The 72089-nt window shown below is 32.3% G+C and overlaps 6 protein-coding genes and 2 long non-coding RNA genes across 8 annotated transcripts in view; 3 read left to right on the top strand and 5 right to left on the bottom strand.

The window, feature by feature from the left end:
- The window catches only part of LOC132737227 (sarcoplasmic calcium-binding protein-like), a 1617-nt gene extending 425 nt beyond the window's left edge, over positions 1-1192 (top strand). The window contains exon 2 of the mRNA XM_060724489.1: positions 327-1192. Within this exon, the coding sequence (XP_060580472.1) occupies positions 327-564 (238 nt within the window). The 3' untranslated portion in view covers positions 565-1192. The remainder of the gene's footprint in view (positions 1-326) is intronic.
- LOC132737235 (uncharacterized) lies at positions 568-7710 on the top strand. The gene is made up of 3 exons (XM_060724496.1): positions 568-696; positions 2294-2370; positions 7266-7710. Exons 1-3 carry the CDS (start codon positions 568-570, stop codon positions 7708-7710), a joined length of 651 nt encoding a protein of 216 aa, XP_060580479.1.
- Positions 7711-15775: 8065 nt separating this feature from the next.
- Positions 15776-17892, top strand: LOC132737234 (uncharacterized). The gene is made up of 3 exons (XR_009626704.1): positions 15776-15958; positions 16188-16284; positions 16617-17892. It is a non-coding gene; the product is annotated as an uncharacterized LOC132737234 (long non-coding RNA).
- A 675-nt stretch (positions 17893-18567) lies between these two features.
- Positions 18568-22879, bottom strand: LOC132737233 (uncharacterized). Its single transcript, XM_060724495.1, has 5 exons — positions 21745-22879; positions 21325-21447; positions 20550-20600; positions 19968-20043; positions 18568-19418 (listed from the first exon to the last, which is right to left on the bottom strand). The coding sequence occupies exons 1-5, from the start codon at positions 22877-22879 to the stop codon at positions 19247-19249; spliced, it is 1557 nt and encodes a 518-aa protein (XP_060580478.1). The 3' UTR covers positions 18568-19246.
- An 888-nt stretch (positions 22880-23767) lies between these two features.
- On the bottom strand, positions 23768-29869 carry LOC132737232 (uncharacterized). Its single transcript, XM_060724494.1, has 9 exons — positions 29678-29869; positions 29010-29132; positions 28639-28761; positions 28144-28258; positions 27576-27701; positions 26354-27239; positions 25347-25485; positions 25057-25201; positions 23768-24894 (listed from the first exon to the last, which is right to left on the bottom strand). Exons 2-9 carry the CDS (start codon positions 29124-29126, stop codon positions 23771-23773), a joined length of 2775 nt encoding a protein of 924 aa, XP_060580477.1. The 5' UTR covers positions 29127-29132; positions 29678-29869; the 3' UTR covers positions 23768-23770.
- Positions 29870-33464: 3595 nt separating this feature from the next.
- On the bottom strand, positions 33465-37304 carry LOC132737226 (uncharacterized). The gene is made up of 3 exons (XR_009626703.1): positions 37235-37304; positions 34283-34362; positions 33465-33563 (listed from the first exon to the last, which is right to left on the bottom strand). It is a non-coding gene; the product is annotated as an uncharacterized LOC132737226 (long non-coding RNA).
- Positions 37305-49427: 12123 nt separating this feature from the next.
- Positions 49428-58923, bottom strand: LOC132737231 (uncharacterized). The gene is made up of 3 exons (XM_060724492.1): positions 58415-58923; positions 54052-54258; positions 49428-50363 (listed from the first exon to the last, which is right to left on the bottom strand). The coding sequence occupies exons 1-3, from the start codon at positions 58794-58796 to the stop codon at positions 49738-49740; spliced, it is 1215 nt and encodes a 404-aa protein (XP_060580475.1). The 5' UTR covers positions 58797-58923; the 3' UTR covers positions 49428-49737.
- A 2704-nt stretch (positions 58924-61627) lies between these two features.
- Positions 61628-69529, bottom strand: LOC132737230 (uncharacterized). The gene is made up of 7 exons (XM_060724491.1): positions 69412-69529; positions 68910-69060; positions 65426-68562; positions 64913-65035; positions 64640-64699; positions 64378-64447; positions 61628-64093 (listed from the first exon to the last, which is right to left on the bottom strand). Exons 3-7 carry the CDS (start codon positions 66948-66950, stop codon positions 63922-63924), a joined length of 1950 nt encoding a protein of 649 aa, XP_060580474.1. The 5' UTR covers positions 66951-68562; positions 68910-69060; positions 69412-69529; the 3' UTR covers positions 61628-63921.
- Positions 69530-72089: the final 2560 nt, after the last annotated feature.

Below are 72089 nucleotides of genomic sequence, written 5' to 3'. Positions count from 1 at the left end.
GGATGACTGAATCCTCCATCACTAGATCAGTGCATACATATGTGATGACTATATTAACGTTTTTTTTCTTCTAATTTCATGTAGCATGTTATGGTTATTTGTACACCCGTGTGCTATTTCTTACCCAATGCTTCATATTATACAAGAATTGGGTGATGACGAGGTGAAAAAAGGGACTTTTGTAAAACCTTACGTATTTATATTTTCTCTTTTGTACTAATATACTTGTAGGCATACAAAATGAAAAAAAAAAGATTTGTTTTCTGAAATGGTGTAATTACTATGATTTGACGGCATAAATCATGGTCATTTTTTTCCTCTTTCAGGGAAGGATTTGCAAATCTTAATAACTTGAGTGTGGAACGTAAGAAAGAAGTTATAGCAGCCTCCAAACAAATGATGGAAGAGCATTATTTTCGTGGAGAAACAGGAGCCTTGACTGAACAAACTTTTGTAGATATGAATAATAGTGAGTATAAAGAAGATAAAAACAAGTTCATTGAACGAATGAGGAAATTATGGAACACTGATTGTGACATTATGGATTTGTATCAAGAGGGTTAGATTATGCAGGATGTTTTTGTGAACGCGTTCCAGGCTGCAGGTCATGCCAATGTCGAAAAGGCGGCTAAATTGTTCCAGTCATTTGGCCCGAAAGATCAGAAGATTCCAGTACCGGTTCTCGTTGATGCTTTGGTTCATTTTACAACAAGCGAGGACAGCTCGAAACCCGATTTATTTAGAGAATATTTGGAAGGCGGACTTTAAATCAGTATTTCACTTTTAATTAAACAAGCCGAATGAATTCTATATGGAAATCCTTATGGAATTTAATTGTTTCCTCTAAATACTTTGAATTTCTTTTTGTTTTATCTTAATTGTTTGAAATCTTATTGTTCCTTCGGTTACATATTGAATTGTAGTAAATACTGAAAATATTCATTTATTGTACACTCAAGTAAAAGCATTTCGCATTTCTTTGTTAGCTTATTACCTTATGTAAAACATATAAACTCAACAAAGTAAAGAACAAAGGCATTGTCATTTGTTTAAATGGATGATATTCTAACTCCAAATATAATAGAATACAATGATAGTCTAAGCATTTACTATTAAAGTTGATTACATTTTCATATACCTGCTGTTATTTATCATACATTGTATTATCTTAATAAAGTGGTTGTTTAATATATATGATGTTTATTGTGTTTTGTGATGTAGGTAGGTAGGTAGGTAGGTAGGTAGCTAGATATATAGATAGATAGATTCAGTACAGTGTCATGTCATTTCACTTACATTTGTATAGCACAATCAAACACAATACCATGGTACATGAACAAAAGTTGTAGCACAAATTTTCAATTTACATATTTCTGGAGAATGAACATTAACACCATTTGGTACTAAAGTGAACTTAGCTATTATAAATCGTTTCCATTCTTAAAGATATATAAGAGGATTTATACTTAATCATATGCTGCGATTATATTACATTTAAACAATGTTTCAATAATAGACACATTATCAAGTAATTTCAAGAAATAAACAATGTCACTTTAAATACAACGAGACAAATTTATATATTGATTTACAGAGCATTTAGTAGTTCAATTCGATGTTTTGAAGCATAATGCAAATATTTACCTAAACCTATTAATTCAGACTTCTTTTCAGTACTTAGTAATTCAATCAATAAAAATATACAACGTGATTTGTCTTTTAATAAAAGTCAATGTAATTCTTAGACGGCAATAAAAAAACAACTATTTATACAGTCGAAGGAACGATTAATAAGCCGTTGACCTCCTTAGTCGTTTACCTACTTTTGATGGGCACGGATTGCGTTTATCCACGATAGCACCTGCTTATCAAGAATAAAGTCATCAAAATAAAAAGCCATGTATTATGCATAGATCCCTAACATGTCAAAGTTTAAAGTTCAATTTTCAATACAATACACTCTCTTTATTCCTCTCAAGACATGCACAATAAAAAACATATAACACGAGGAACCTAAATAAAAAAAACATCCACAATAAAATTTTACCTCAAAAATATTTTTATACCAAAAAAAAGAATGTCAGTTTTGTGGGGTTTAAGACTTTTTAATAACAGGGCAAGGGGAGGGGTTATCAAATTTTTTTCTATTTCTTTCGACGGGGCATCCAATACAAAATCTGGAATGCTTGTTTTTTAAATGATTATTTCATTTATTAAAGGGGGGTTTTCCCCCCGACTGTTTTTCTTTTGTAATTATTTGATATAAAGTAAACAAAATTTTGATCATTTCTAGGGAAAACTTTATGCAAATAAATCTTTTATAGCAATACTTCATGGAGGATTGGAGGCATTCCGATACGTGAATAAATTGTAAGCATTATACAATTTCTCAGTCATAGAGTTTCTGGTATTTCGTGTCGTTGCGTCTTCGACCCGATTGAGAAGGCATGCATGATGAATTAACCAATAATTGTGTCTTTGCCTGGCATACAACAAATATAGGGCGCCGATAGGAATATTTCTAACCGCTGACACGATGTAATTTTGCAGACGAAAATCTCGTATTTAATGATCTTAAAATATCGTTATTTTGCATAAAATATATATTGTGTCCTTTTTGTCGGCTCCCTCAAAAGTCAAAGGCGAAACAGGATAAGTAAGTATATTATCCTGTCTTCATGTCTCTGCCTTCGTTTTTTTAGGGGCGACAACACGAAGGCATAAAATGGCAGAAATCAGCCACCATAATGAACGTACGGTGGCGCAAAGGTGACATGTGTGTGTTTTTATTTATCTCGTGCGCATGAGATACTATGTCGTGGCCACGAGTTACGGAGTCGTGACCACGAGATAGTTAAGTCGTGGGAACGAGATTCTATGTCGTGGCCACGAGTTACAAAGTCGTGGCCACGAGATAGTTAAGTCACATACCCAAAATAAAGGTTGTTAAAAGTGCAAAAGAATCTTTTTTTCTTTGACGCACCTACAGAGTGACGCTAACATTTACATGTCTATATAAAGCAAATGGCGTCAAGTGTAAATATATGCACGGCCGTGCAAACCATTTTTACGGAATCGCACGGGTATGTGACAAATAGAGGATAGTAAATTAGTGTATGTTTAATACTAACTTTTTAACGAGTTTGAGTAAAACTAATTTTATTATTCCCTCTAGTGTATTTTTTTTAATTTATTGACCCAAAACTAAACACACGAATAACGAGTGTTTTCTATATGCATAAATTCGTGTGTGTACGTATATATCTTAATAATTTTATATTTCTATCAATTTCTAAAATAATTCTCAAATTTTATTTAAAAAACGTAAATATAGAAATAATAAACAGTTAAAATGTTTAAAATATTTTCAGTTTCAAATCAATCTGTCAAGCAAGGTCAAAATTTACTACCCCAACTATATAATAAAATGTATAAAATTGACCCGCCGGTCACGACAAAACCCAACATAGGGCGTTTGGGCGAACCAGGCATGGATACAGACCAGCCTTGTTGCATGGAGCAGAGCTTTGTCAGGATCCCATCTGTTCGCTATCAGTTTCTCTACTTGTAATAGGGTTGGGTAGCAAACAGCATGGATCCTGATCAGACTGCGCGGATGCGCAGGCTGGTCTGGATCCATGCTGCATGGTCGCAAACGCACAATGTTGGTTTTGTCGTGACGCGGCTTATATGTTTTTCCAATTTACATTTTTTTATATAATTATTATATATTTGAAGTGTCTCCAATTGTTCATAAAACTGCCAAAAATTGTGATATTTCAGTTGGTATGTGCGCGATTCAGGATCCAAAATGTATAGCCGATAATTATTTTTTTTTTAAAAATGATGATTTGTATTCTATTTATTTCCTTGACTGCTATTGTAGTTGTAGGTATTTCGGTCTAATAAAATAACTAACACATGACTGTTGGGGTGATAGGAGTATATTGCCAACCCTTGAACTAGCATTTTACCCGACCTAACATCCTCATACTCTAATAAAGTTTGTACTTGAATTTTTTATTTTTCCCTCTTTGCTTCTGGCATTACTCCTTTATTTAGAAATTTTCATATTACGTTTTGTTCATTTCCAATACCATACCGAATCCTAATCCAGGCAAGGTTTATACGGGATTTATATTCAATGCATGATTAAATAGGAACACAATTGGAGGATTTATCTTCTTGCATATTTATTCAGCCAGTCATCAATCATTTACGTGCGGAAGAGCTCGAGATTGAAGAGCAATTTACAAAAATATGATAAAAATCTCAAGGGAAAACAGAACATCTGATATCTGCATACCGTTGAAACATCTAACCTGTTAAATTTCCGAGATTTTTATAGTTTATTTCAAAATAACGTTTAAATTGATAATGCCCGTTTGTATGTTTTACATAAACATGAATTTGAATATTTCATTCAGCATTAACCTTCCTGTACTAAAGCAACTCTCTTTTAAAAACCTCCACTTTTAAAAAAAAAAATCCCAACTATAAAATGCTTTTGAAGTATGAAATTAAAAAGGGCCAACCAAAAAAGGGAAATAAATAATTATCAACGCCATGCCCCAACTTAAAAAAGGTGGTAAGCAAAAACCATAAAGTTAACGAAAAAAGCACGACATTTTTACTTTTTCCCAAAATTAACCCAATGGGGCAGGGGAAACAGAAAAAATCAAAAATAATGATAAAACTTATAATTCAGTTTTTTTATCTTTTTTAACTCATGTCAAAGGGGTTTTTCGGGAATTTTTAAAGTTTTGAAAATTTGAGTACCATTCAACCTGCATGGGGCATATTTTCCATTTTTTCACTACCCTTTCATCAAACCGAGTAAACCTTTTTAAATGTAATTTTAAAATTTTTTAGCTTCAAAAAAGATTTTTATAAATTTAAAAAGGGTTTTTGAAACGCTGTATGGGCGAATGGGATTTAAAACCAACATATTAACCCCATTATTATGAAAAATTTTAACATACGGGAAAAACTTTAACCAGTGTTTAAAATACAAATTACAGTACCTGTAAACACCCCATTTTCAGGGATATAGAAAGCACAAGGAAACGATTTCAAACTTGGGGGTTTTATTTTATCAATGCATGATCTATTTTTAGAAAAATGAAATCATTCGAACTGTGAAAAAATTTAAATTTTCATTAAAAGGGTTTATACTTTTTGGTTTCTTTATCAACAAAAATTTTTAAAATCCCCAGTAATGAGATTTAAATATTCTGTTTCTTTTTGTTTTAAATATGATAACAAATAAAATTTTTGTTTAAAAATTTATTTTTTTTTATCCATAAAATTGGGCCCAAAGGGAAAGGGTTTAATTCCTTTTTTTCACACTTCCCCTATTAAAGCATTTTATTTTTGGGGAAAGATATGCGTGAGCGAGGAAACACAAAAAAAGTACCTTACTTTTGAAAAAGGCCAAAATTTTCACATTTCTGGGCCAAACGAATTTTTTTAATACACGGGGAGTTAAAATTTAAAATTTTTAGTACCCTTTATAAATCTCCCCGGGTATTTAAAAACATATTATTGGGTAATTTCGGGTTAAAAATTATTTTTTCCCAATTTTTGGGTTTAAATGAAAATAAAAAAAAGATAATTATAACAGTTAAAAAAATAAAAATCTTATTTTTATTTAAATTAAATTGTTTAAAAATTGGGGACGTTTTTTAAATTCAAAGGTAAAGGGTTAAAATAAGTTTTCCCCCAGATTTGACATAAAAAAGGGCATTATGCAAAAAATACGGCCTTTATAAGAAAACTCGGCTATTATGAGATTGGAAATTTAGGTTGGCTCTCCAGCACAGACATTATAAATCTGTTGTTGTTTTCATTTAAAAAATCCTCATTTTGAATTGCTTCAATATAGGTTTCCGATATATTTTGTGCCATATCACAACAACAGATTTCACATTTATATAAGTTATTTTTGTTCACTTAGTACTTAACATTTTTAGATTATGTGTAGACTAGTTCATTAATAAAATTGTCAATCATTAAGTGTTTTCATAATGGCCTCAATATTGGACTTTAGACTGTAATATTAGCCTTTGGTCTTAGGCTAATATGACAGTCTTCAGTCAACATTAATGTTTCAAAAACGAAAAAAGTTTATTAATTTCATCACATAAGTGGCATGCTAGATTTCCTGTCACTTCAAGTCTTTAAATGATAGAAGATATCACCAAGGGCGACAAATCTTTAGACCTTATTTCAATTACGCACATGGTGGCCGCATGGTACTTGTGACGTCATTATAAATTTCGTCATAGCGTAGCCAAAAGCTAAAAACGGGGTTCTTTTTCGTTTTGACATAGAAGAGAAAGGTGGGAGAAAAATATTTTATTTCCCACCCTCCCAACCCAAATTAGAAATCTATATGCAATTTTATAAACAAACTTCTCGCTGCCTCTAATTTTATTTTTCAAACATTTGCTGCACAAGTCAACTACGTTTAAATATAATTATGTGCATGTTGGAACTTGCATCAACATTGTCAAGTGGCATGCTAGTTATTCATTTATGTTATTTCGTTTTAGGCCTTTGTTTAATGAACAAACCTAATGTAAGTTAACATCCTGCTTCTTTTTTATCGTTTTAATTTTTAATATTTCAGATCAAAATGGCAAGTGAATTTTTAAAAAAAAAAAGGAAAATTTTGGTTTTCCAACTCGGGCTGAAGGGGACAGGGGGAATTTTTTAAAAGGGTGATAAACATATGGGCCAGTTAAAATTATTTTTTTAATCTACTTTTTTTGGTTTTTTTGTTTTTTTATTTATTTAAAAATATTTTTCAAAATCCACCAACGGGTTTTTTAAAATCATTTTTACACTTTTTGGGGTTAAAGATGGATGAAGACTCCAAATGCCCCTTCCCCCGCATTAAAAATATAGGGTTTAACATTTTTTCAACATAAATAAATTGAAAGAAAAAAACTAAAATTAACTACTTTGTTTTTTTTTCTTTCAAAGCTCAAAAAAAAGGAAAGGGAAAAGCTTTTAGCAATTTCCAAATTTTGCATAAAATATTTTTCACGCTAGTTGTATTTTAGTACATTGCATTAATTTGCATTGAAACTGACATTATGAAAAACTAAAAATATCTAAGTTGCATTTGCAGACTTGTAAATAAACTTATAACATATACATTTTTGTGTCATGTGCTTTAGAATGTCTTGTAAAAAGTTTATATATTTTAGTAAAAAGTTTATATATTTTGAAATTTATTTACGTTATTTTTAATTTATTAGGGAGAGGTATACAGGTCTAATACAAACGGACCCTGCTCGTAAGGCAAAAGTGATCAAAGAGCTGCAGGAACTAACAGACGAATACTACTTTGGAGGGAAACAAGACTCAATAACGCAACAAGAGTTTGTGGATATGCAAAACGAATACTATAAAGCCGGCAAAGATTCCTTCATCGAACGCATGAAAAACTGCTTCAAAAAAGAAATCGGTATCTTCGACATCAATGGGGACGGGATGATGACAAGGGATTCATTTGTGAAAGCATCCATGGGTACTGGTCAAGATAATACTGACCTTCTCAACAAGTTCTTCCAATCTCTCAATCCAAATGCTGATGAGAAGGTTCCATGTAAAGTATTGATAGATGCGTGGGTGTTCTTTACCACAAATGAAGATGAAAGTGTGAAAGATGTTATCAAAGAGTCATTGGAGGAACGTCTGTAGGGCATTTGTCAGTGCTAAAAGAGAGTAATAACGCTGTCGATGATGTACATTGCTTACATGTGCTTTATGTTCCTCAAGTACAGCTTCATATATATACATTTGTATAGCTTAGTCTGTCAATTTAAGAAATAAAATCGGACGATAGTTTCTCAAATATCTGTGTATTTAATAGAATATATGTTTTATGAAAACAATAATCTGTATAAGTTATTGAAGTTGTTCTCTGAGTCGAAGATGTATTTTAAACTTAACTAATAAAATGTAAAACTGATGTATACACACATGTATAACCTACGTAATGCAAGGCGCATAGACAGTGTAAACCTTGGACATTTATATTAATAGTTGTGTCAGCATCAAATCGCAACATGATATTTCTACAGTTTAAGTTTTAAACAGACCACCAAAGGCATGATTATCAACAAAATAAATATAATTTTTGTAATGGTACATATTATTTAAGAGAAATAAACGTGAATTGATTTTAATTGCAATATGTTTTACACTTTCCCCTCTGGACAGTCGTGTATTATTACATGATTTAAACACAGCATACAAAAAGGGTGATTACTCATCAAAGTATTTCAAACTGACGTCATCGAACCAAATAACGTCATGAAAATTATAAATAACTTCCTCGTCAAATAATATTCTTCAACGTACAGACGGCATCGTACTTGCGTCCACCTTTATTTAACGACTTTTTTTTATTAAGCGGCCACATAAAATCCCTCCCGATGATTTTTACTATATAAGTTAATTCTATTAAACGACGATTTTGTATCGCGGCCAGCGGTCACTAAATGTCGGCCAAAATGTACAAAATTCTGTGTTAAAGTATCTATTAAACGGCCGTGACGAACAATCGTCCCTACGGACATTCTCACCTGTGTAATTAGCGAGTAAGTTTGAACAAACAAATATTTTTCATGGCATTGGTCTTAAAGTATCTATTAAACGGCCTTCAATTATACCGTCACAAATAATTGTCGTTTAAAAACGAATTGAATATCAATTGCAATCGTTTCAAAATCGGAAAGAAAGAAACAGTTTTCCGATAGTAATATTTATTGTGACATATTTTGTCAGAGCAATAACGTATCACAACACCGCATTGGCATAGTTTTGTCATGTGCTCAGAGTGACCTCCCTTCAAAAAAATAGTCGGAACGAGCGAAAAATGACAGACAACTAATAATACCGCATAAATTGAATGAGGAAATCGTGCATGGAATTGAGTCTGAGTAAATAGCATATGCCATCGTTTGTAGTGAAACGTAGTGGACTAAACATTACAGAACTGAGCCTTTCATTGCTGATGGTGTAGGTGCTCATCTGATGCTTTATAATAATACATGTAGTACCCAAAAAATTTGACCCTTTGACAAAAAAAATTAATAGAATAAAATAAAAAGTAATGATAATCTAAAATTTCTAAAACTTTAATATTTTGAAATCGGGGTAGTGTGAAAACTAATTGCTGAAAAAATCAAGAATTTAAAAACTCATTGCAATGATTTGAAAGTGTGTTCAGCAGGAGATGTGTATGAACATATTAATAATATATGACAATATGCTTTGTTTCAATGTCAAAATGACCTGTTGATAGTATTATGAGCGTAGATCACATTTGTACATAAATTTCTACTAAAAAAACCCAAACACATATTGATGACTTTTTTAAACGAAAGGCATAAATGTTATTATGAAACTGTAATACATATATAGTATTGTACAATTTTTGTTTTTATAAAAAGATGTTATTATATCTATAACTTGTAATGTAAAAATGTCTCGAATTTTCCAGAATTCTATTGACTACTTTAAGAGACCACTTTTTGGCAGTCCCTTGAGTGGTCTCTTAATACAATGTTGACTGTATTTAATTATATGAAAACTTTCATTTTTCTTACACTGTCGTACACTTATGCGTAGTTTCAATCATTTAAATACTTCTTTTTTTACATAGACCAACCTAACTTCGACCTTCGAAGAAAAATAACTTCGCATTTACGCTCAAACCTGCATTATTCTACATTCTAACACTCTTCACACTAGTTCCCTATCTTACCGGTAGGGCCATCAAGTTTATCATTACACAATATACGGTATGCATAGTATGAACAAAGCACTTAAATATTGATAAATGCTAAGACGTAAACTATAAGTTGCCTTTAACATAGGCTAAAAGCACTATATGAACAAATATAAAAGGTTGGTATCAAATGTCCTTGCTTTTTATCTTTTGTAAATATCGTAGTCTAAGAATTATTGTTTTCTAAGGTTGCCACTGGTCGTTCATGATTTATAGTCCCAATTTTCAACAACAATAATATCAAAATTTAAAAAAAGTGATTTTTATATTACTTTGTGTTACATTGTACCGTGCATAACTCTACAACAATGCACTTAAATTTTATATCTGTTTCCTTAACAAAACACACAAAAATGATACCTTTTTCCTAATACTTAATAAACATAATCTTAAATCACTATATAAAATAAAAGTAAAATAAAAGATTTTTAGGTTGTTATCAAATGTCCTTGCTTTTTATCTTATGTAAAATATCATAAGAATTATTGTTTTTGCAATATTGACACTGGTCGTCCAAGATGTAAAGTGCCGAATATCTACAATAATATCAGGAATTAAAAGAAAGTGATTTCTTATATTACGTACTGTGCATTATTCTACAATATTGCGCTAAAATTTATATATGTTTCCTTAACAAAACGCACAAAATTGATATTTTTGTAGGACTTAAACTATTAATTGCTTTAAACATAATCTTAATGCACTATATGAATGAATGTAAAATAAAAGCTTTTCAGTTTGTAATCAAATGTCCTTGCTTTTTATCTTTTGGAAAATATATTCTTTGAATTATAATTGTTTGCAATGTTGCCACTGGTCGTCCATGATTTAGAGTCCCGTATTTCAACAATAATAAAGGAATTTAAAGAAAGTGATTTCTAATATTACTTTGAGATACATAAGACTGGTTTACAAAGCGATTCATGACATGATACTTTAAGGCATTCAATGTAATAAAAGTCGAATTTTAAAGTATAAAATCAGCATAAAGTACCTGTCACATGATTTGCCGCTAGTTTATAAACATGTCATGGTTAAGAACTTTGTGATCATTCTTGATATGTTTCATTATAAAACTGTGTACGTAAGAAGACACGATGTGATAAGTATGGATGCGTTGCAGAAAAAAGAGCAGACATCAAGTGAAATATTAGGTTTTTATCATTTATATAAGAATGTTGGATAATATGAAACGCTTCTGCCCATAATTATTATCAATCTTAATATAGGATCTATACTATTTTGTCAGAGCATAGACGGAAGCTGGTTTGTTTAATTCTACGTTATAATATTCATTTGTATAGACTTATAAGTGTAAACGTTGTGGCCGTATGGTCCAACTTATATGCTGGTTGATCTGTGTCATTCGTGTTTTCGCCCCGCGACCAGTCAAAACAAAAAAGTCGAGAAATAACAATTTTTAAACTTATTCTTGCTGCTTGTTTTCCTTTGCTTTTTGGCATTACACATTTATTCATTTGTTTCTCTCTCCTTTTTTCTTTTTTATTTCCAGTACCTCAATGAACGCTAAATCAGGCAGGGTTTTTTGCGGGATATTTATTCTATGAATAATTCAATAGAAAAGATTAAGAGGATTTGTCTATGTATTATGTGAATGTTTATTTAGCTTGTCTTTCCCATTTACATAACGGCAGATTTATCAGCAATTTAAGAAATCAGATGAGTGTTCGCAAAGGAAAACAAATTCACTTCACTCTGTTTATGTTTTAAACATCTTATCTGAGATGCTGCATTCTCGCGATTTTTGTTGATAAGATATTTTTTTATTTATGCATGACTGTTAAAAATAACATTGAAATTGATAGTGATCATTATAATGAATTGCCTTCATGAAAAGATATAATATGCATGCATTTTCGAAGGCTAAGCTTCCCTGTACCTGTAGTAGAGCTACGAGAACAGTCAAATCTGAATGCATTGAAGTATGATATAAAGAACGGGTAAAAAAACTGGTTATAACATTCGTTGACTTATCTTACTTCGAAAGTCTAACGGAATAATCGGTAAAAATTGTGTGAAAAAATGAAATGATAAAAAATTCAAATATATTGATGCCAGTTTAATAATTCACAGATGCATGCAGAATGAGAAACATATGATAATGAACTTGATTTTAATTTCATCATTTCATGCCACGACTGACGTCTTATTACACGGTATAATCTACCAGTTACATTGGTTTTTGGGAGAAAAAAAGTTATAGTAGGGTTTCACATCAAAACAATGGTAAAAGAAACTGATAGAAATTAGGCCAACATTTCACTTGTCAAAATATTCCTTTTATTAATTAAGAAACCGCCAATGGTTTATCGATTAAAGTACTAATTAACTCAACTTTAACTGAGTCTCCAACATTTTTCATTTTGCCATTTGGGCGTTGTTAAAGTAATCCAAAATGTCCCCATTCTTTTGCATCTTTGACATTGATATAAACATTACTAATGTTGCAAAATTGCAGTTATTGTATTATAAATTTGTTTTTTGATAAGGAAATCGTCATTCGAACCATGAAAAGAATGGTGCTTAAATCAAGAAGGCTGTCAGTTTGTCACAAATTTTAATAATCCCTTATATTAAAATGATATAATGCAGCGTCAGCATAAGTAGTATGATAAAGTAGTCAAATGAGTCGCGTCACGACAAAACCAACATGATGGCCCTTGCGACCAGCATGGATCCAGACCAGCCTACATCCGTGCAGTCTGATCAGAATACATGCTGTTTGCTATGTAATAGAGTTGGTAAGCGAACAGCATGGATCCTGATCAGACTGCGCGGATGCACAGGCTGGTCTGGATCCATGCTGGTCGCAAAGCCACCATGTTGGTTTTGTCATGACGTGGCTCAAATATAGTTCTTTTTGAACTATTTAGTAAACACGTCGGCGACTGTCACTACCAACCTTATAAACCATAGCCTCATATGCGGTGACAGTTTACAATATGGGCCTCACTAAGCCTTTGAACACGGCACCTTTTCCTGAGTTATGCTTAAAGAATGATTGCTTATAATCTGTTGACCGTGCCAAGAGACACCCCACACTTAGCTGCCATTTTTCTTTGTTTGCTCTTTGTTTGTGGGGATACGCAAACGTATTCATATTACGGATTTTACGTACGACGTGAGCAGTAGCTCTTGTGCGACATTTGGAAAAAGAACCACTTAAACCTTTCTCGCGTATGTCCTTTACCATGTTGATGCACTGTATCAGCAGAAACATTATGTGCCATCTGTATTACTTGTTTCACAATGTTTTCTGCAAGACGATTTTTGATTCAAAAGTCCTTAAAATAATACCCTCAACTAAATCATTTATTTTTGGTCTAATAATTTTGATTGTTCAATTCAAATGAGATGGGTATATGTATACGATACACTACTTTACATGAATAAATCACTGGGCACGCTTTTTATAAGATTAGCGTTAGTGATCATCTACCTTAAACCGTTCATTGAAAAAAATATCGGTCTGGCCGGTGTTTATTGGCTATTTAACACAGATGATTGTCGTTTTGATGGGACAATCACCCAAACCGGTGTAAAATACCAATAACGAGCACTGAACAACTATTTTTTCTTTCAAAAAAAAACAAAAAAAAAAAAACAAAAAAAAAAACATCAGATTAAGTACCTTTAATGAAAATAGGGCAAGACGCTTGTTGTTTTTTTCTCATGTTGAGTGTTGCGCGCGCAGCAAGAATTGATTACAACAGGCGGTGTATGTTCAGATAACAGTTCGTTTGGATAATAGGGCAAACTGCTGAATATATTATCAAACTCCGGTATTTTTGGCGAGTATAAAAGATAAAATAAGATAATTATATTATAACTTACATTATTTGTTTAGTAATTGTTTCAATGACTAAATGAAAGAGAAGTGCACAAACCCTAAGTAAAAAAAATCAGATAGATGGGTCTTATATACCACAAATGAAGATGAAAGTGTAAAAATATGTTGTCAAAGGAGGCACTGGGAGAAAGGGCTATAAGGCGTTTCTTGGAGTATAAAAATGGTGTTATAACGCTTTCGGTGATTTAAACTGTTTGCATAGGCCTATGTTTAAAGTTTATGAAGTAAAATTTCGTCTGTGTATTTGCTTACAAGAACATCATGTAAATGTTAAAAGTATGCTAATCGTTACATTTTATAAGGCGTTTGTGAAATGCTCAAATGTTCAATTATATTTGACATTTTATCAGTCCCTGACTATTTCTAGCTGATATTTATCATAACAATCACACACGGACGGACATAGATTATCACGCACGTGAAAATATCAAAAACGTACATAATATGCAAAATAATAATAGAAATCTACTTTGTCTGTTTAATTTCTTAGTTAAATCAAAGCAAAACGCACAACATTATATTGTATCCTTTGTACGATGGCTGATTGTGCCATGTCGTGTTTTCTCTCCGCAGGGTGCCAGAGGAAAACACGAAATTACTTGTCATAAGGCCGTGCTTTGCCATTACTGGTAAATGTTTCTTAAAAACTTACCTGCTGACTGAAAATATATAATGTATTATAAAGTCTTAATCTGGTGTATATATGAACGACAACTCTATGAATCCTTAAATTATGTCGGTATTCGGCCTCGATGTTGTTACAATTCAACTCTCCAAGAGAGCACTAGACAAAAATATTTCGCGTTTTAGTTTTGTAATATTTCTACTAGTGTTGTTAAAAAGGGAATTTTATGTGAATTAATCTTAATTGTAAGACGGTTCACAATATTCCCCATTTTGAACAAATTGAAAATTGAACGATTTGGTCATGGGATGCATACGCATCATATTGCGCCAGACATGACGCTAATAAAATAAAATATCATCATGTTAAAATACTTCTTCTCTTAACGTATGTATATCGCGTGTTTATCAATAATCTTTAAATAACGCATGAGCGTAGAAAAAATCTATTTTTTCTTGCGTTGCAATTAAATAATGCAAGGTTTATCGTTTAAATGTTTTGTAATATTTCACAAGTTTAGGCTTACCAGCCTTCGAAATTACCGTTCTTCATACCTACATTATTCAACAACACACGCACTGTTATAATCTATCTAAGTAATGCTTTAAGCATGATCTTAAAACTCTATTAGAATAAACGTGAAATATAATATGGTTAGTTTGTCATGAAATGTCCTAGTTTTTCTTTTTTTGTACAGTCTGATATTATTGACCTATCAATTATGAATACACGAACGAACCATTTAAATATTCGATCAAACTGCGACTCCTGTCCGTGTAGTTTAAGAAATTTCAACATGGAGTATACAATTAACGTTTTGAAAAGTTGCACAATCTAAATGTGTAGAAGTCGTCGTTATATTCGCATTAGCACAGTCGGTTCAGTGATCGTCGGATACACGAGAAGTCTGTGGCTCGATCCCTAAAGTTGCCTTTTTTAGACCTACTTTTTTATTTTGTTGTACATTTTAATGGAAATGGCCCTGTGCTTGCAAAATTGTCCGCACATATATAAAGCAAATTAGCAACACTGTTTTGTCTCGATCTGAACTGGTTTTACGGCATTGACACGGCATTTATTGACTTAAATCTGAACGAATTTTGAATATGAATTCTCAATTTCATCATTCTATTTAAAACGAGTATACCAAAGAAGTGTAAAACATATAAAAACTAGAAAAACATCATACAAAACAATCATAGTTTCACTAATGCTGAAATAAGAAGGTATTATGAAAAACTTAAAACACTTAGGACATTTAGAAAATCATTTTTAAAATCTATCAAAAATGAATTTATTGTGTGTATACCATGAACTGTCCAACAATATTGACCTACCACTCTTGCATCTGACCCTATCGTCGGTAAATTCCGTAAAATTACTTTCTACTTTTAAATCGTTATGAATGTTAATTCGTCTAAATTATAATAAGTGTAACAGGGTCATCTTTTCGTGCATTGAACTAAGTTGAGTTCATTCCAGTTACTTCCCTTGTATCATTTTTAGCCAATCAGATCATCGTTTTGAATTTCCCTCCAAGTGTGTATTGAGTTCATGACTTTTGAGTGAGTTAAAAAGTCTAAAGTTTGAGAAAAGTTGAATTTTTGGAGGCCAGATATATTTTAATTTGTTTTAAGGATATTGGATTAATATTATGGTATGTTTTAAAGATCATTGTAGGACAATAACTTCTATATTCCATGTAAACAATATTTATGTTATTTGGAAAGTAAATTCATGATTTTCATGAGTTTAGATTTTCCCTTTTGTGTAAAGAATTGAGATGGTTCAGAAATAGCATTCCTTATTTAACATCACTTAAATCATATCTATGATGCACATTGACATTATATATAATATGCATTCTTTCTTTACATAATTTACAGCACCCAGTCACTGTGTGAATGATGTGTTGATTGCCAGGTGTACATTGTAGTTAGGTGTTTGATATGTTGATTGTAAAGCATACAATTCCACAAATTGGTAAGTCATAATTGTATATTGTAATAATATGTTATTGTGCCTAAGTGATTATTGTAACTTTAAAGATAATCATATATTTATTGTAATTATTGTATATTATGTAAGTGTCATGTATTTTAATGTAACTTGATGATATTATTATTAAGACATCCTATAAGATATGTAATAATGAACGCCACTAGAACCACTTAATAATAAGTATCAGATACTGTGTATTGAATATTATGATGAGATGTGTTTTATATGTAATAATGTAGATTGAAGGGAGATAACCTCGGAAAAGTATAACATTAAATGATAATACATTTAGTGACATTTAATGTGTATTTCAGTGTGCAGACTTGTTAACTATTGTTGATTCAGATCATTTGATATTGAGCAACAAGTGGAACTGTGTTATTGACAGTATACCTGAAAGGAACTTTCTGGTTTGAATAACAGTAGAGTGGTTTTATATATTAATGTGATTTAATATCAGATTACACAGTGACAGTGAACTTTTAATAAATTATATATCATACGAACCAAAACCTATTTGGATTTGTTGTTACTTTAATTTAACAACTGCAAATACCAAAAGGTAACATAAGAATCCCTCTTTGCGCAGTCGGTTAAGATATTTCACTTCAATAATATAGGCGTAAACTCGAAGGTTCGAGTACTGGGTCGTCATCTTTTATTTCTTTTTTATTTTCATTTTAAAACTGTCATTCTCATAAAACTCGTGGAAACCGTTTCTTGTCTGTATAATTTCATTATGTGTATACTGTGTTATTATTTCAATTTATATTTTAAATTTCATCATTAAACCAGATGTAGTTAAACGATTTGAAATACTTGCAAGTAATTTAAAAAAAGAAAATGTGTATCTTCATAACGTGGTGTTGGTTAGGAATCGAACCTTAGACCGCCACTGACCTGTGAACTAAACAAATATACTGATATTTTCGTTTAATACCGGTCAGTGTTACTCCAATGACCTATACGAAAGATTAATGAAGTGGCCGGTGAATACTGATGGACAATAACTTTCATACACCTTTATCACACGAATTTATCGCTACATTTGTTAACTTCACACGTCGGTGAGGTGTGGTGTATTGGTAAAGATACCGGGCTACTGATCTTTGGTTCGATTTTTTACCAAAACCACGTTATGAAGACAAACTTCTCGAGTGTGTGTGTGTGTGTGTGTGTGTTTTCTTAATTTTGCAAGAAATTATTTGAAATTGCTGTACTGCATCTGGTTTAGGGCATCTTGTAGTAGTAGTGTTGTTTTTGTATAATCGATATGTTTTCGTAAATACTCAAATGTACGGAAAATCGCAAATCTTTCTTAAGCATAGTTTTCAATTGCATAATGCAATTGTATATGCTTAAGCACATACACACTTTATAAAACGGTTTGGGCGAGTTTTAGGAGGATGGCAATTTTAAAACTAAAAGAAAAGAAATGACTGCCTCAACAGGATTCGAACATACGAACTTTCTTAAAGTGAAAGACCTTTAGCGAAAGCGCTAAGAGGGATTCTTAATGGAAACCATTTCACAACTGGTTATATACATTTATATCGATTTGAAGTAGATCGTAACGTTTACGGGATTTACCGGCTATATGGTCAAATGCAAGAGTGCCAGGTCAATGTTGTTTGGCAATATAAAATTGTGCAATCACTCGGCCACATCAGTTATAATATACATTTGTATTGCAAATATAAAAAAGAGCGGGTCTACGACAATGGCAAAAGTAGGGATCGAACTACAGACCTCTAAGATATTAGAAATCTCTTAACAGACTGTGCCAATGCATTAAGCTATTGTGACTTTTCAAAACATTTGTTATATACTTCATAATAATTCTCGTAAACTACACATTAGGTACCGAAGAGAGATCGACTATTTAAATAAATGTTATAATTGGCTGGTCAGTAATATCAGACTATACTAAATAGATCCACCACATAATGTTGTATTGTTCATGTATTTGCCTTAAAATAAGCTTTATTATTGATTGATATGTCGACTTTACTGAAAATGTCCTTAATTCCCTTTATATGCTGCAATCACTTATAGTTCACACTTATTTTTGATAGTACTTGTTTAGACATTTTATAAGGGATTTGGTTTCACAAAGAAAGCAAGCTGTTTTATATAAATAATAATTTCCAATCTTTATTTCATACACACAAAATTAGTTTTAACTATAAAAATTACATTCTATACAAAGTGATTAAAGTTATTATTACTTATCATTGTAGCATCATATTTGTTTTTTATTTCTATTTAATTGGGGGGGGATAATTAATCATTGATTAATATAATAATTTATTCTTACAGCTCCTTTAATCAGCATATGATCTGCCTAATTGGTAAGTCTTGAAACAAAGCACATAAGTTTGTTTCTGTAAATAATGTTCAAAACAATTTCCAGCTCAACGTATATAAAGACTTAAAATGCAAGTTTGAATCATTTAAGGTAAGTAATACTCAATAGTTAGATTGCTTTTTAGTTGATTGTCAATCGGCAGGTTGCACAACAATTTTTTGAATCGCAAAAACTATTTTAAATTTAAATTTAGCCAACATACACGCACATGCTATCCGATTACAATTCCATCAAAACGTATTCATGAAAAAGTTATATCGATACATTAGTGATTTAAATGCAATGTTAATCTTTACAACATTTTTTCATGAAATTAAGAAATAATGCAATGAATTACGATTTCGAATAGTTAGATACATTTCTATTATGTTCCTATCATAACAAGATTGAAAATGCGTCATTCGTACGTTTATCATTTTTATACATACACAAGTTGCACAAACATAACGTTCATATTAATCTTGAGTAATAATTTTTCTAGTCAAATTCTATACAACTTAATTAAATTAAAGATCAAAGTCTGGTTATATGTATAACATTTCAAAGAGGCACATGTTTCAGCCGATTGTTCTCTTGCTATTCAGTTGGTCCAATTTTGTTGACGTTGAAATATCTACTGAATGTTGTCTTTTTCGGCCCTAGCGTACTATCAACTTCTACGACAGGTCCGTCAGGGACGACCTTCATTTCTGGCAGGCCTTTTGCGGCGATGTTGCTCTTAGTAGAGCCTGGCATCACTTTATTTTTGCTACAAAAAATACACAATGTTTACTATTATCGGTATTTACAGTTGCCATCAGCTTGGTTTAAACTAATTTTATTTCAGTTCGATTGTGTTGGAAGCTATAAACTTATTGAAGCATTTTCGAATCCGTTCCTGGAACCAACCAGTACTAAGCAATGAGTGTAAAATTTCTTGCGCACGGAAACAACAGCCTGCTCCTGACGTGGTTTGAACCGACGCGGCCAGCAATCCTCAGGCTACTAATCCGAATTAAGCCTTAACCACCCGACCATGCCTCCACTCTGACCACGCCGCCACTCTTGTTGTCATCAGCGTGTGTTTAAAATCTACTCTAACATGATATATTCAATGACAATCATAGACCGGAATATAAAATCTAGCCAGTTGTATTACGATTTATATATATTATGTTCCGGCGAATCAGCAATCTGATAGGATACTTCAATATTGATCGCTACTTTTATTCGTGTTCCGTTTATATGATTAACTGAATTCGTTACATTTTAGATTTCTATTTGCAACACTACAAATATTGTGAAGAATAAAGTTTACCTGACTTTAAAGTATACAATGAGGCTAGCGGCTATCAATACAGCTGTACCCAGCAGGGAGACTGACACAGCCAATACTAAAAGAATACAATCACATTTTTTATTTGCTTTTGGTCGTAGAATTTTGCAATTTGAGGGGTTTCCGATATACTGCCAGGTTTTGAATATCATGAATGTCGATACGTCATTTCCCGTGTTTTGTCTGATTATATTTGTATACATAAGAAGGCCACAGGGGCCGAAAGCTATGGCAAATACAAATTAGCGTTTTTAATTAAAATTATCTTTGTGTAGTAGATAATGAATTCTTCTAGGATAAAATATTATTATTTCCATATAATTTGAACAAAAATATTTTATACGAATATCCAAAATATGTAGACAAAATCAATATTTCAAATACTATAAAACCCTGGAATATATGCTTCTAAGACAAATTCACTTGAAATCAAATGAAGAAATAATTTTGCTCAGTTTGCTTTTTGTTCCAATATTATTGTATATAACTATATATAATTAAGGAGAACAAATATCTATTTACAATGACACTTTAAAAATAAGTAAGTTACTAAAACATTTATACCTATGTCACGTATTCCGCTATATCCAAAGTCCTCTTTTTCTTTAGGTACCGCTGAAAATTGAAATTAAAACGTTCCGTTATACATCTCTGAGACTACCTGCGTCATGAAATAGGATATTTTATTGGATGTATAAATTCAGCTACCATGTTATTTTAATATATAAATTATAACCGATAATAACGTTAATTCATTGAAAAAACACTTCTATTCATTGACTAATTTTATACTTTTATATTCTAGAGTAAAAGAATTACGTAGAAAATAATATATGCTCATTCCGACGTGTGATTTTGATTTATGCTGTGTCTGTACGCCGATTTATATTTCGGGGGTCCACCTAACCGGCTTTCCTATATAACTAACTAGTTAATACATATTTCTCCGCAAGTAACCGACTACTAATCCCACATATTTGTAAGAGACTGATGACTCAATTTCTGATATAAATTGTCAAGGAAAAAACCCTGCATTACATACAAATCAGATGACGAACGTGTCGATTTTCCTATTTTAATTCAAATAAGTGTGCTTTGAGTATTCAAGGCTACCGTGACATTAAGATAATAAAACATCATAGCTAGAAATAAACCGGCAATATTCGCCAATAAGGAAACAAAAAAATCAAATTTGCTATAGAATAATTTCCTACAGCAGAATTCAACTGAAAAAGGAATTGAAAGTGCTATGCCATTGATTTGGTATAATTATTTTATTATTTTGCCAAAAAGGTTTTTTTCTTAATCCGTGAAACACGTCTATAATTCTATAACAAACCTGAACAAGTAAGCATGTCCTCGTTTAATACGTATCCTGTTAAGCAACTACATTCAAAGCTTCCAATCGTATTGCTACACAAATGTTCGCAACCCCCGTTTTCTGCTTCACATTCGTCGTCATCTAGAATCATCAAATGAAACTTAATAAAATTTCATATTTTAAGTAAAAATCTGTAAAACGTTTTTATATAGAAATAAAATCTTAAAAAAGGAATTGCAGGCTATGATTGATTAAATCTGTTCATGAAAGAGTATGTGAAAAGTGCATTATCTCTCACGCCCCTATACCCCTATAGCACCGAAATGAGCGGTATTCAATCTTAAACATTAACGTACTGATAAATGTGATCTTGATAACTCGCATAACTATTCTACGTTTCCTTGTTGCTAAGTGAGTATTTACAAATAAGATACTAACCGTATTCTATTACATGCAGATATGCCTTATTAGATGTTATGTTTGCCACAACATTTCCTGCAATGCATGTGTATGTAGCATTGTCTGTTGTAGATACATTTGCAATTAATAAACGCCTTTGATGTTCATTCTGCAGAAACTCTTCATTCTTAAGCCACCAATATAATGGATTCGGATTGCCTGTCGCATTGCAAATGAATACCGCCTCCGATGACAAAAGCAGCGTTTGGCTTTTCAAAATTGTCAGAAAGGTTGGTGCAACTGAGCAAAAGGGATTAGCATCATATAAGAATGAGACGCTTGTCTTGATGGACTGCATTGCTATGGTCAAGTCTGCCAGAAATTGTGACTCGTTCTGAAACATTTCTATTAACACGCTTTCCAAATCAAGAATTGCATTTTTGATGTTGCTAATATTTGGTACCTTCTCATCCTCATATAATTCGTAGAGAATTGATATAGAATGCAATGTGCAATCTTGAAATCCTTTGCAATCGGTTTTATCAAAATAGTCGTGTGTCATATTTTCCAAAGCTATCATCCAGGTGTCAAAAAAGTTAATAGATTCAATAGATTGCATTTCTTCGTCTAAATTTTCCATTGACAATTGTGCAGCTGAATTTATTTCATTAAGGAGAGGATCATCTTTAATTGATGCTTTTGTTTCTTCGGTAGCTTTCTCAAGATCATCGTCGGTCAAATTATAATCTTTCTCAGCATATTCTTTGCTTATGCCTATATTCTCTAAAGTCAAGTTATCAACCAACGCATCACTTGAAAATTCTTGCAATTCAGCCCTAATGGAAGACATTTCAATTATAACTTGCATTGAGTCATTAGCTATAGTATGAAGAATGTCGGATGCCTCCTTCAAGAAATCCATTACAGTCGATATCTTTACACATTTTTCTTTAAAAAGGAGAACTCTGCTCCCATAATCATCATGTATATGTACACCCTGACCGGAAATATTGTTAGATATATCTAAAGTTTCGTTTAAAACAAATCCAGATCCATGAATTAAGTCAGTATCTCTTATTGCTCTTATAAATTTTGCGTGCACCTGTGCATTAGATTTAAATAGTATTTCTCTGCGTTTTCGGCCAATGCCAATGACATTTTTAAGTTGTTTCATAACAGCATCTATTGTTGCACGTGCAGCATTCCAAACACTTTGAATGACATATTTTTGAAATTAATTCTTATTTTTATAGATCTCCAACCTAACTTAAAAGCATTTACATCGCACGATACAGCAAATACAGGTAAATCAGACGTTGACACATGAACATCAAAACCACAGTTCTTTACATCGATTATCGTTTTGATACCAATATCAATAACAAATTCTAAAACTTTAGCTGCTGCTCCTAGAGCAAATTTGACACCTTCAACAGCTAATTTTGCACCTTCAATGACACCTTTTGCAAATTCTAGTCCAATTTTAGCCATTTCAAGAATGCCAACAGCGACGTCAAGAATGATTCTTGATTTATCAACAACCACCTGTGCCACAGACAGAAAAACCTTTGCAGTGTCAAATGCAAGCATAGGGGCCTTAACAAATATTTTTGCAATTTCTAATGCCGCATAAGCAGCTGCTCTTACTATTTTACAAGCCAAATTTGCTATAACGCAAAGAGGATCGGGAATCCTTAACATACATTTTGTCAGAAAGCAACAGGGATATCGTATTCTACGACCGAAGAACCTTTTTGTACATGTCCTGCACTTTACACCAGGAATACAAAATGTTTTACATTCTTTGATTTTACATAAGTTATCAATATTTTTTTGTGCTGCCTCAAGTGTTTTTAAAGCCTTTTCAAATGGCTTCTTTGCTGCTTCGAGTTTATCTTTCGCCGTTTCGAGCGAATTTATAGCTTTATCAAAAGCTTCATTTGCATTTTTTACGCGCCTTTGTTGACTTTCAAGCCATTTTTGTGCCTTAGAAAATCTTTCCTGGGCACTTGTGAGGGTCGACTGAACTTGACTTAATCTTTTGTTTGCCATATTAGCAACAAAATTAATAGCTTTTTTTCATGGCCTCTAAATAACTGCCTTGAAAAGATGAACTGTCTATTTGTGTTTGTCGGCGCTTTCGAACATTTGCAACAAAAGTTCCTATAACTCTAAAAGTCAGAGCATGCCAGTTCTTACCAGAGGAAGCATATATGTCAACATGAGCAAGAAAAATGTCCCAAATATTTCCTTCAATGTGCAGATAGACGCGACTATTGGTTATGAACAAATCGCTTGTCGCCCTCAAACCTAATATATTTGAATACACTTGTTGTTGAATAAGAAACTTTGAATTGCTCACCGAGAATGCTCCACCAATTTCAAACCCATTCATTGACTTCAAAAAGAAATTAAATTGTTTGGCAACAGTTAATCTTCCAATCAACCTAAGTGCCTTTTCGTCTTTTAGAAAATTTCTTATTCTTTCAAATCTACTGCACTTTAGCAGACTGCCATCTGAATAAACAAGCTCTATTTTAAAGTCACCCAAAGTCAACCCCATGATTTTCAAGGACACTGAAAATTTCAATCCGAATTCTGTAAATGAAGAAGCCGATTTGATCAAACTGTTTGTTATTTTGTTAACAGTATTTGTTACATAAGTCTTTAAAGCATTTATTTCACTTTCGAGTTGCAATTTAAGGTTTATGAAAAGTTCATGCACAATAAATTCAGTCTCGTAAAGGAACAATTTGGTTTTTGATTCCAGGCTGACAAATGTTGTCCATACGTTTTCAAACATACGTTTTGCTTCAGCTAAGTCATTAGACACGATCATTCCTAAAATGTCTTGAAACAGATTTTTTAACGTGTAAAGTAGTATTTTAATGTCTGTTATAAGTGCTTTAGTAGTTTCTTTAAAAACAATCTTAAGTGCTTCAAGAGATGTTTCCAAAAGATGAAGTAATCTGTCAACGATTTTTTCATAATTATGAATGTCATTCTTGACATCAAACCAAAAACTATTTATTCCATGCTCATATGTAACAAAGGCATACACACGATTAGTGTTTTTTAAAAGCCAATCCTGCAGTAGCGGAACATTTTGAAAAGGGTTTACGTTCAAAATAACTGAGAAGAAAATTCCTGGAGGATTTGATTTTCCCCCGCACAAAGTTCTGTTATTTCCTGTAATAGAAATAAATGGAACATTATTTACAATTTTCAATTTGTAACAAAAATGAAGTTAATTATATGTGAAGCATTTGTGTTCTTAAAATATTATATAGCAGACTCAATGAAATTATTTTAAAATTTTTCATATCATCTGAGTGCTTATTATTTGTTTACCGCCAATGGATGTATAGGATTGGATGGCTGCAGCTTCCGGAAAATGTACGTCAAACTTTGCACCAAACAGTTTCAATTTCAATGTTGCCGTCATTGTGATATCAACAAATAAGTTCCATTCTTCATAAAAAATGTTTGTTAAAATCTGAAAAAGAAGTAAAAGAAGAAAGAATACAAACAAAAACAGTGTTATAGAAATAGTTGTTTATGAATTGACGATTCTTTTCACTACACACATTTCAGCGTCTACAATGACTGATAAAAAATACTGATAATGTTATCGTGCTTACATTTTTTACATTTGGTACATTTAAATACATATCTGAACTGCCGTCAACCTTCCAAGTCACGTCCAACCAACTTTCATCGACCAAGTTATCTTTTATGCTGAAATCACCACCGATCCAAACATCACTTCGAGGAAACACACTTAAATAAAGAGTGTAGTATTTTTATTTATGAATTAAGGAACATACTTAAAAGTCATTCAGAACTATGTGAACAAAATCATCTTAACACATTCTATATAGGTGATGATTTTCGGTAGGCCAGTCTTTGAGTACCCAGGACAAAAATAAACAAATTGTTTGACGTCTATTATCAATGTTTGGAATTATAATAAAAACATCCACTATATACTAGCTTGCTTAAAAACTGAACGTTTTGAATGAGTGCGTTTGAGGTACTTGCAAGGATAATTTTCAAGCAGTTTTAATTTTGACCTTTTAAACTACAGAACTATTACGCTCTTTTTTCGATAAATAGATAACTTTATAGAAATAAATAATGTTTCACAATTGGTGAGTACTGTGGAATGTAATACAAATGAAACTAAACTTATGTTCCTTTGGCAAGAAATGATTTTTGAAAAAAGAAAATCCAAGTAAAATAAGATTGACAAAAGGCTAAAAAGGCAAATGACAAATTTGACAAGTTTTATGTCTAAGTAAAAGTGAAATCAGAATAATTAAATATATACAAACAAAGCATATACATGTATCTCCACTGAATGACCTGAATGAATAGTCCCCGGATAAAATGTATGGTCAGCAGTATTTGTACTATCATGAATCTGCACAAGCTACACTGCCAATGCTAAACTGCATGCAAAACTTCATATATGTGCATATAATTTATTTTGACACTTGGATTTAATTTTTCGAAAAAATGACCTCGTTATGTATGTATTGATAATGCTGAATGAAAGAACATCATAATTGAATATCCAGAACAATAAGTGAAATAGCATGCAACATTATTTTAAAAACGAGATATGTTACTATGCATATGTACTTACGGGTAAGTGAATGATGCATCCCCATTCCATAACTGAAGTTCAGTTGCATGGTGATGGACATTGATTCCATTTACTACAGATAATCCAATTCCTCTTGGAAAAATTTCAAGGCCAAATTTCTGTTTAAGTTGTTGAAATATATTCATGTTGTCTAGAATACTTCGTGACTCAGCAGGTATCATTAAAAAAAAGCTTCCACCATTTGTATGACAAAGATCAACAATCATACAGAATTTATTACCCTTTAAAGGCACAGGAAATCTTACTTCTTCACCTAAAACTCTGAGAGAAAAGTTAGACCCAAATGTGAATACCGTGTACAAATGAGTTTTGATAACAGGAGCGCCATTGCAATATTCTTTATCGGGTATATCTTTACCATATACTAAATCACTTTTCATATCTACAATCTCTAGAACGGAATTGCTTGTCTTGTCAAAAGATATCCAATCTGGAAGTACTGGAAATAATGAAATAAGTAGTGTTCTGAAGAACGACCCATGAGAAATAAAATCGAATATATCTGTTTCTATCAGTTTAAATGGTTTGCAGTCAGCTGATGTTGCTTTGTCCACAAATACAGAGCCATCTTCTATGCCATATTCAACACCATGTTTGAAGTCGAACTTTCCATTATAAAAAGTTACGTCAAAACCACGAATCGATATTGGTAAAGATAAATCATTCACTTTCACAAAGGTAATACCATAGGTATAATAAACATTAGGCTGTTTTGAAGCCTTGTACCACTCTGACGTCGATGCTAATTGCAAGGTAATATTGGTACCATCTGTACATCCTGGTAGTTGCAAGACAAAACATGGTTTTGGGAGCAAGCCTCCTCCAATACTATTTCTTTCAAAAACATTCCCCTCTCTATTTCCTCCTGTCATAAGAGACAAATTTATGACTGGTATTAGGTCTAGGTACAATAGATTCATTTTTTACTTGTTATGAATGTTGTTAAAATAAAATAAAAACATTTATTGAGCGGGCCTTAAAAATTCACCAATTATCAACTGATTACTAGAATCACTTGATGTTTTTTTTCAAAAACAAGTATTGAATTTCTCATCCTAAGTGAGCTTTTGTATGCAATTACTTCAATAAGATACACGGATCAACATTTAATTTTTTATAACAGTATATCTGAACATCAGCAGAATGACATAATTCCATGGAAAACGATATGTATTTCAAGGGACTTCATGTTCTTATATACCTCCAGGGCATGATTTGCCGTCTACATGTATATGTCGGTCGTCATAGCATCCGCAAATGTAAGATCCTATTGTATTAGTACATACTTCTTGACATCCCCCATTATAGGTAAGGCATTCATCTAAGTCTAATGTAGACAATTATACATACATGTATATATATAAACATAGAACACATTTTAGTGGTTTAAGCAAATTTGAACATTTAAAGCATTGTAATAAACTGAAATAAGTTCTTGAAAACGTTCACAGTTTTCTACATAATTAGCCTTTAGTTTATACAAATTTATTTAAGTTCGATTGTGTTGGAAGCTATAAGCTTATTAAAACACTCTCGAATACGTTCCTGGAACCAACCAGTACTAAGCAATGAATGTAAAGTTTCTTGCTCAAGGAAACAACGGCTTACCCCTGATATGGTTTGAACCCACGCGGTCAGCAATCCTTAGATTCCTAGTCAGACGCTTTAACTACCCGGCCACGCCGCCACTCTTTGATTAGCCTTTAATTTACAATAGGCCAAATAGAAATAACTTAGTATGATGTTAAAGGATATCTAATTTATGCTACCGTTCTCGCAGTGTGCAGCTGTGAATCCTGGCAGACATGAACAGGAGTATGAATTCAAACCATCTTTGCAAGTGCCACCGTGTTGGCAAATGACGTTCATGCAGTCGTCTATATCTAAAATGAAGAAAGATAGTTCAACAGAAACCATAGGTTTGATATTCTATATATTTTTTGTATTATTTTGTCTTGTTGTTCAAAAAATGTGTCGTTATCAATAAAACTTTCAGAAAATTGTTTTCAGCAAAATGTAAGCTGAGTTATTTATATTCAATTTAGAGTGTTTATCATAGTATTTTACAGTGATATATTGCCGTGCTAGATCCTTTTCAGTTTGATAAAAAAACTGGACTGACTTATTTTTAAATGCTCATTACTATGATCCATTTGTATTTTAGGAGAAATTTATGAAAATTCGTATGTGCCCTATGGAAAGCAAATTTATTTAAACATACATTTAGGTAACAGATTATAATAAACCTTTTGTAACTTACCAACAGAGCAGGTCCTCAAAGTCTTTTTGTATTTCATATCCAATAGGACACTTACAAACATATGATCCATTTGTATTCTGACATGTGTGTGAACATCCGGATATCCCTTGTTCACACTCATCAATGTCTGAAAAAGAAATATTTTGAAATATTTTCGTCAGGATAGCGATTTTGTAATGAAAGTGTTAAATTTGATGAAAACACATTATCTAATTTTATCTACAGAAAAGAAGGTTGATTTTTAACAAGATTTGAAAAGCGTAACAAGTATTTAACTTAGAAATGTAAAAGAAAATCTAATTCATTTCGATTTGCTTTGTCATTTAATAGCATTAATTAACAAATTTGTTCTAATTTGCCATAAAAAGATCAAACCTGAGCAAGTTCTTTCATCTGCATCTCTTTCAAATCCTTGTCTACATTCACAATAGAACGTACCAGGTATGTTAACACACGTATGGTCACATCCTCCGTTTGCAAAGGAACATTCATTTATGTCTTTTATTGAAATAGAAATATTTTTTGTCAAAAACAGAAAGAGAAGTGATAACTATAGCGAAAAGAAATTCATTAACATGACATATATTCTGTAACATTTTATAAGATATGTGAAATAAACTGTTGCTCCAATTAGGACGTGAGACACACTGCAATTGTATTTCATTAGCAGATTCAACGACAATATTAATGTTTTACTCACCAAATGATTAATAACGTCCATTCTCTTATTAAGAGAATTCCAAGTTAAACCCTTTATTTTTTTTCACAATATAAGCAAGGCTTAGTCTAATAGACATCAGATATCTCTTCTTTAGAAATGAAATGTGCGGAAATTTTAAGAAATATTTTACAAAAAAACCAATTTTGATTCAATCCTATTCTTTATTAAGTTCAAGTAAATTTAAGTCTTGCAACATATTTTACATTATAAATTTATTTTCATGAAGCATTTCAATTTCAAATCAGGAAAATTGAATCGTTTCAGTGTAATAAAAGCGAATTAATTTCTATTTTCATAAGTGAGACATTTATAATACTTCCACCTGTGCAAGTGACTCCGTCTGCGGCAAGTTCATATCCGTCATTACATTCACATTTGTAAGAACCCAAAGTGTTGACACAGAAAACCTTGCATTCAGAACTGCCGTCTGCACATTCATCAATATCTGTTAATACAAATAAAAATAACAACTTTTACAAAAATATTTGTTGAAATATGTTTTTATGTATGTCTCGCAAAATTAGGTTCATATACTGAAATTATTGATTAGGAAAATTTTGCAATCTCAAAAACAATTTCATACGATATCACTGTAAATCCAACTGTATTATCCTCCATTTTTACTTTTGCGAAAAAAAGGCGAAAAAAAATGTAACCATAGTTGATATATAAAGTAATTTATTGGGCAAGTTATCTTTATAACTTAACTAAATATCATCGTTAATATTTGCACAAGCAATACCTTGAAACCTAAACTAAATCAAGACACAATCACGGGTCCCCTTATTGTGATCAGACTTCCCCTTGCCAGAAGTCAAATTATATTAAATGATTAATGATTTAAGTATTAAATTAAAATGAATAAATGGGTGTCCTTGGGGTTTCCGGAAAAAGCCTGCCTCGTTGGATTATGAATCAAAATAGAATTCGCCAAAGTGTGCAACTTATCAATAAAAATTGTTTCTATACATGTCACTAGCGTATATATGTCAAATCCTTACATTTACAAGGTTGCTCTGTTTAGACTGATTCGATTTCTTCAAAGTTGCTAAATGATTTTCCGTGACTACACATTTTGCATTTTGTATGACCTCTGTTTTTTTTTGGTTTTTTTTTTTTCAAAATCTATATCGTTTTCAGGAATAGTCTTTAGCGATTAGGTTAATAAATTCCAAATTTCTTTTATAAGTTATTTAGTCAAAATTACGAGCTTCTAAGTCTTTATATGTAGTTTTAACTTCTCAGTCATAATTAGGAGTTTAATCATACAAGTCAATGAACGTTCATATTCAAAAGACATACAACTTCGATTAATCTTTTTTCATAACTTTCTGTTAATAAACAACAATTAAGCCGACTCAATCGGTTACTTAGAAGGCATACATTTGCAGTTTATGTTATACTATAATAATAATAATATGCATAATTCTAAGATACCATTACCATATTTGTCTTTGAATTAGGGTCAGTAAGTTCTGTACAACGTTTGAGAAACAAATTAAAAGTGTATTTTGACATCATTCCAAGAGAGAGCTTTTTGATGGTGCGTTAAAAAATTACCTTCACATGACTTTCCCCTCAAATTTCAAGGTTTTATAACCGTTTTTTACAAAAGGGATGTAAATGACCCAACACTGTTTATACCCGCTTAAAGCTTACAAAACCCGATAATTTCCCGTCTGCAAATTTATCAATATCTAAAACCAAAAGTCAAAGATTTAAACCCTAAAAGTCAAAATTTCCAAAAACCAAAAAAAATTTAAGTTGTCAAAACGTATAAAAGGTGTATAATGTTTCCGTTTTTTTTTAATTTTTCATCTATGTTATAGCCTTAATCATTTATATTATAGCCATGATAAGCAAGACAAACAAATATCTAATGTCAAAATGTGATTTTGTCATAAAATAATCAATTATCTACCTTTGCAAGATTTTCGATCCGAATCCAATTCATAACCGGTTTTGCAAGAACATATAAAAGATCCGACAGTGTTAGTGCATGAGTCTTTGCATCCAGCGGTACCTTCAGCACATTCATTGATATCTGCGCATAATACAAGAATGGCGATGTCACTTTTACAGCACTTAGTATAATACTAAATCGAAAAGGTTTTTTGTCACAAGAATTGTCGTTGGAAGCAAACAAATGCCTTCCAAAACACGGCCCAGTAGAGGAACCATGACCGTTGACATGCATCAAAGGCATGGTTACTATTAGTATAAAAAAAGTTAAAAAATAAAAAACAGTGACAAAAAATATCTCATATATCTTTAGCCCTAAATTTAAAAAAATATACAAAAAATGAAAAGACACAATTTTTCAAATTTTACTAAATTTTTACATTTTTAAGTATAAACTTCAAACCTCTTTTGCCTTGGCTTTTGTGAATGAGAAGTTTTCCTAACGTGCCACAGAAGTAAGCCAATGTATTTCAAAAACAATTCATTGAGGACAGAATTGATGACTGAATATTACCTTCGATGTACTTTTATGAAGCTATAAACCTTAGAAGTCCTAAATTGTGACCTTGATCTTTAATGAACCATATATTTAAAACAGAGGGAGGACGGACGAACAGTACGAACACTACATGCCTCTCTATTTTGGACGGGTCATAAAAATTGCTACCAGTGCCAATGAGATAACATGGAGCCATTTCGATCAGAAAATTAGTCAAGTATGACCTTTAATTAACTTAAAATGAAAGAACATTTTGAATAAATAACAGTTGGACTTACTTTAATGTATTGATATATTTATACCAGTTGTAAAAAAGAAGTTTGGTTAGATTAAAAAAGGAAGAATAAAAAACGACTTGATAAATAATAAAATATACTTCAAAGATTTTAATCTTTTATGGAATATTACGATATAAATACTTTATTAGCAATAAATCCGTATTTGTAATAAGGGAAGACAAACACTTGCCACAAGGAATGTCATTTAATAGATGATTTTTATGATTTGAAACAACATGTGCCTTTGACTTTCAAGTATCAATTTAAAGACCGTATAATATTACCAAAATAACTTATTCTGACATTTATTGCTGTCTTCACACTTATAAACCACGCGTTAAGTAAATATTGATCAAAATAAAAGTTATAGGGGATATTTTGTAAGAGATTTAAGGAAGTACTTATACTTTAGAAATTAATTTCTGCATATTGAAGTAGTCTATAAAAAGATTATAAATTCTGCTGACATTTTAACAGTGTCTCAATATTTCTAAATGTAACATTTTAATTGCATATTAAACCGCTGTCGTTCAATTGAAATGCCTTATGATAATAGTTTGTAGAAAGAAAATATAAAAAAATAAATCTGTGACCCTAACTTGTTGTGCTTTTTTAAAGTTGCCTGATAATCTATGAGCATTTTACAAAGTTTAAAGGGAGAACATGTAGTAAGAAAAGACAGAACTGTACCAAACATCATCATGCACAAACACAATAAAAAACACTTCGTCTATTAAATTTTGTTATCAAATAATATGTAAATATAAAAGCTACGAACCTTTGGCATGATTTCCATCTTTCAAAAAGCCCGTAGCCCCGCGTTTTAAAAAAACATTTTTTATGAAAACCCTGCCCTATTAGTAAATCTAAAGGTTTACATTTATTCAAACTTTTGGTTTAAAAAATTTCGTTTGCATCTTTTAAAAAAAAAGAAAAAAAACTATATTTTGGGAAAATTAAACAGGCATGGTTTCAATATTTACGTTTCAAATGGAAAATGGGCACGAAATTTTAAAAATTAAAACCCTAGTTTTATAATTGCTGGGACCTTTACCGGGGACACAACCGGTTTTTTTTTTTTCCAAAAAACAAATTATTTAAATCTGGTATTTTGCCAAGTAAAAAATGTAAAAAGATCTTTAAATTTAGATTAAAGGGAAATTCATTTTCCCATATTTTTCCCCTTTTCAAGTTAAAAGAAAATGGGGTTCCTTTTTAATTTAAATTTAATAATAATAATTTAAAAATAATAAATAAAATAAAAATAATAATAACAACAAAAAAACTGAAAGTATCTGAGAAATTTAATAATCGTACATTGTAGAATTGTTCACACAGAATAAGTAGAAAAATAAATATAAATAAGTTACCTGAACACTTTGGTTCAGAAAATCCAGGTCGACAAGAACATCTGTCAGGAGATATGCATGTTCCTCCGTTTGGACAAGACGTAGAGCCAAAACATATAGCTGGAAGGTAAAAAGTAAGAAAATCAAATCGTTTGCATGTGTTTAACTGCAACCTGTCCGTCAAACTTTACACATTTATCCCAATGAAAATGATTAGTATTTAAGAAATGATATCCGTCTTAGCGGTATTTAAAAACTGAGTTTTTTTTTTAATTATCTTTCATGAATAATTTTATCAATATTTCAATACATAACATTATTCATTCATTCCGATTTAACTGCCGTTCAGTTTGGTAATTCTTACAAAACCCCAGCGGTCACATCTAGCTCTTGTTTCTACTTGCTGTGACTTCTAGATAAGATAACATATCTACCTAACATTGAAATCATAGAAATAACAGCTTTAGTTCCTTTGACCTACCATTTGGAACCAAGATTTTGAAATTTGAGTTATGGTGTTCATATTTGGATGAGTGCTGAAAAATGAGCTGCGAGTTGCATACCTTTACTAAATATATATGTACATTGTATCTATTAATTTATTTTTATTTTTGTTACTTAATTATTTTTTATTTATCTATTAGTTTTTGATGAAATAAATTTTATCACAATCATATATATATCCTAAACTTACTATCAAAAATGTTTACTATAAAAAGATTATTACTTAAATATTTTTATCTGATTAATTTTATTCTATGATTTCGCTAAGTTAAACATTCAAACGGCATGTAATATTATGAGAATTCTTGAAATAAAAATTATAATGAAAACATTACGGGTCGAGCAGGTACTTCCAGTGTAGCCACTGCAACATTTTTGTCTATAACATGTTGAGCTGCATGCATAACTTATCTGCCTGTGTTTGATAAAATAATATAATTGTAATACATATAAGCTGCTTTTCTAATACTTATTCATCACATACCTGTGCCGATTTTGCGACTCCGTAAAAACGGTATTGCATGGCCGAGCATTTAATTTGACGTGACGTCATTTGCGTTGTATAAACACAGCGTTAAGACGCGCTAAATGTTAGAGTTATACAATAGACGCGTCATTGAAAAATGATTCTTTTTTCACTTTAAACACACTATTTATTTTGGGTATGTGATAAATATAATATTGTATTCGTGTAACTTCAATACTGAATTTATTGAACGAGTTGAATAAAATAATATTATGCTCGCCAGAGACTCGCATAATATGATTTTATTCAAATCGTTCAATAAATTTAGTATTAAACATACACCCATTCAATATCCTCTTTTTATCACATCGACGGTCTAGTGCTATAAGGGCGGAAGTAGTACTTGCGCCCTTTTATATGTTTTTACGCCATTCGAAGCAGAACGTCACCGCGCACCTGCTGACAAAATATCTTTACCCTAGCATTTAAGTTGGCTTCAATATCGAAGAATGATTGGTAGGGCGTAAGTGCATCGAGCTCAAAAGGATCATTTTATAAGGGCGTAACTACACCATAACTACACCGTGCTCAAATTTTATAAGATCCTAAGTAGCAGTTAGGCCTTTTTAAGATTTTGATATGTTAGTTCAAACAGATAGTCGAATAATCACACTTACGCACGTTAAGACTTTGTGTCACGAGTCAGGGACATACCTTTACACATTTAAGGATATACACTTTAAAGATAAAGGGGTAAAACTGAATCACTAGAAACAAAATGACATGATTAAAGAAATAGCAACATTGCATTCAAACAGGCGCTTTGCATGTTTCGTAAAATATAGGCCTCTAGTTGTACCTATCTATAATCAGGTGGGAGTGGGAGGAATGTCCCCTCCCATAGACCGAGAAATTTCCAAAAAGGAAGCAACGATATTGCATTAAATTGTCTTTATAAACATTCATAATTTTGTCATGTTAAAGAAAGTTTAGTCTACTCCGATAGCTTCATGTGGCTTCATTTTCAACAATGTGTCTTTGTGCAGTAAACACTTTAGAAACTGACAAAATCCACACCAATTCTGTTAGAAGTCATTCTAAGATGGCAGGAGACACCGTGCATGTCAAGCTTATAAAAGGGTCGAAAGGACCAAGATTACATAAAAGCTAATATGAATAATTTCTTTAAGGGAAAACTGTTAATTAATTTTTTTTTAAATAATAACGAAGGTTTTTGTACATTGGGCCATTGGACAACACTGTGTGACGGGAATAGACTATGGTATAGTAAGCATAGAGTTCACACACTTTAATGTTAGATACAGTTGACATTTGCTTAGTCTTAGTGTCATTGATCTAAAAGTTGATTGTTAATTACAATAAATTTTGAATTTGGATCTGTTAGTAGTAGTATAATAAGTGTATTCTTTCAAAATTTCAAAGTGCTTTTAAGCTTGTATTTGGCAGTTTTTTTTAAAGTAATTCTAATTCCAACAATATGTACATGTAAACATGAAAACATGATTTGATGATAATATTTCATGTGTATCTTATGAATGATCATTCATTCATGCCTCAATACAGAAAAAAAAAATATTTGTGTATTTTGTCATTAACTTGTAGCATTACTACGTGGGATTTCCACGCACAGAATGTATCAAAAAAGTTAATTCTAGGAAAGAATCAATTTGTTGTAACTTCTAAGGTAAATAATAAGGTAATAAGCAGCTGGAAGTTAATTTAATGAAACATAGAAACTGTTCTAAATTTTATAATTATGTAACAATTACAATCAATACGTGTTTTATTTATCTGTCATGTAACCTTCACATACAATGTCATAGGATAAAAGACAAAGGATACTTTAAAAAAATGGGTCACTTATTATAAATTCATTATTGTTATAGATAAAACAATTATACAATTGTATTTAAAAAATTAATGATACACTAAAAGATAAAAAAGGGCATATATGGTAGTTTACGCGCCTATTTAAGCTAAGTCGAAAGTAACAATTTTAAACAGCGTAACTGCTAGTTACGTCCCTTTAGAATTATTGGCCGATGCATGAAAATGTAAATATTGTAAGGGCGTAAAACGGATTTCGTGAATTTTATTAAGGTGATGGGTTATTTTAATTTGAAAAAAATGTTTTAAAAAAGTCGATATTAGTTGTTCTAAGTGTGTCCCAAATTTTATCATGATTGATAAAGGATCAAAGTCTACAGACAGTTTTTTTCAATTTCCCAAAAATAGCACTAGAACGTCGACATACCCGTGCCGATTTTGCTACTCCGTAAAAATGGTATTGCACGAGCGTGCATATAATTATTTTGATATAAACATAGCATTTGTTAGCGTTATACTATTGGTGCGTCAATAAAAAAATGGTTCTTTATCACTATATCACTTCAAACTTCGTGATAAATAGAATACTAAATTCGTGTAAGTTCATTACTAAATTTATGAATTTCGCCAGAGACTCGCACAATATAATTTTATTTAACTCGTTCAATAAATCCAGTATTAAACTTACACTCATTTAATATCCTCTATATATTATTAAAAATATGTCTAGAAACATAGGTGCTTTATGTTGGGCAACAGTCAACTAAAAATCAATGGGTTCTTTTCCAAGCAATTTCCGATAATATTTTAAATAATATAAAAGATGAAAGTACTAAATATATTTTTAATATCTGTTTCAACTTGTGTCAAACGTAGACGTTGCCTTCAGTAAATTCGCATTTTATTTCAAAAAATATGTTTTATCAAACGGTGGAGCAATGACAAATAAAATGGAAATATAAATTAAACATACTTGTATTTTGAGCATCTTCCAATTATCCAACAACTTGTTGATGTTCTCGCAGTTGTAATAACATGTTCTAATAGCAGCGTGTAGCTCTCTCGGCAATATCCAGCATTGATACCACTGAAACGAGAAATACGAAGATAAAAATTAATGTCAAGTAGAGAAACTGATAGCGAACAGTATGGATCCTGATCAGACTGCGCGGATGCGCAGGGTGGTCTGGATCCATGCTGGTCGCAAACGTATTATGTTGGTCTTGTCATGGCGCGGCTCAAATGTTGATAAAGTAAATACAAAGCATGATAAAAAAGTAAAGAAAAAGAAATGTTTAAAAGATATTTACCCAATGATATGAAGTAAGATGGTAACACCAAGGTATAGTTCTGTGTTGGACACCATTTTTAGATTTTACTCTATGGTCGCTTAATGCAAATTATTCTGTCTTTAACCAAAAACAATTATTTATATGCCAATCGGATTAAGGAAGTCCTTGAAGAATCTACCACTTTTTATATAATTTATTGTTGTTAAAAAGTGATGGGTCTTAACTGGGGGAACGTATTCTTCAATAAAATTTACTTTATTGCTTATATTTAAGAGTTTTATAAATCCCAGTGACTCAGGATATTATGCAAACCACCGTTTTTATAGCGAAAAAAATCGTCGCTTTTCATTGGGTAATCGTAAAGTTTATGTAATTTATATATTCTAGACAGCAGTCTATTTATGAAGGTATTTGATTGTTTTCGTTATAAAGGATATTTGCATACTATAAGCTTTTTGTCGTCATAAACAGTTTTGTTATGTTATATGGCCGTATATAAACGGTAATAATTTATTTGCAATATAATATGATGCTACAAGCAAATATCCATGCTCTGGACAAATAATGACAAAGTGTGACCATGACAAGGGAAAGCCCGAACCTGAACTTTGAACATTCGTTTCCCCCGCCAAACTGTTCAAATTTTTTCCTAGGTTCAAAAAATAAATAAACAAAGAGCGAACTCTTACTAATATAAACTTGCCACCTGTATAACCGGCTATATCCAGAAACGCAGGATTGTTGAAATAAAGCGGGGATTTTGCAGTATTAATGCAGAATTGTGCAAATGTATGGCCGAAAAACGGGCAAGTTAACGAATCAATAGAATACATTACATGTTCAGTATATCAAATCGAAAAACACCAGTTAGAATATTAGACTGTTATGACATTATATTTACGACCCCATTGAAACTACTTCGCAAAAAATTAAGTGTTTGCTTACATTCAGAAGTATACGTCAGACTGACGGTCTGGCTGCTGTATTAAGGTCAACTTTTGTTTTCGTCGATATTAATAAAACAAAGACGCAGAAACGGACTCGAGTATTCAATATGCTTAATTATAGCTTCCTACACAATCAAACTAAAATAGATTTGTATATGCTAAACCATGTTAACAACTTTTGTAAAAGATCTCCTAATTGTGTCTTCTTTAGATTTTTATTAAAATCTAACAATTAAGTGACTGAGATGAGTATGTTCTTAGAAGCTTATTTCTATGTTAAGCTGTTGCGGTAATTCTTTTAACAAAACGAAACTGATTTAGCAATCAAGTGAATGTCCTCCTAAAGATCACCCATTGATTAATATCTACAGCGCAGTTGAAGAAATTTTTTTTTAGATCTGGCGGGTGTCTTGTTCAGCATACCGTAAAAGTTTTAGCAAATTTAGTAAAGAACAACAGAATTATCGTTCCTAAAGAGGTTCATCAAAATCTACCAAGTGTTTTTTCAAGCTTATTTCCATCTATAGCTCTGGCAACCATGTTACACAGCAATTTGGGGTCCAGCACACTTTTGATCACAAAGTTCGTTACACAGATGCAATTTTTAACATAAGACAAACGAGCGCACATTGAGGTCATGAATTTAAATAAATGAAATGAATCTTTGTGATATTTTATTGTTATTTATTGTAGTTCATTCCAATGGTAAACTAAAAATAAGATATGAAATAGGTGAAATGTATAAAATCGGATAACAATAGCAGAGGATAGAGCACTAGCATTTAATTTTATGATATCTGAGGGATTCATGTTGAAATAAATAAAACAATATATTCAATTATATGTTTCATAGAATAGAGGCTTGAAAGTGTGATACTAGTATGTAAATATGTTTGATGTGTATCTAGTGTAACAATACATTAGATAACACATTATTTAACCTTTGCAATGAACAAGCGTGTGCGCTAATAATTGTAGCGGTCCAAATCCTTATATCACAGTGACTATTTCTATCGATTAATTATTTACCGTTTGTCCCACTTTCTTATCCAATCAAATGCTCCAATTTATTTAAAAGATATTACATACACTATACCGGGACTGGTGTATGTGGAAAATAAGTTGACTTATTTTAACAGGTATTGACGTGGTATCTGGCAAATATGACGTTATGGATATGGGCGGAGTTTTAAATTAGACAATGAATGTAGCATGCGAATAAAGTAAACAAATAAGAAAGCGATTTCATACGGTTATTTATAAATCCCAGCTTTTACATGTACAAAAATTATTGAAACATTACATTCCCTATACCGTCATGGTTATAATTCAAACATTAGAAAACAGTTTGTGGCTGATAACTGAAAATAATAGACATGGAGCGAGAGAAATCTCAAAGTTCGAAACTAACACATATCTTTAAAAGATCATACAGAATATCCATTTTTCATAATTCCAAGACATTTTTTTTCCACATTTTGATAAAATCTCCACTTTTTTAACAGTTGACTTCGGCCCCTATACCCTCGTTAGTCAACTCGCGCATGCATGGATCCAATATTCGGCGACTTCAGAAAAAAAAGATCTTCAGTTTTAACAAAGTTCACGTGCATGGATTTTTCATTTCGAAGATACCGTTGTAGCCTTGCAGCAATGTTTAATAAAGTTGTTGGAGGATAAAATACACCATTTTTCCTTTCAATTTCACTGATGAATCGTTGTAACCAAAAATCCATTTCTGCACATGAACGGAACTGCTCTATTTGAACGGGAATAGGATAACCAGGCTCTTGCTAAGTCTCCGGTTGTAGGTTGCGGTTTTCAGCCAACTCCCTCCAGACGCGCACTGCCCAGTTGTTTTTCGTTGTATTATAGGACACTGTATTTCTGGTCTTTCTTAATGTCATCAGATGTCAAAAGCTTTTCAAATCGGCCTGCAAAATGCAAATATCAAAGAAACCCCTTAAATATGATTTTCAAAGTTTTTTTTAATAATTGCAACAGCATTATAGGCAGATTAATCATGTTATGTTTGAATAATTAACCTCAATACTTTGAGGTTCGGTGCTGGTTGGGCGAACAAAAGCTGCGCGCTTGTCATGTTACAATTTGTATTTTCATTCAGATAATGATGCAGTTAGATATTGCGACAATTCGAGAATATTTTTTTATTAAATATATTTACCTGAGCTTTTGCCTCTTTTTGCTTGTGTCTGCATATAAAAACCTGCGTATCAATATCAAGCAACCGCGTGACCACATCAGCACATTCGACATGAAATGGTTCAAAAACATGATTCTTGCTATATTCATGTCAAATACCAGCCTGATCGCAGGATTATTACATGATGACTAATGATATAAAAATACATAAAAATGCAATGCTTTAATTGACAGGTCAAAACACTACGACCATGTGTTGGCCTGTCAATCTATACTAGTTAGGGCGGGACTCGTATTACATCAAACGCTGTACCGACACTTCGTACGTGACTTATTCCACGAAAGTGGGTCAAACGGTAAGCCAGTTATAGTTCATATTTTAAAAAATATAGAACTTATTGCTGCGCTCCGCTAATTCCATATTTTTTAAAATCTGAACTATAACTATTACATAGAGGATATTTGTTTGTTTCAGTGTAAGATCGAAAAATAGTTCACCGAGTGAACACCAGATGCAATATTTTCCACGAGTGGCGTAGCCACGAGTGAAAATATAATAGCTGGGGTTCACGAGTGAAATATTATTTGATCTTACATGTAAAACAAACAAATTTTCTGTTTATTTCATGATTTTTTAACGATTTTTACACCATTTTACTGTTTTTTGCCGTGTAACGTCATGCTCTTATCTTCATGACGTCATCAAATAATGACGTCACAATGTTGAAGCAAAATATAATTCCATGATTATTTTTAGATTTTAGATGTTTTTCAGCACAACGTTCGTAAATATTTACGAACTACAGTTATCACGTACATTTTTTATTATGATTGACTACATTTCCGCTGAAAAAAACATTCCTTAATGATAAATATTTTATTTTTGCGCCAAATATAGTTCGGCTACTGTGAAATTATATTTTGTAATCATTACTGTGAAATTAGATATATCAGAATATAATTAACCGGTATAATTCAGTAATCTACTGCAAAACATGTAATAAAGATATTTCTTCGTAAAATAATTGAGAAAATTCTGGCATTAAAAGTAATTAATAGGGTGCAACATGCATCCATCACGGTAAAAAATGAACATTTAAGATAGCTCCAAGATGAATGCTAAATTATAAAAATTCATCACACCGATCAAGATTCACGTCCATTTATGGCAGGAATAATTATTTTTATTGTAATTTTTGGAAAATATGTCATCTATTTTCTTAGAGATATAGTTTGAAAACCTTACAATAATTCTAAATAACATGTTAGATGTCATTGATTCATCAAATAAAATCTTTAGTGCTTACATTAACGTTTATGTCAAATTTCAATCATTAAAGTGGCAACAAATTAAATAAGTAATTGCGATATACAAATGTTTATTTAAGAATACTTAAAATATATTAATAGTAGCAATAACGTTCGTGGAATAACAAGATTAATACCGGACAACGTTAAAATCATTAAAATTAAAAAGAAAAAACAAACACGACAGGTTTATTTTCCGAGAGGCTACCAAACCACATTTACCTTAATGCATAAATTTATTTACTGACCGAGTAATCATGCTGCTCTTTCTGTGTCTACAGATGTTAATTGCTTTACAAACTATATTTTCTTCTCGAATATTAGCGATTTTGTGTAGATTCTATGTTTAAATTAGCGAGGTCATATCCTCAAAATATTTAGAAATATCGAAAATTGTGAAATAAAGCGAAATGAACTAAGAGCCCTCACACAACTTTTCTATGATGAATGTTACTTCTTACTTACTTGTCACAAGTCATTTAACAGAAATTGAATTGTTTAAAAATAAGATGTAATGAGATATGGTAGATACGCGTTCTGTTACATTCCCATCAAAGCTCAATTTGTGGTTCAATATGGCACTAAAACTTATCAGGAAAATGGCTTTTCGCAATATCTGTTATTTAAGGTATACATTTACAATTTAAATAGTTTGTTATAAAGTCACAGGTGTGTGATATTCAAAGTGGTAAAATTCATAAAAAATATATCTAACTTTTAAGCAATTATTATAGATTATTTTAATTTCTGCTACATCCGAATTTGAATGGCACTAAGTAAATTTTTTGATCGCACAGTGATGTCTTTAGTACTACCATAAATATTTCAAGGTGGCAGATATTAGGCATTACTCAGTATTTAAGCCGATCTCAGAACTTTTGAGCCCAAAGTGCGTTGAAATGCAGCATTTTAAGGTAGAACGCGGCACTTCGCGAACTTTCGAATAGCGTCTTGAAAACTGAGATGTAATTAGTTCACCATATTTCAGATATTAGATACCGTTGATATTATTCTAATAGTTTCAGCCATTTTTGTACAAGAGACGTCAAATATGCAAACCGAAGCAGGTTTAATTAAGAACATGACGTCTTTCCGAATCGTTGCCATCTGTAACGGGTATCACAACGCCTTCGGCAGACAAAATATCTTAAAATGTAAAAATCTTAAAATGTTTCGTATTACGCCGAAAAAATGTTTGAAAAATGGAAAGAAATTTGGCAATTTTGTGTAGAATCAGACGTTCAGTTTAGCTACAATTTCCGACTTTAAAACGGCTTATCAAAGAAAATCCAGAAATTATATATTTTTGATTTTTTTTCTTTAAACGTCCTTTAAAATGTATATTCTGTATAAATGACTAAAAATAGGGAGTCACCGACTCATTTTTTTTTGGTGCACGTGGTTTTATTCCCCGCCCCTTTGGACAAAAGTCACGCTATCACAGGGTGTTTCTTATTTTGTTTGTCAATAAAAAAGATGGCTCTGTCTCAAAATCCCAAAATCCAAAAGGACGGCATCAAACGCCATTATAATGACCACTGCGGAAAATATATAGAGGATATTCAAGTTTTTTCTATAAATACATTATTTATTTTCATCGAGTGGTATGAAAATAAATATTTCATGAGTGGCGGTATCCACGAGTGAAATATGGTAATTTTCATGCCACAAGATGAAAATAAATCATGTATTTATAGAAAAAACTTGAATTTTCTGTTTATTATATACATTTTTTTCTTTCTGGACATTAAAATTTGAAAGACTTTCTATTAAATTTCGAGTACTGGCAGAATTTAAAAGAAAGTAGTCCGGCAATACACCAGTGAAAATACGGAAAATATGTTTCACTGCAGTGAAAAATAAATTTTTACAGTGATTATACGGAAAATGAAAATACGCATTTTATTTCATCAATATTTCATTTAAAAGTATATAATAAATGGATATCCGGAAGTGAACGGAATTCCGTACATAATGATATAGATGGGATAAACTATGTGAACATTGAAATATGGAGAAGTACTGGACCGTTTATCATGAAAAACGTGTGTGACAACTATACCATGATCAGTACACTCGAACAAGAACTTTGTTATACGAAGTCCGTATTCTACTAAAATAATGTGCTACGGAATTTTACTGCTCTCTTATATTAACAAGAGCGATCAGTGATCACATGTGTCGCCTCATGATGGCCAATTTCATGTTGGGACAAGTTTTGTGACAGACGGAGAAGTGATCGAAGTAGTGGCGACATAAATTCCTGTAAAGTTAGGATGAAATTGCCCCAGTAGTTTATGAGGAGTAGTGGGGACAAGTTTTGTGACAGACGGACAGACTGACAGTGCACAACTAGACTTGGTACTGATCATTCCTGTAAAGTTTGGATAAAATTACACCAGTAGTTTATGAAGAGTAGTCCGGACAAGCTTTTGTGTATCTGGCAATACACAGAAAAAAACACCTTTTTATCAAAGGGCCATAACTCGGCCAAAAAAACATTCAACCGGAAAACCCGTGCAATATGCGCAAGGACTTAAGCTACAGATCAATCCTGTAAAGTTTCATTGAAATTGCATTAGTGGTATAAGAGAAGTAGTCTGGACAAACTTTAAAAATAAAAAATATTAAAGGGCCATAACTCTTACAAAAATCATTGAACCGAAAAATGCTGACAATATGCACAACTAGATTCTAGACTTGGTACTGATCATTCCTGTAAAGTTTGGATGAAATTGCACCAGAAGTTTATGAGGAGTAGTCCGGACAAGTTTTTGTGACGGACGGACAGACGACGGAGAAGAGATCCCTATGTCGCCACTACTCCGTAGAGGCGACACAAAAAGTTACACCGCAATGGTACCTCTAAGTTGTATTTGTTTTGTTTGCACAGCGTAAGCGTAGCTGTTGAACGTCTGGTGTCATTTTCTTTATATTCGTTTGTTTTTCGTGTATATCATGCTTAAAAACAACATGAAAGTTTGTCTGTACTCCGTAATTATTTTTTTTTATTCAGCAAGCATAAATGTATCAAGAAAGGCCATGATTTATAAATTGAATAAAATTTTCACTTCAACCAAGCCTATGATATTTAACTAGACAATTGTTACAATTTTCGCAAGTGTCATCCACTTCAGATGGTTCCTTTTGCTCAAGTAACAGGTAATATTCTATATTGAAATGTACCTGTATCTAGATTTTACAAGCCAGAGTTCCAGTATGCGATTTTGTTCGGCAAATCCACGATATAGCTAACAGAAACTGCGTTTGATCCGGAAGTGCAATGTGAAATTAACCGCACTTTTTGGTTGGACCCCAAATGACATCTTGTTCAAAAGACCTTAAAGATCTTACCAATTTTGTAAAGGACTACGTATTGATCGTTTCTGTAAAGTTTCACCAAAATCAAAGTGGTTAAGAGGGGGATATTTTAATGGCTTTTGTGCCTCCAGATGAGCCAAAATATAACAAGAAAATCAATATTGAGAAATTTGCAAAAGATAAAAACATTCAAAATCCAAGTAACATTTTACATGTTACGGTTTAAGACTGATTTGCAGAATTTTATCACCATATTTCTACTGCCTTACTAGGGCTGTGTTTGCACATCTTGACCACTTTTTGTAAATTTTCGTGGATTGTACGTATTGTATTGTATTTGGGAAAAGGCGTAAAATGAAACAAACAAACAAATCAAGTTGTGTTACTTTGGGAATTTAGATAAAATTGTCAATCTAGCCCAATATATATTCATGTCAAAAAGGTTGAAAGAAAATCAAAACAAAATTTTGATTATTCAAGATTTATTGAATTATAAAGTTTATTTTGTAAAGATATTTATGGTAAAGATCTAATCTAAGTGCTAGGCCTTTTTAAGTCAAATATGTTCGAGACAATATAACAACAACACCTGATATATAATCAGTTCAGTAACTAGTAATATTTCAGCTTTTTAACGAAATATTTCTTTCATATCATTTGCATATATAAATTATATTTGTATAGTAATACATATAAAATAATATAATAACAAATCATTAAAACTGATACAGAACTAGAAATGTGTCGTCACGCCATTGATGCCCCCGCATGCAACCAACATTTCAAATGCTATAATATTTAGTTCCAATTTGTTTGCACAAATTATTTTTTGTGTTTTAAGTTCAAAGCCCTTATAACTTTTCAATGTTAACAAGAAACATTTTTATACAAAGTTCATGGCACTGAAACTATTCAGTGTTAACCTTTTGTAATTGCATATTGAATATTTGTAGCCAAAATAATGGCTGCATACATTTCCACAAAAGTGAAGTGCTGAAACTGAAAATTGTTCTAACATTCAAGAAAGATAACTGCTTATTCCTAAGATGTATCTATATGTCAAATTTGAGTTGAATGTGTACAACTATTGGGGAGGTAATGAACGAAAAGACTTTTTTTCAAAGTTCAAGAGGGATAACTCTGTCAGCTATCATCAAACCATGACCAAATTCGAAATTGACCAATGCATTCTTACGACATATCCATATCTTTAATTTGAGTTGAATATGTACAACTGTTGGGGAGATAATGATTGTGAACTGAAAATTTCCTTTTTTTTTCAAAGTAAAAGGGGCATATCTCTGCCAAAAATCACCAAACCATGACAAAATTCGAACTTGACCTGGGCATTCCTTTGACGCATCCATATGTCTAGTTTGAGTTGAATGTGTAATACCGTTGGGGAGATAATGAATGGAAACTGAAAATTTTATATTATTTTCAAAGTAAAAGGGGCATTACTATGCTAAAAATCATCAAACCATGACAAAATTCAAACTTGACAAGCGCATTTCTTCGACATATCCATATGTCAAATTTGAGTTGAATGAGAAATACCCTAGAGGAGATAATGAACGGAAACTGAAAATTTCATATTATTTTCAAAGTGAAAGGGACATAACTCTACCAAAAATCATTGAACAATGACCAAATTCTTACTTGACCTGCGCATTCTTTTAATATATTCATATGTCAAATTTGAGTTGAATGTGTAATACCGTTGGGGAGATAATGAACGAAAACTGAAAATTTCATATTATTTTTCATAGTAAAAGGGGCATAACTCTGCCAAAAATCATCAAACCAAGACCAAATTCGAACTTGACCTGCGCATTCCTTTGACGTATCCATATGTCAAGTTTGAGTTGAATGTGTACTACCGTTGGGAAGATAATGAATGGAAACTGAAAATTTCATATTATTTTCAAAGTAATATGGGCATAACTCTGCCAAAAATCATCATACCATGACCAAATTCGACCTTAACCTGTATTTTATCATGACATATCCATATGCCAAATTTGAGTTGAATGTGTGCAACTGTTACTAAGATAAGGAACGGAAACTGATGATGACGGAGTGACAGAATGATGGAACAGGGTAACACTATGTTTAACCCTAACGTGATCTTAAAATTCATATCATGTAGTTACTTAACATGCAAAGATCATAAAATTTGATCAGCAGAATATCCACTTAGGGGAATGCATAATGTTCTTGAAAATGTTACACATGTGACTTTGAAACAAACAAAACAAGAGGGCCCAGAGGGCCCTGGATCGCTCACCTGAAAAATAGGTAAAATGGTCAAAGTGGAGCCCCTTTTCACCCCAGAAGCACAATTTGGAACAATTAAGGGACAGCTTAATCTGAACAATTTTGTATACTGTCACTAAGAAAATTTTTGTGTAAAATTATTTCAAAATTGAACCAGTGGCTGAGATTTTGTTAGGATGTTGTTTTCTTATTTTAACTCTGAAAGCCATTTATTAAACAGTTCAGCCTGTCACTGTTAGAGGTGAAATAATAAAAAGATGATGAAAAAAGAGAAGGAAAACAAACACTTGACCTGGCTGGGGATTGAACTTTCTACCTCCATCTCCTGGGGTGGAGCCAATTTTGACCCCAGGGCTTTTATTTGAACATAGTTGGCAGGCATCTACTAGAAAATGTTTTATGCCAAATATCTTAGCTCTAGTTTTTTTCTTATTTTCACAAGAAGATTTTTAAGTTTTTACTATATACATGTATTAAATAAGGTAAATCAAAGACCCCCTGTGGATGGATGTGACGGATGGACAACGGACAGTGGGCCATCACAAGGACATTGTTGCCCATGATGTCCTTCACCCTATATCTTTTGTGCTCAAAATCAAGTCATTTATCAGTCATGACCAACCTTCACATCAAGTCATAAGACTGTAGGTCAAAGTGTACTTTGTGTCAGACAAGTGACCTGATAAAAAACTAGAACTGCCACTATCATGGCGTGAATACCCCTGCATACCACTTTGTCAGAATCAACAGTGGCCATTTAGAGCTCAAGGACAACCTCCCTGCCAAATCTTAGGTTACTAAGCCAGTGCATTGCTAAGTTATGTATTCTACATGCTTCAAATGTGAAAATGTCAAAATCAATACATTGTGGACAGGACATTCTTTAGTAATTGAACAGAAAAGCTTTTGTTTTTGTCAAGGTCCCAATGACCTTGACCTTTGACCCAGTGACCTCAAAATCAATAGGGGTCACCTTATAGTCATGATCAACATCCATGCCAAATATGAAGACTGTGGGTCAAAGGAATCTAAAGTTATTGGGCAGACAATTTTTTTGAAGTCAAAGTCCCTGTGACCTTTGACCTGGTGACCTCAAAATCAATAGGGGTCATCTACTAATCATGACTAACCTCCATGCCAAATATGAAGACTGTGGGTGAAAGGAATCTTTAAGTTATTGGGCGGACAAGCTTTTTGAAGTCAAGGCCCCTGTGACCTTGACCTTTGACCTGGTGACCTCAAAATCAATAGGGGTCATCTACTAATCATGACTAACCTCCATGCCAAATATGAAGACTGTGGGTGAAAGGAATCTTAAGTTATTGGGCGGACAAGCTTTTTGTAGTACAGGCCCCTGTGACCTTGACCTATGAGCTGGTGACCTCAAAATCAATAAGGGTCATTAAATAATCATGACTAACCTCCTTGCCAAATATGAAGACTGTGGGTCAAAGGAATCTAAAGTTATTGGGCGGAAAAGTTTTTTGTGGTCAAGGCCCTGTGACCTTTGGTCTGGTGATTTCAAAATCAATAAGGGTCATTAAATAATCATGACTAACCTCCTTGCCAAATATGAAGACTGTGGGTCAAAGGAATCTAAAGTTATTGGGCGGAAAAGTTTTTTGTGGTCAAGGCCCTGTGACCTTTGGTCTGGTGATTTCAAAATCAATAGGGGTCATCTGCTAATCATGACTACCCTCCATGCCAAATATGAGACTGTGGGTCAAAGGAATCTTAAGTTTTTGGACGGACAAGCTTTTTGAAGTCAAGGTCGCTGTGACCTTGACCTTTGACCTTAAAATCTACAGGGTTTATCTGCTAATCATGACTAACCTCCATGCCAAATATGAAGACTGTAGGTCAAAGGAATCTTAAGTTATTAGGCGGACAAGCTTTTTGAAGTCAAGGCCTCTGTGACCTTGACCTTTGACCTAGTTACCTCAAAATCAATAGGGGTCATCTACTAATCATGACTAACCTCCATACCAAATATGAAGACTAAGGGTCAAAGGAATCTTAAGTTATTGGACGGACAAGAAAAAACCGACGGACGGCCGGACGGACAAGCTGATTCCAGTATACCCCCCTTACAACTTTGTTGTGCGGGGGTATAATAATACTAGATAGTCAATGCACCAGCACTATCTTTCCACACAAATATATCACAATCACAAAACATCTTCATCTGCTTCTATTAGTGGTTTACCACCTTTCTTGACTATCCAGCGCCCACCATAATCTGGAAAATGGTAAGGATCATACCTTATTTCTCCGTTCAATTGTCCTAATTGAATTTCATTTTCATATATAGCTTCAACCTTCTTATTTTCCAAATGTTTAAGAAAGTCAGCCGTAAATGATCTATCCTTGATGTGAGTAGTGATTCCTGTACCGAGTATTGGATGATTTACTGCAAGCCACAAAGCAAGAATTGTTATATATGATATCTCTCCTTTACTTTCAAAAATAAAGAAAGGTGGACTCTCCAGCAGAACATCATGGTCAGGATCATAGAGATAAAACAGAACATCTGTTTTTGACATACCTATGGTTGGGATCAAGAATTGTTTTAAATCAGGATTTATCTTTTTCTGCAGAAAGGCAAACACAATAGATTCTGCAATTATTTGCTGTCTATCACCAACTAAGGAATCACCATCTTTTACTTCAAATGGAGATGAAGTTGAATTTTCTTTACTGTCACTGTCATCAAATATTTCTTCATGATGAATACTTATTCCAACTCTTCTTCCAATAAGGATATCTAAACTTCCATGCCATACATTTTTGTTTCCTGTAATGTAAAATAAACATACGATGGGTTATCCAAATATTTGTGGACTTTCTTTGTTGTGTAAAATGTATTTGAGATATTGATTTGAAATTCTTACACTGCTTAGAAGAATAAATTACAAATAACCACAGAAAAAATCATGTTAGTAGTTTCTTATATTACAACAATATTTAATTTTACATAAACACATATCTGCCACAGCGGCTCACTCCAAAAAGTTATTGACGTCAATGTCATAATAACGTATACAACTTGTGCTTCAACGTTACGCAGTCAGTGACCGTTACTGCTTCACAAAGTAATGTCCATCGCTAATTTTTTATGCCACTTAAACACTTATGATCGTGAAACTTTATTTTCTCTGTTCGCCTACTGATTTTTTTCAAATGTTTTTGTAGGTGTCATTCCCAAAATACAACAAATTTTTATGATCGAGCAATTTTCTAATTTCTGCGTGTCCGTCATTTTCCCCTTGTGAACAATATCAGAGTCTGACGTTTCTAGCGATTTCAACAAAAATTAACGGAAATGACGTCCATAATTAAAAAGAATTACTTAAATGACATCATAGAAGAAACATGCGATGTTTACCGGGTTTTCTATGTTTATTTTTAGTTTTTTTAGCAAAACTATACGAAGACTTAACTGCGCTTTTCTACCGTGCGCCGGGTACCGTGTATGTGTTTATTTAAAAGCAATTTAAAATCATAATTTATTGACGCAATTAACTGTTCCTATCAAAATACAAATGTATGTTGATAATATTATACAATTTATGCTGATAAAATTCATTATAATACACGCTGACGTTCAAGAGATAATTAAAAAGTCCACGAATTTTTGGATAACCCCTCGTACAAACTGTTAAAGATCTAAATAAGAACACAGTACAAATATATATACACTGAGAAGTATGATTGTCAATTTTTTTTTATCAAAATTTCAATATAATTTTTGCCTGTCTTAAAAACCTAACTGCTCCTCTTCAAACAAGAATTTGTAACAGAGTTACCAACGTCCTCCGCCTCAGGGAAATTTTATATGAAGCATTAAATTGTGCGATTTAAAAAGATTAAGGTATGGATCTCAGGACTTTCAGTTCAAAATTACGATCAATGTTAGATCTGCAAATGCAACAATAAATTTATTAAAGAAATAAAGTGAAACATGGAATTTAAAAATCTACACAAAATAACCAGACACAAAATATACCCTATTACAGACTATGTTAATCTTTGACCTCCAAGTGTGACCTTGACCTTGAAGGTAGGTGACAAGTTGTTGCCCATGACACATCGTCTCATTATTGTGAACAATTGTGGCAAGTATTTACAAAATCCCTTCAAAGATAAGAAAGTTATGGACCGGACACGACATATACCCTAAAATAGACAATGTTGACCTTGAATGAGCAAGTGCAACCTTGACCTTGGAGGTAGGGGTCTGGTTGTTGCGCATGACACATCGTCTTATTATAACAAACATTTGTGCCACGTTATTTCAGATTCCTTTGATAGATGACAAAGTTATGGACCGGACATGAAAGTGTGACGGACGGACAGATAGACGGACGGACGTTCTAACAGGAGAGTAATAATGTGGCTACTCTATTGTTCTCTCTATTGTTCTTTTAAGCTACACAAAAGTGAAAATATCCACATAAAAGCATTACGGAATGAATGACATCAAAGAGAAAGAACAGTTACCTACTGTCCCTCTAGCCACATAATTACTGTCCTGTAAGTGCTGACGGACGGAGCCTACTTCTATATCGACCCTTTTGAAGAAAATAAAGAGACAATAAAGAGACTAGTCAGACCTCTTCCCAATAAAGAGAGAAACCACTGTAAGATAAAGTCTGACCAATTAAAATGCACCTTTCAATTTTTAAAAAAAAATTGACTTTGAAGGCCAAGATCAGTATTTGTCAACGTTTAATTCCTTACAAATGTAGAGTTATATGTCTGGTTTTATTGAAATTAATTGAGCAGTTTCCGAGATGGTCACAACAGCTGCTGCTGGTCACAAAAATGGCAACATGGTTGGATAGCCATACTTCCAGGAGTGGGGTGCCGGGGGTGTTGGGTGCTGAACAATTTACTGTAAATCAGCCTCATAAAGTGGCATGGAAAAGTTGGTTATGGAAAGGGCACAACAACAGGGAGAGAACTAGAAATGTGTCCATAGGACACGGGTGCCCCCACACTCCACCATTTTGTCAATCTAATGTCTCTAGGTCAATTTTTTTTTTTTTGGCTATATGTGCCCAAGTTGAAAACTTAAAATCTTTTATCAAGTAAAGGGCAAATACTTCAAATACTGAATAAATCCACAAGAAAAACCCCAAGGTGCATATTAAAGTACACATGACCAACATTCTTGTAAACTTTAAGGTTGAATATTGTAAATTTTTACTAAGTCAAGGGCAAAACCTGTAACAAGAGCGATCAGTGATCACATGTTTCGCCTCATGATGGCCAATTTCATGTTGGGACAAGTTTTGTGACAGACGGAGAAGTGATCGGGGTAGTGGTTACATAAATTCCTGTAAAGTTAGGATGAAATTGCCCTAGTAGTTTATGAGGAGTAGTGGGGACAAGTTTTGTGACAGATGGACAGACAAACAGTGCACAACTAGACTTGGTACTGATCATTCCTGTAAAGTTTTGATAAAATTGCGCCAGTAGTTTATGAGGAGTAGTCCGGACAAGCTTATGTGCATCTGGCAACACACAGAAAAAAACACCTTTTTATCAAAGGGCCATAACTCGGCCAAAAATCATTCAACCGGAAAACCCGTGCAATATGAGCAAGGACTTGAGCTACAGATCAATCCTGTAAAGTTTCATTGAAATTGCATTAGTGGTATAAGAGAAGTAGTCCAAACAAACTTTAAAAATAAAAATTATTAAAGGGCCATAACTCTTACAAAAATCATTGAACCGGAAAATGCTGACAATATGCACAACTAGACTTGGTACTGATCATTCCTGTAAAGTTTGGATGAAATTGCACCAGTAGTTTATGAGGAGTAGTCCGAACAAGTTTTGGGACAGACAGACGGACAGAATGACGGACAGATGACGGAGGAGTGATCCCTATATGTCGCCACTACTCTGTAGAGGCAACACAAAAATACTAAGTATATCCACACGAAAATACCAAGGTGCACAACTACACATGCTGAGCAACATTCCTGTAAGGTTTCATGACTATAGGTCAAATACTTTTTTAGTTATGTGCAACACAAGTCGAATTTCAGAAATTTTTTACTAATTCAAGGGCACAACTTCACATGCCATTCAACATTCCAGTAAGGATTCATGACTCTAGGTCAAATATTTTTCGAGTTACATGCGACACAAGTTGAAAATTGAAAATTTTTACTAAGTCAAGGGCAATTACTCTAAAATTACTAAAAATATCCAAACGAAAATACCCAGGTGCACAACTACACATGCTGATCAACATTCCTGTAAGGTTTCATGACTCTAGGTCAATTACTTATTGAGCTATGTGCGACACAAAAAGAGAACAGAGAACAAAGAGAACAGACGGACGGACAATGGTAAATCTAAATGCCCTCCCCTCACTGCATGACAATTCAGCCTGAAACCAGTATACCAAACTTATATCTTCGTTGTGCAGTGGGTATGTTTATAACTAAATAAATATAAATATGTTTTACCTATACTAGTGTCTCCATAATCTCCAGATATATGTTCTTTACAACAGTGGCATATATCACATTTACTTTCATAAGTGTCATCAATTACATATTGTTGATACACTGCCAATGGTGAAAGAATATGATGGGCCAACCTCACAGTCCAAGATGATTTGTTCTTGCATGTCTTCAACTCAGGCATTTCATATGACATTTTTTCTCCCAAATCTGAAACAAACATGTTTTTTTTTATTATAACTGCAGAGTTGTGATTAATATTATCATATCTAACATTATCTGCCAAAAAATAATTAATATTATTATTGTTAGCAAAAAATGCTGGACAAAGTGCTATGTTCCTTGAGAGTTAAAATTTACCATGCATCAGAAATTAACAAAAATTTCAGTAAGGGTTGATATTTGAGTCAGCTTATACCAACTTTTGATTATTTTATAGAAGTGATATACATCTTATATTTTGATAATACCTGGCAACTCATTTATAATTTATATCTTTAGAGTCCAGTTTTATTTGCCATCCAATGAAAACGCTGTATTTCTTAAAAATCCTGTGTATTCATTTTCATAGAAGAACAAAAGTCGATACTACATCAAATTTCGTTCAAAGTCGACTTCTATTTTTCATAGAACCGCATTTGTAAAAATAGTCATTTGCATATATTGAATATGTGTAAAAATAGGCATTTGCATAAATTGAATATGTAATTAAGTAAAAATGACGTCAAAAGGTCAACCTACATTAATTTTGCATTAATTGATACAGGATATACATGCAGTTCAGATTTAAGTCAATGTCTTGGCAAAAAAAGATTCAATTGTAAAAGTAAAAACCAATACAAAATGTCAATTAATTTTATTTTTATTAGGTCTTTATTAATTTGTAACTAAGAGGAAAGTCATGTGTGTCTATTCGCTTTCTTTTTTTCGGTAGACAGAAAGTGAAAGAAGACATTATGTTTTTGGAAAATACATAATGTGACCGCGTTTTAACACATGACATTAAGTGTATACATGTATAAATCATATAGATATTAGCAACTGAGTACAAATGTATCATTTGTCCAACTCATCAAAAATACTCAGACACAAACATATGTTTGTGTCCAACTCATCAAAAATTTTGTCGAATATAAATGTTTGAATATCGTACAAATGAAAACTTGCATTAGCCATATGTCGTCCCCTATATTTCCCAACTGAAACACAAGGGCACATGCGTTTTCGCGTGCAAAGTGATGTAAATCATTCAGGTAATTGTTTAATAAAGCGAACTGGTAGTGACAAGTAAAGTGAATATTAATGAGGCCAAATAAAGTTTGACACTAAATATGCTAGTATTCATCTGTAGCTGTTCTACAGAAATTAGAAACATTCTCCGGTCGTTTTCGCTCCCGTCGAAGTTTCCAATTTCTGTAGAACAGCATGAATGAACACTAACATATACATCATGGTTATTGTTGTGCTGGATACTACTTGTAAGCCCACTGCCCCAACGCCCACCATACCCATCCTTTTCAGGTCCCTCAATACATGAATTCTGGTCAGGTGGCTAAATTTGGCATCATTTCACCCCCCCCCCCCCAAAAAAAAAAAAAAAACTACATGTATATAAGTTTCACTTTTATTTTCCTCCCTTAAAAAATAAAGAAGTTATTATATTTCTTAAAGAAAATCCTAAGTTCAAAGAGAGATAAATCTGTAAATATTGCTTCAAGAGTTATGAACATTGTCACATAAAATGTAATTGATGATAAGGAATAAGTATTTGAAGTTTGAGGTAGATACCTTTAAAAATAAAAAAGTTAAAATAAAACATAAAATTTTTCTAGTAAATAAATCTAAGTTTATGGGGAGATAATTCTTGCAATATTGGCGCTAGAGTTATGAACCTTGTCACATAGGATGTGGATGATGATAACGTAAATATATTTGAAGTATGAAGTTGATCCCTTTAGAAATAAATAAGTTACAGTAAAAAATAATATTTTTTATGGAAAATTCTAAGTTCAAAGGGAGATAAATCTGAAAATATTGGTGCTAGAGTTATGAAGCTTGTCACATAAGATGGGGATGATGATAACGTAAATATATTTGAAGTATGAGGTTGATCCCTTAAGAAATAAAGAAGAAACAGTAAGAAATAGTATTTTTTGAGGAAAATTCTAAGTTCAAGGGGAGATAAATCTGAAAATATTGGTGCTAGAGTTATGAACCTTGTCACATAAGATGGGGATGATGATAAGGTACATATATTTGAAGTATGAGGTTGGTCCCTTAAGAAATAAAGAAGTATCAGTAAAAAATAGTATTTTTTAAGGAAAATTCTAAGTTCAAGGGGAGATAAATCTGAAAATATTGGTGCTAGAGTTATGAACCTTGTCACATAAGACGTGGTTGATGATAAGGAACATATATTTGAAGTTTGAAGTTGATACCTTAAGAAATGACAAAGTTATAGTGAAAAATATTTTACTGCACCAAATTTTAATCTAAAATCTGGACGCGGACGCCGGGGCGAGTAGGACAGCTCTCCATATACTTCGTATAGTCGAGCTAAAAAGTGAAAGTAAAACTCACAGGTGCATGGGGTCTAGGGGGCACTTGTGGCTGCTTATGCCAAATACCTTGGAATTTGGTAACACCGATATATGAGGTACCAGTATATGTTTACGGCCTTATCTTCAGCGTACCTGTCCTATGCCAGTATAAAAATGTGTACAATGAAACATTTACACTGTGCTACCTTAGTTACTTCGGTTTCATGGATCCTGTAGATCTATTCATTTTTTTGTGAAAGTTCACCAATTCAAAATCAAATTCATGAGGGAATGTTCATGCAATTTCATGTTTCAAAATGTGACTGTGAGTGGTCATTGAAAAAAAAGCATGAAGATCAAATCCTAAATTCCTTGAAGTCCCTGAAAGGGAAAAGAGTCAACTCGGCCCTATACCAACTCGGCAAGGGTCAACTCGGCCCACTTTACAAAAATATATAGGCCTATAACATATATAATTTACTTTGCTTTGCACATGTTTGTTAAGGTAAATGAATAATAAGAAATTTCTTATTATTATTATATAATTATACATTGTACCTCTGCTGAAATAAAGTATATTTAGAAAAAAAAGTTATTTATTTGTCTTGCAGATTCGAGAAAATTAATATAGACACAGGCACAATTATCGAACCTGGGAAGAAAAAATATGAACAGATTGATAAAATTAAGAGGATATTTTTTCGTTTGCGTGAAATATGGAATATATTTTCACGAAACATAATAAAATGCCACATATTTTCACGAGTCGGTACGGCATTTTATCATGTTGAGTGAAAATATATACCATATTTCACGAAAAACGAAAAAATAACCTTTTTATTTAATATCATTATCAAAGAAAAATGGTTCTGAACCCCCTTGCCTGCTACGCAACTGCAATTATACAGCGCGCAGTAATGTAAGTATCGTCTTGTTTTGCACGCGATATTTAGCGCTAGATTCTGACGTCACGTAAACAACTTTATAAACGTCTGTACAGCGTTAATGACTGAATTAAAGATATTGGTGTTCGGATTTATTTTCTTAGTTAGACCATTTTCTATCATTCTAGATAGTTTTCAAAACAAAATTCAACAAAAAAGTTGTTTGTATTTATCAGATTTTTCAAACAAAATGGCGAAAGAAGTCCCTTCAAATAAATATGAGTTTTGACTCCGCCCACTTTCATATTTATATTTCATATTTATTTTTAAAAAATATGAAATATATTTGACTGATATAGCACCATATTTCATAGATAAAATTAAATAAAACTTCATATTTTTTCTTCCCAGTACCTAACCTTGTGCCTGTGAATATAGATATAATACAAATGTGTTTCCTTAGATGCATTTTGTTTGTAAAGTAATTTTCAAAAAAATATTAAACAAAAACATGTTTACATAATAGCATAAGCTTCTAATTAATTGCAGGTGGTCACTAATCAAATTTGAATGAAAGAGTCAATCATAATTATCACCTAATTAATCGGTACATTGATTGATAATAATAGCCCATGACAATAGGAGTCCTTTGATGTCTTTTACCCATTTTTAAAATGGGGCCGAGTTGACCCGTGCCGAGTTGGGAATAGGGCCGAGCTGACTCGGGGGGGGGGGGGGGGGGGGGGGAGTATGTTTTAGGGCCGAGCTGACTCGGATTCCCTGAAAGTAGTGCCACCCACAAACTTTTTCCACATTAATATTCGGTCCCACTTATTTAAGGAAAGAAATTGCTGATCTTTATTATGTATTATTATTCAAAACACTTATTTTTCATATTATTAGATCTAATATTTATTTATAACACTTAATTATTTTTCTTACCTTCTATTTCCAGTAATAATGACAAAAGTTTTTCCAGTGCAATTTTTTCAGAGTGATTGTTAGGAATATATGATTGGTCGTTCAAATATTTCTTCAAAATGTTATGTCCATTTTGAAATATGTCAATAAATGGATATATCTCTTTGCTTGAATTGCTTTTCTTTTCTGCATCTTCATCTTCCATTTCAAAACTCTTCTTAGTTTCGCACGTTGCACCGGAAAATCCATATCTGGAACACAAATGAGCGTCACTATTTGTTATTTTAAGCAAACAAAAACAAAAGCGAGGACTTGATTTTAGTGCTTCTAATGCAGATTTCAAGCCATCTCTTTTCTCCAAACCGATGTCTGGAAGTGCAGCTAAGTTGATGTCCTCCGCCATTTTTTTCAAAATATATCTACTAACACAAAGGAACTTTATTAAAGCTCAAGTTGATAATTTAACGCAAATAACAAAGTTCTCGCTTATCTTTCTTGCAAATACATATTGTGTTCCCCGTGTTCACAAAGAAATGATCAGGATCAGGATCAATTATCATGATTTTATTTTCATTGTTTTATGTTACTAAGATTAATCGTGTTTTGCTAGAATAAAATTGTAAATATTTACACGGATTAAATGTAAAAAATTGCTGATTTGCAAAGAAACCAAACTATTTTGGGATAAAATCAACAAATAACAAAATAAATACAAAAATATTTGGATCAAAATAAGGATCAATTTTAGGATCAGGATCAATATTTGGATCAACTGTAAAATGCCCGCATCTTGCAAAAATAATAATAAATTTATTCTAAAGTTTCATGAACTTGCTATTGCAGGTCCAGTTTAATCAAATTAATATTAGATGGATAAACAATGAACATTATTAGAGTTTTTAAATTTGATCCTGATCTTGATCCTGATCCTTGAATCTTTATGAACACTGAATAGGATAGGTTAGGATACGGCATATGATCAGATTGTATTGTACAAGATGTACAGAGCATGTAAAAACATGTATTCCAGGCTTAATGAGGGACCATCCGACCTCTTTGTACGGAGAGTTCGAACCCATGACAGATCATCATTCATATCCTTAATAGATATAGAAAAGATGACTATACAGTGCAATTTATATTTATGAATATTCAATTACAATTAAATTGAAACTGGAGTTGATTTCTATATTCAAACTTACACGAATATACATGTACAACGTACGTAATTCGTTGAAATAAAAACTTGAAACTTGTAGTTTTCATATTTTTCAATTATGTTGAATTGAGTCCGTATGGATCACATACAGTATGTGACGACGTTTCCACATTGATGAAATGGCTCCTTCATCACGTTGGAAAAATGACGCGTATACGTATCGAGTAGGTTTTTTCTCTCTCTTTTTACTTTTCCTATAGGCCAGACTATATATACAGTTATCAGTCTGTGCGCTTTGTCCGATAGACTAGAAGTGTATAGAATGTTACATAAATGATGTTATTCTTCCTTTGACTGTTGAATGGCGACTTCTGATACATTCACGGATGCACATTTTAATTAGAATACATGTGTATGTGCACGTACGTTTCTACATTTTACAGAAAATTTCAGACATGCACTTTTTCTTTTCATTCGTCCCCTTTATAATGAAATGATAGAAGTTTCATGAACACCATATCAAATTGCTGAACTGTATCGCTGCAAACATTGCTGCCTATATAGCGAGCGACTGAAGCACGAGTGATAAAACATATAATGTAGTATTTTCCTTGCTCTTCAAGACTATTACATTAACAAAGCAAGAGCTAGCTAGGTTTCCGAAAGAACTATAAATTCATTTTTTATCAATGCCATATGCTGTTAGTATCGTCTGGAAATATTCCACTCTCTCCACTATCTTACTCTTTATTTTTCTTCTCTTTTTTCTGATAGTTAACTCTTTTTTTGCATCATATATTTTTTCAAACCATCTACCAACCAACTACTTATACTCATATGTTTTGTATATATCAACATGATAAAATGCCACATATTTTCACTCGCCGGGACTAGCATACAATTTTTTCCAGTTAATAATTTACTCATTGTACTGTCATTTTTCGGAAATGAATACAATAGGAAAAGACCTGTATCATCATCAGCTTCCGGTCCTGATCCTTTTTCTTGCATTTCTTTTGTTGTAAATTTTATTTGTAAATTGTAAATGTGTGTACTTGTTTCAAACAAACTAATCAATGTTTAAATTAAAACATACAAGGGTGATACATATCAAACATTATTATTTCTTTCAAACTTCCATTTCATACTTATATAAATTATACTGCATTATTCATTATATAAGAGTTATTTGTGAAATTCTTATTTCTTAAACGTTTTCATTCATGCTTTCTTATTCTATGTAAATGTCAGAGTTCAAAAGAAATGCACAAGCTGAACATAGTTACGTTTAATAAAATCATCATCAGATCCAAGGCGCTATTATTTAAATTCTTACATATATGCATGTAGATCTGCTGGAGGGGGTCGATCTGTTCTCCTCTTTTCCTAGACTAACTTGCTCAGTATAATACAGTCAGTGTACAAGACAAGACTCATAATGATACGATCCGGGAGCTTTCTGTTCGCATAGACAACACGAAAACTTTCAATGGTTAGACTTAAGCGAGTTTACGAATCTATTCTAGTGGAACCCTCTCCATATGCCCGGTCTATCTGGTTCCAACGTTTTGTCGATCAGCGAAACTGCATGGACATGCCTAGTGAATCGACCGGGACAAAAGTCCAACATTCACATGCGAATCTTACCCTGTAGATCCAGCTTAAAGCATTTTTGTTGTTGTTTTTAATACCGTGTTTGTATCTTTGTATGAATGGCACTAATTTCATGAATTTCATTAAATTATAACCAAGGTATATCATATTTAGATTTGTAATTTTTAAGGCATTTGATCAGAAAATGTAACATGTACTCGTGTCACACACAGAAATAGTCTTACATATAACCTTATGGACATTCTTCATATTTCTAAAGTTTAACCCCGTCGGCAGTATTACTGATTTAGTAACATGTCAACAAACAAGCTATTTTGGGTGATGGAAGGCATCCGGTGCGCCTGTTTACATTATTTAGGGAGGGAAGAAACCTTTTTATAAAATTGTCGTCTTTCAGCGAGCTAGCTTGATATATTTTAAGTCGAAAAGGTTAAAAAGTACGTAAGTCGAAACAAAATCTATATAGCTAAATATTTAATTAATGAAGTACCAACTACATATTTACAAAACATATTGCAAGTTTACACAAAAAACACACACAACAAAACTGGGTTTGATCTTAAGTTGTCAGTGGAAGGATACGACGTCGGTTGAATACAAAATACACTAATTAACGCTCGACGTAAATTCTCAGTTGAAAAATAAACTTGCTTTCATGAAATATTTAAAACATACGTAAGATTACATGTATAATATATAGTAATCACATTTGCTTTGGTATATATAATTATACATGCATGATGTATATAATACATTATAGAGTGGCGAATATAATTATATACGATCATTATCTAAAACCGATACAGATCAAAATGATTAATAGAATATTACGGTGGCGCAGAGGAGACATGCAAAACACTTTTTATTATTCCCATTGCACTTCACCTTTTTATCAAACTTGGTGTGACGTGACGCCTCCCGCCTTTTGGGAGATTTCCAGAAAAAAAATCGGTGACTATACTCTGATAATCTATTTTTAGAAGAAAAAAAACGATGACTATACTCTGATATTGACCTGTTATTCATAACAAAATGTTGCTTCTAAGTCTATCAGGGAAAGAAATTTCAAAGTTATTTATAGATAATATAATACATGGTCTTATTAAAAACTCATATGTTTAGATCACTAGTATTCACAAATATATTCTTAAAAAAGTAAAACGAAATTCAATCAACAAAAACTAAAAGCACAGCAAAAACTCTAAATCTTTTCAATAATCAAAATTACGAAATCTGTACAAATAGTAAAACAAAGAAATCCTTAAAGAACGTCAAAGACAGCAAAAGTGAAAATATTGCAGGCTTGGTTTGGTTGAGTCTTTTCATGGACGGGACCGGAAAGTGTTAGCTAAATTTCTTTTAACAACAACCATCTGTTCATTTATATCCTATCTTAAACATCACCGTTCTTTACTCGACACTCGACTATTATCCCTCTATGAGGCAATAAACAATGATAATACATGTATAGCTAATTAATTACTAAACGATATATGTGTAAAATCTTAGTATTCAAAGTATCAACAAATAAAGAATTAAAGCCTTTTATGTCTTAAAAACAAAATATAAAAAAAGCGTCTATTAACGGTTTTGAAGCCAAAACTCCACCCACACAGCACTATCTCAATCATTTCATTAGAAAAATACAAAATATAAAAAAAACTTTTAAAAAGAATATTAAATTTCTTCAAAAAACCAATACATAGAAAAATAAGATGTTTTAGGACAATGCAATGCAACAGCTTTTACGCCAATGCGTTTTGTCCTATGCAAAACAGTGCTCTTTAGATGAAAAAGGATTGAATTTTAGCCTGGTTCCACGATATAAAGTCTATTAATATTACTCTCATTAAATGCAAGCAGACAGTTGTAAAGCCCGTTATTTGTATACGGAGATAAGAAACATTGTCTTTTCCATTTGTTGAAAATGTAAATCAGAATGTTTTGCAACAAAACAAGATCATAATGTGTTAGGCTGATGTACGTGAATGTTTCATGCACTTGTATATTTATTAACAAATCGTGTCATTCCGCAGTAAATCATGCGTCTTCAATACTAATCATACAAGACTCTGCCGCTTCGGGTCAGATTAAACTCATTTATATCGAATCTAATAAAATGTGATTATATTACTAAAACAATTACTATCATTAATAAAATTTAATAATATTACAATTATAAATTATAAAATGCCATTTTATCGGAATTCACAAATTTGAGAAGCATTTATTAAAAGGTTCCTACAACTTAAACTAATACATTAATATAATAAATATCCTGTTAAACAAAAGAAATATTTTGCGCTTTTTATGTAAGATATTGTCAATAGTGTTATCAGACATATATATTAAATTGCAAAATAATATTTCCATGTCCGCATGTAAAAATCACATTGACAGGTTTTGGAAAGTTTAATTTTCTCTTATTTCTAACTACATATGCCATGAAATCATTAATAAAATACAATAATTACATCAACAAAAAACAATAACAACTATAGTTTAGCGAAGATATTTTTAAAAAGAGTCAACACACAATATTGAAAAAACGTGGTCAATAATTAGTAATAAATCAACAAAATATGTACATGTGCCATCAGCTGCAAACATAAAACAATAATAACTCTATCAAACATAGACACTGTGTATAAACATTTTTATAAAACTATAAATCATTTTTGTTGTGTTTGCATGTTATTGTTCAACTTTCCAATATCATCATCGCAACTGCGTCAGTATATTTAGATAATACTTTTTATGTCCAGGCTACGACTTTGTGATGTTTGAATGCTGTCTTTTCTGGACCTAGGGAGCGGTTTTCAATTTCTGCCGCCAGACTGTTAGGTAATGACTTCTTTTCGTTGCTTTCTATGTCAGTCACTTCAATGTTAGAACCATAAACTTCATTCGGAATTATTCTGACTTTGCTATAAAAAGAGAAAAATACACACACATTAAATTAGCTGTAGCAATAAATTATGCAAGAGGAATTAATCCGAGATTTCCCAATTAAATGACAGTTTTTTCAATCTGAAATCCTGGTTAAAATATGATAGCGTATTTGCAATAGAATCTATATATAGCGTTGATATTGTGAAAATGTTGTATTTATTGAATCCAAAAAGGACCAACCTGCAAATAACGCGCGGATACATGTACATTTGTATATCAAAGTTTAAAGAAAACTAAACAAATAAAATTTTAATATTACCTTATTTTCACATAGGCAAGAATTGAAAATGCAACTAGAAGAACAACAACAGCTCCGGTTACAAATAATGCTGAAATTAAAATATATGTTGATATTATGAAAACAGAAAGGTGCAATCACTCTGAAAAGAAACAAAAATAAAGCAAATTATTTGCAGTTATGTCTGCAACATTAAAGAGTTGTGTCAGTTATGGGAATCTTTATGATTCCTATTCAATTATCTTAAGATCCAATTACAAAAATATTTATAAAGAACAAGTACCTATCACCATTACTTCTTCCCCCTCTTCTTCTTCTTCTGATTTGTCTTTGCTTGGTTCACCTAAAACAGATCACGAGTCATATTATAGACAAGTTTAAGCATTAATCATGCACATGTCATTTTTTATGCAGAGACAAAATGCAATACTAGTAACTAGTTAAGACAAAGAAAAGAAACCAAACGGACAAGGACCCAGTTCATATTATGATCGCTTGTCATATTTTACTAATAAAGTTAAACATTTATACATGAGAACGTAAATAAATATTGTACCCAAACAAGTTATTCTATCATCTGCCAGTGCATAACCATTTCTACAGCTGCATTCGTAAGATCCGATAAGGTTGGTGCATATGTGCTCACAGTCTCCATTTCTAGTTTCACATTCATCGTCATCTTAAGTAGCAAAGATATACATTATATTATTAAAAATAATTTTACGACAAAACCATGGCAATTGTAAATTGTTATAAGTGTATTATATTGTAGTCTTTTTCATCTATAGGTAGCAGTATTCGTCAAAACGAAAGATTTAGAATCTAAATGTCACAGCAATTCAATACCCCCAACATTTAATTAAAGAATAACTACAATTAGGGTTTTAAAAACTATGTTCTTGAATTGTACTTGAATTTAGATAGTAAGATTTCAACACTTAAAGAGATGTAAAGCAATACCGATTAAATAGTCGATTAAATCAAACATTTAGAACAAATATCACAGTCTAAAATATTTTGAAATCCCTTTAAGTAACTATAGCCAAGCTTTAAAGATTGACTAACATACCGTATAATACAACTGAAAGATGAGCCTCTTCTGATGTTAAATTAGCCACAACATTTCCGGCGATACATGTGTATATACCAACATCATTAGTTGAAACAGATGAAAATGTTATATTCATCTGGTGCTCAGAATGTAAATATTCATTGTCCTTCATCCACCAAAATTGTGGAAATGGATCTCCCGTAGCGTTACATGTAAGGACAACATATGTTGAGTTTAGAACCGTTTGATTTTTCAGGGATGAAAGGAAAGTTGGTGGCGAAGAACAAAAAGGATTAGCTTCGGCTAAAAATGATACATTTGATGTAATAGAGTCTAGTGCAATAGAAATGTCATATATAGCTTGGGTTTCATTTTGAAATAACTCTATCACGGTATTTTCTAGATCGAGGATTGAATCTCTTATGTCGTTTATTCCAGGTACTTCCTCTTCTTCATATACGTCATATAACATAGCTATACTATAAAATACACAATCTTTGAAGTCTGCACAATCTGTGGCATTGAAATAGTCCTCTGTGATATTGGACATTGTGACCAGCCAGGTATCAAGAAAGTTAATTGCTTCTAATGATTGCATCATTTCATTCAAACTTTCGATCGAAAAATATGCAACCTCATTGATTTCATTTAAAAGAGGGTCGTTTTCTATTGATTCAGTGATGTTTGCCGTTATCTTTTCTAACTCATCGTCCGTCATATTATATTCATTTTTTGCAGTATCCGTGTTTATTCCTAAATCTTCTAGGGTCATGTTTCCGACAATTTCAGTGGTTGAATTTTGTTGCAGATCATTTATAATTGAATTGATTTCATTGACTGCAAGCATGGACTCATTAACGATACCTTGAAGTTGCTTAAATGAATCTTGGAGAAAATCTATCACAACAGATATTTTCAGGCACTTTTCGTTAAACAAAAGCACTCTGCTATCATAATCATTATCAATGTTTTGTCCCATACCCATTATACTATAAGAAATATCAATACTTTCATTCGCAAACGTTTCTTCAATCCCAACTTCCCGTATTTTTCTTAAAAGGCGTCTATGCAACTTTGCGGATGCTCTAAATGTTATTTCTCTTCGTTTTCGACCTATTTCAGACTCATCACCAATCATGTTCATCAACGTATCAATCGTTTTGCGTGCTGCATTGAGAATGCTTTGAAAAATATTTTTAAAATTAACTTTTATAATCACTTTCTTCCAGCCTAAATTGAAAGCATTAACTTCGCAAAATACAGCAAAAATTGGCAGATCCTTAGTTGATATTTCAACATCAAACCCACAGTTTTTGACGTCAATCAAAGCTTGTATAGTGAAGTCAATTACAAAATTCATTACATGAACAGCTGCTCCAAGAGCAATCTTAACACCTTCCATTGCTAATGAGGCTGCATAAAGGACACCTTTAGCAAATTCAAGGCCTGTTTTTGCAAATTCAAGAGCATATTCAGCAATTGCAATAGTAAACCGTGCCTTATCCACTACAGCTTGAGCAACAGATACTGCAGCCTTTGCCATATCATAAGCAATTATTGGTATCTTAACAAATATTTTAGCTACTTCTAGGCTACCATATGCAACAATTCTCAGTACTTCGCATGCCGCGTTTGCTGCGACACAGATTGGGTCAGATATGCTAAGTGAACAGCCTGTCTTTCTACAGCATGGATACGGAAACCAACCTTTGTAGCATATTTTACATTCAAGTTCAGGCAATACACAGGTACTCGCACACGTTTTGATTATACAAAGATTATCAACATTTCTTTGAGCTTTTCTTAGCTTTTCAAGCGCGTCTTCATAAGGTTTCTTTGCATCTTCAAGCGTTTCTTTTGCGGATTCAAGGATGTTGACTGTATTATCAAAATGTATATACGCATTATCTAAATCATCCTGCCTCTGAGTAAACCATAACTGGGCATCTGTTAAAGATTTTCTGGCTGACGATAATACATTTTGTGCCTGTGTAATTCTTTCTTTAGCATTATTAGCAATTTTTGCAATAACCTTTTGTAGAGCATCTATATAGCTACTGTCAAAAGAAGACTTATTTGTCTGTATTTGACGCTTTTTTTACTGGCATTTGCAACAAATCTTCCCTCCACCCTGAACACCAGCTCATATCATTTCTTCCCCATTTCTGCAGAGATATCAAGCTGTACAAGAAAAGTATCCCAAATATTTCCTTCAAGATATAAATAGATACCATTATTCGTGACGAACAAGTCAGCTGTGGTTTTCATTCCAAAAATATCAGCTACCAGTTGTAATTGGAAGACAAATTTATCACTACTTGTTGATAGGGCCCCTCCAATGCCTACTCCTCCAAGATATTTAAAGAAAATATTCAATATCTTTGGTAAAGATGCACGTCCCAAAATTCTCATGGCTTCTTCTCCTGCAAAATGTTCTTTAACTTGATCAAACCTGCTACACTTGAAAAGATTGCCGGTTGAATGTACAATTTCAATGTCAAATTCACCTAGGTCAATTGCTATTATAACAATATTAACCGTGTATTTAATGCCAAAACCTGAAAATGGTGAAGTTTGTTTCAACAGGGATTTTGTTATGTCTCTCATAATATTCGTTGTTTCCTCCTTAAGAGCATTGACATTCTCTATTAAGTGGCTATTAAAACTTGAGAATTGCTCATGCTCAATATAGTCAGTGTCATAAGAAAACAAGAGTAACTTATTATCCAAATCAGAAAACATAAGGAATAGCTGGTCTAACTCTGACTTCATGTCATTAAAACTTGTATCAGGTAATACGTCAAGTATTATATGAATATTGTTCTTTAAAGCATATAGAAGTTGCAAAGTTTCATCGACATTTGTGAGTGTTGTGTTACTAAATAGGTTTTTATCACGTAGTTCATCTAAACCATTGTTTAATAAATCAATAATTCTATCAATGACGGTGTCGATACTTAAAAAAGAGTTTCGCAGAAAAAGTTCAAATGGCATGTTTGCCGGCTCGTAGGTTGAAAAAAAGTATGCTTTTTGTTTCAATGAAGTATGCCAGTCTTTAAGTATTGGAACATCATCGAAAAAAGAAATTTCAATCGGTGTGACAAAGAATACGCCGGGGGGATTTGAATCGTCTCCGCACCATGATCTTTGTTCACCTGAAATGTATAGGCAAGCTAATGACAACCTTATAAATCATCGGAATTGTGTTCCATTACCGTGTAAAGCTTATGATATCATTATTGTGTGAAATTAAACCCATTCAATTAAGTAGATCACGACTATTTTTCACAATTGTCTTTCAAAAATAATTGTATAATAATACCCATTACGTATTTCACAGATACCTTATGTTAATGCATTTGTAAAATCGAATGACGAATAGAATAAAACAATAGAAACACTAAATGGACATGAAAGTTATGTATAAATGCCAAAAATAGTCTTGAAGAAAGAATGAATATATGTATACCATGTTATATACAAATGCACGGAGAAAACTTACCACCAATAGAAGCATACATTTCAATCTGAGCGTTTTTAAAGTTTCCTAGATTTATTTCATATTCCTTGCCGAACACCATAAACTTCAGAGATGGCGATATATTGGCAGTGCAATATGCGTTCCACTCATCTAGTCCGATTGATGTCATCATCTATTAAATCAGTTTAAAAAAAGAACAAATTTACACTTGATATACATATACTGATAAATATATTGACATTTTTTTCTACGGACGTAAATCGTATTTTCTGGCTCTTTATTATCTGAAAAAAAAGTTATAAGATGTATCCAGGTGTTAATTCTATTGAAAATGAAACATAAAATAATAAACAAAAACAGGTTGAGTTATTAGAGCTATTAGTACCTTGTAAATATTACACACCCATTCTTGTATCAGAAAAAAATGGGAGATGGTCATTATCTTTCCAAAATTATTAAAGTGAATTTAACGTAATTAAAACATGTAATGATCAAAAGAAATATGAATGAATATATTCATTACATTTTCCAAGTCAGGTATATCAAGGTTGATATCAGCGTTTCCTCCAACTGTCCAAAAATTGCCATTAATTGAAATTTCCCCGGCTATCCAAAGGTCCACAGGCGAAAGAAAATCTAAGCTAAAAAGAATGGATGAAATTGCACCAGTAGTTGATGAGGAGTAGTCCGAACAAGTTTTGGGACAGACAGACGGACAGAATGACGGACAGATGACGGAGGAGTGATCCCTATATGTCGCCACTACTCTGTAGAGGCAACACAAAAATACTAAGTATATCCACACGAAAATACCAAGGCGCACAACTACACATGCTGAGCAACATTCCTGTAACGTTTCATGACTATAGGTCAAATACTTTTTTAGTTATGTGCAACACAAGTCGAATTTCAGAAATTTTTTACTAATTCAAGGGCACAACTTCACATGCCATTCAACATTCCAGTAAGGTTTCATGACTCTAAGTCAAATATTTTTCGAGTTACATGCGACACAAGTTGAAAATTGCAACTTTTTACTAAGTCAAGGGCAATTACTCTAAAAGTAAAATTACTAAATATATCCACACGAAAATACCCAGGTGCACAACTTCACATGCTGATCAACATTCCTGTAAGGTTTCATGACTCTAGGTCAATTACTTATTGAGCTACGTGCGACACAAAAAGAGAACAGACGGACGGACAAGGGTAAATCTTAATTAATAACCTCCCCCTATAGTGGGGGCACAAAAATATATTCGCTGCATGACAATTCAGCTTGAAACCAGTATACAAAACTTATATCTTTGTTGTGCAGTGGGTATATTTATAACTTAATAAATATAAATATGTTTTACCTATGCTAGTGTCTCCATAATCTCCAGATATATGTTCTTTACAACAGTGGCATATATCACATTTACTTTCATAAGTGTCATCAATTACATATTGTTGATACACTGCCAATGGTGAAAGAATATGATGGGCCAACCGTACAGTCCCAGATGCTTTGTTCTTGCATGTCTTCAACTCAGGCATTTCATATGACATTTTTTCTCCCAAATCTGAAACAAACATGTTGTTATTATTATAACTGCACGATTGTTTAAATATTATCATATCTAAAATTATCTGCCAAAAAATAATTAATGTTATTATTTATTTATTGTTAGCAAAAAAATGCTGGACAAAGTGCTATGTTCACTGAGAGTTAAAATTTACCATGCATTTCTGCAGAAATTAACAAAAATTTCAGTAAAGGTTGATATTTGTGTGCTTATACAGAAACAACAGAATAACTTTTGATAATTCTATACAAGTGATATTATTATACATCTAATATTTTGATAATACCTGGCAACTCATTTATAATTTATATCTTTAGAGTCCAGTTTTATTTGCCATCCAATGAAAACGCTGTATTTCTTAAAAATCCTGTGTATTCATTTTCATAGAAGAACAAAAGTCGATACTATATCAAATTTCGTTCATAGTCGACTTCTATTTTTCATAGAACTGCGTTTGTAGAAATAGTCTTTTGCATAAATTGAATATATGTAAATATAGTCATTAGCATAAATTGAAAATGTAATTAAGTAAAATGACGTCAAAAGGTCAACCTACATTAATTTTGCATTAATTGATACAGGATATACATGCAGTTCAGATTTAAGTCAATGTCTTGGCAAAAAAAGATGCATGTGTAAAAGTAAAAACCAATACAAAATGTCAATCAATTTTATTTTTATTAGGTCTTTCAGAGCAACAGATAAGCTTTGAATGTGAATTGGGTAATTACTCCATCATTTCCTTTGGAATTGGGTATTGGCTCCATTTAATTGGGTATTCAAAAACTTGATAACCTATGAATAAAAAAATAATATTCAGTATTATATTATTAATTTATTGATAACACCTATATCTACATTGTAGTTACTTGAAATAGAATATTGTTTGAAACAAATGTCTCATATTAAATCAATTGGTCAGAACTGAATCAGTAGACCTGATGCAGACATCAAAACATGCCAGACAATTTGTGGACTGTTTACTGTCGATCCGTTTGTAGCACTTTTTCATTTGACGTCACTTACATCCAATACAATATCGATACACACTTTCACATATTGATATAAGCTAAAAAGAATTTTATTTCTGTTAGTTTATACACCTCTCTATTTCGGCTTATAAGAGAAGTCACTTTTTTTTCCAAGTTTTCTTGGTTAACTTGATATTTAAACTCTGTTTTCAAGTGTCAGTGACAAGATAATAAATGAAAAAAAAAACACTTTCTGCTAGTTTGTAGTATTTGTAATGTGTAATACAAGCATGCATAACACCATGACCCCAATTTATAACACATATATAAATGTTTTTCATTGTATCTACTGTCAAAGTCGATATTTGTCTCTCGACATATCGATTTTCCATCAATGACAGCCGTCTACTTTGCCTTCAATTACTTTATCACATAAGATTGACAAAACCACTTTCGCACCTCTTTATATAATAAGTTCGCTGAACCGGTAGTTCGACGAAACCACCATAATTCCTCAATTAGTCAATAAGAGCCTGCCGCCAGCAGAAAGACCCACAGACACTCTGGGGGTTGGAGCTCAAAACGCCTTTAAAATTCAAATAAAATACATATTTGTCAATCCCAGCACATGTCTACTGATCATATATATATATCATTATAAG

This window comes from Ruditapes philippinarum, unplaced genomic scaffold (assembly GCF_026571515.1).
Source record: "Ruditapes philippinarum isolate M1 unplaced genomic scaffold, ASM2657151v2 ctg2989_1_1_1_1, whole genome shotgun sequence".
Taxonomy (NCBI): Eukaryota; Metazoa; Mollusca; class Bivalvia; order Venerida; family Veneridae; genus Ruditapes; species Ruditapes philippinarum.
This window is presented reverse-complemented; position numbering and strand designations above follow the sequence as displayed.

Bases quoted from the DNA above. Each gene is read 5' to 3' on its own strand.
- LOC132737235 (XM_060724496.1), top strand. From the start codon at position 568: ATGCAGGATGTTTTTGTGAACGCGTTCCAGGCTGCAGGTCATGCCAAT. The intron at 697-2,293 runs GTTCATTTTACA...GATCATTTCTAG, and splicing joins CGGTTCTCGTTGATGCTTTG to GGAAAACTTTATGCAAATAA. The intron at 2,371-7,265 runs GTAAGCATTATA...TTAATTTATTAG, and splicing joins TTCCGATACGTGAATAAATT to GGAGAGGTATACAGGTCTAA.
- LOC132737233 (XM_060724495.1), bottom strand. From the start codon at position 22,879: ATGAAACAACTTAAAAATGTCATTGGCATTGGCCGAAAACGCAGAGAA. The intron at 21,448-21,744 runs GTTAGTATCTTA...TGATGATTCTAG, and splicing joins TCTGCATGTAATAGAATACG to ATGACGACGAATGTGAAGCA. The intron at 19,419-19,967 runs GTAAACTTTATT...TATTTTTTGTAG, and splicing joins ATTGTATACTTTAAAGTCAG to CAAAAATAAAGTGATGCCAG.
- LOC132737232 (XM_060724494.1), bottom strand. From the start codon at position 29,126: ATGAATGTTCCTTTGCAAACGGAGGATGTGACCATACGTGTGTTAACA. The intron at 27,240-27,575 runs GTATATAAGAAC...CTCTTATGACAG, and splicing joins CGGCAAATCATGCCCTGGAG to GAGGAAATAGAGAGGGGAAT. The intron at 25,202-25,346 runs GTAAGCACGATA...CTTCTTTTTCAG, and splicing joins ATGTACCAAATGTAAAAAAT to ATTTTAACAAACATTTTTTA.
- LOC132737231 (XM_060724492.1), bottom strand. From the start codon at position 58,796: ATGGCGGAGGACATCAACTTAGCTGCACTTCCAGACATCGGTTTGGAG. The intron at 54,259-58,414 runs GTAAGAAAAATA...TGTTTGTTTCAG, and splicing joins ATTATTACTGGAAATAGAAG to ATTTGGGAGAAAAAATGTCA. The intron at 50,364-54,051 runs GTAAAACATATT...TTTACATTACAG, and splicing joins TTATGGAGACACTAGTATAG to GAAACAAAAATGTATGGCAT.
- LOC132737230 (XM_060724491.1), bottom strand. From the start codon at position 66,950: ATGGCAAAGGCTGCAGTATCTGTTGCTCAAGCTGTAGTGGATAAGGCA. The intron at 64,448-64,639 runs GTACTTGTTCTT...TTTTAATTTCAG, and splicing joins GGAAGAAGTAATGGTGATAG to CATTATTTGTAACCGGAGCT. The intron at 64,094-64,377 runs GTAATATTAAAA...CTCTTTTTATAG, and splicing joins CTTGCCTATGTGAAAATAAG to CAAAGTCAGAATAATTCCGA.